Source organism: Helianthus annuus, chromosome 12 (assembly GCF_002127325.2).
Source record: "Helianthus annuus cultivar XRQ/B chromosome 12, HanXRQr2.0-SUNRISE, whole genome shotgun sequence".
Lineage (NCBI taxonomy): Eukaryota > Viridiplantae > Streptophyta > Magnoliopsida > Asterales > Asteraceae > Helianthus > Helianthus annuus.
In genome coordinates this window covers 56,200,435-56,272,523 of record NC_035444.2, presented here as the reverse complement: position 1 = coordinate 56,272,523, position 72,089 = coordinate 56,200,435, and the positions used below count along the sequence as shown (strand labels likewise).

General features: G+C 38.7%; 1 protein-coding gene and 2 long non-coding RNA genes across 6 annotated transcripts in view; all 3 read right to left on the bottom strand.

The window, feature by feature from the left end:
• The window catches only part of LOC110894961 (GDSL esterase/lipase CPRD49), a 2,853-nt gene extending 257 nt beyond the window's left edge, over positions 1-2,596 (bottom strand). The window contains exons 1-6 of the mRNA XM_022142222.2: positions 2,343-2,596; positions 1,630-1,707; positions 912-1,052; positions 543-619; positions 312-458; positions 1-205 (exon numbers count right to left, since the gene is read on the bottom strand). The exon at positions 1-205 is cut by the window's left edge and continues 257 nt beyond it. Of these exons, the coding sequence (XP_021997914.1) occupies positions 1-205; positions 312-458; positions 543-619; positions 912-1,052; positions 1,630-1,707; positions 2,343-2,453 (759 nt within the window). The 5' untranslated portion in view covers positions 2,454-2,596. The remainder of the gene's footprint in view (positions 206-311; positions 459-542; positions 620-911; positions 1,053-1,629; positions 1,708-2,342) is intronic.
• Positions 2,597-28,719: 26,123 nt separating this feature from the next.
• LOC118484710 lies at positions 28,720-30,314 on the bottom strand. Its single transcript, XR_004874122.1, has 3 exons — positions 30,187-30,314; positions 29,626-29,691; positions 28,720-28,945 (listed from the first exon to the last, which is right to left on the bottom strand). It is a non-coding gene; the product is annotated as an uncharacterized LOC118484710 (long non-coding RNA).
• Positions 30,315-39,247: 8,933 nt separating this feature from the next.
• On the bottom strand, positions 39,248-42,973 carry LOC118484709. Of its 4 annotated transcripts, none has more exons than XR_004874121.1 (6): positions 42,878-42,973; positions 42,712-42,800; positions 41,161-41,250; positions 40,693-40,986; positions 40,095-40,347; positions 39,248-39,613 (listed from the first exon to the last, which is right to left on the bottom strand). It is a non-coding gene; the product is annotated as an uncharacterized LOC118484709 (long non-coding RNA). The 4 variants fall into 4 exon arrangements; XR_004874119.1 differs by lacking the exons at positions 42,712-42,800; positions 42,878-42,973 and adding an exon at positions 41,328-41,443 and having other exon boundaries at positions 39,248-39,411; positions 39,559-39,613; XR_004874120.1 differs by lacking the exons at positions 42,712-42,800; positions 42,878-42,973 and adding an exon at positions 41,328-41,439 and having other exon boundaries at positions 40,693-40,796; positions 40,940-40,986.
• Between the last annotated feature and the right edge of the window lie 29,116 nt (positions 42,974-72,089).

Here is a 72,089-nt window from a genome sequence, read left to right as displayed (position 1 = left end):
CTGTATTTCTCTGTGGAAAGTCCAGTCAGACGGGTTTAGCGTAGTTTTGCCATCGCTATAGACTAAATCATAGGGCGAGTCTTCTGAAAACTCGGTGGGCATAGATTTCCAGTGTAGACTCGGTTTCCATTCTGCTTCTTTAAGCACCTTTAGTATCTCCTCAACAACTACCTTGCTACCCTCACCTGATAAATGCACCCCATCCCTGCAAAAACAATTGTTTCGGATCAGCCTGACTGGCCCATTATTCACCTCTACATCATAATATTTACAAAATAAAAAATAAAGTGAAAATAAGCAAGAATGCTTACGTAAAGAAAGTCAACCAATTATCTCGTTTCTGAAACGCAGTCCAAAGATCGATAACTTTTATTCCCATCTCATTGCACAGCTCTACACATGCATCTGAATAAGCCCGGCATAGCTCATTTGTTCTAACAAGTTCACTAAAGATTGAGCTGTTTTTACATGACAGGTCATTAGGTTTAGATGAATTACTAGAATATACAATTAAAGAAAAATAAAATTATTAATGAAAGTACCTGGTGTTTTCATTAAGTTTGACCTCATCCACTGGTGGGCAAGTGAGGAAAATTAAACGCGTTGTGTCTGAAAGCCCCTGTTCATATCTGTTTGTGTTAAAAGATGCGTCTTTTTGAAAGTGATTATGTGATATTGAATAATCATATCAGATAATCTGTCTAGCAAAATTAGACATTTTAGTTCTTCCTATGATTAAGTTGAATTTACGGATGGAGGACATTCTAAAACTTCAAAATCTATACGTGGTGGCCTACAGCACAAGTGAATTCACACATTTTTAATAGAAAACACATTATGAGTGCGGTGGCCTACAGCACAAGTGGATTCACACATTTTTAATAGAAAACACATTGTGAGAAGAGTGATACCTGGAGATGAGTCGCAATTTTTCTCATGTTTTCAATATATTCAGGAAGCGGGACATGGGGTCCTAGACCAGATGAGTGAGGTCCCATTGAATCGTTACCGCCAAAGTAAACGATGATCAGTGAAGGTTGACTAGCAGCATCCTACATATTAAAAAAAGACGAAACCATTATGATTAATTGATTATAATTATAATTCGTATCACAGCTTACTTGCATAAAGACACTAATGTCCCACTTCCCATTTCTCCAACAAAAATAAAATACTAATAAATGTTATCCCCCACTTGCGGTATGCACATATAATGTATATATGTGTGGGCCATCGGGGGGCAAAAGTGAGAGTGCACTAATTTTAACGTTATTTTACTAATTTCGTGAAAATAATGTTAAAAGCTGAGGACGGTTAATCATGCATCATGTGGTGGCGTTGATAGCTGAAAAACAAAAGGGTACATGCACTAATCGATCTTTGTCCCGATTGCCGAGTGTTATGTGTCTTATGTCCAAGGCTTGATGCAAAACCACTATCGAGCCGGGGGTCTCACTGGAAGCAGCCGCTCTATTCCTACGGGGTAGAGGTAAGGTTGTCTACATCTTACCCTTCTCAGACCCTACCTTTGCTTTGCTATTGGTGGGATTTACTGAGTATGATGATGATGATGACAATAAAGTTATATTCCTTTGGAAAAATCAAAGCAAGTGGCTGTCAACGATTTACCTTTGGAAATACTTGATCAAGGACCTTGACAGCACGTCGGGAATTCCATCCATAGTACCCTCGTAGCACTATATCCGCCTGCAGTAGGTAAAAAGCAGCGTTTTCAGTTATAATATGTAAAAACCGTCTACCCGATTTTCATGAATTTTGTTACAAAAATACAAACTGAAGTAATCAATCAGAAATGTCCCAAACAAAGTTAACCAAGAACCTATGAAATAGTTGTATGATGTGCCAAATATGATTCAAGTCATGACCGAGACCGACTGATCAAAGTTTGTACAGTTCTGTTAACCATAAACCATCTCTTTTTTCGTGTTTATTAAACTATAAAACAGACTGAAACCATTGCAAGGTATCAGACTTGTTCCACATCGGTCGTATAGCCATTTCATTATAATAGAAAATTCAGAAGCATATTTAACAGTTTTCAATTTTCATTCCAACATAACCAATTATAGAAACAATAATAGATCACAAAACCACTACCCTTGTAACCCAGCTTCTTGTCAATCTAGCAAAACTAAACCATAAATACCTAAACAAACACAATTAAATTCACACCTACACACACAGTCTACCAAAAACCCTAGGTGATCCTCAATCGTACCAAATGAACCCAACTATTTTCATAAATCATACCCAAATTATGATGACACAAAAGAATCAACAAAAAGCTAAGGAATTTGATGAGAGTAAGTGAAAAATAATACCTTACGAGCGTAGACGTCAGCGAGAATGGCGCCCCAACCGTCGTTGCTGAAACTGAGTTGAACAATTGATGAACCGAACAACACAATTTGTGGCCTCTGTGGTCCGATCATCGTTGATTTTTGAAGATTGCAGTGATGAATGGAGATAGATATATAGGTGAAGATTTGGTGATGGGTGCAGTCGCACAGAGGAGAAGAGGGAGGAAGGAGGGAGGTGTTTGATTTTAATGTTTTATTATCTTTTTTATTTTATTATTTTTTGGGTTGGAAGGTAGGTTGCCCTGCATTTATTAGCTTCTAACAACCTCTTTATTTCATTCAGATATTGATTTTTTAACCGACATTCTAACAACTTTTTACGGCATAACTTTACACAGGTAACAAAGAATTTTTAGTTCACACCATACCACTATCTAATTCTTACGGTTTTTTAATATTAAGAGGGTGTTTGGGTTAGTTTAATTAAGTTTTTGTGTGTTGAGAAGTTAAAAATGATAAGTTAGTATTTGTAACTTATAACTTATGATTTATCTATACTTTCTATAAAAGGGCAATTGCCGCTGACATAAGAAAAACTGACGTGACAACCATCCAGGCTAGGCAACAATACCTTTCTTATGTCATTATTGCATCATAAATCTTAATTTAAAATACATTTAAAATACATTTCATCTATACAAAATTCAAACCTCTGCCATCAAAACCCGTGTCCATATTCAAAATTCAGAATTCTGGCTCTAGATTCAAAACTCAAACCATCTACATATATAATATACATGATTCTGGCTCCACATTCAAATTTCAATTCATCTCTCTCTCTCTCTCATATCCAGAGCGAGCAATCTCTCTCTCTCTCAAATGCAGAGCTATAACAACCCTCGAAATATTTTCGACACCTCTAAAATATATTAAAATGTCCCAATATGTCTTAGAATAAAAACCGAGCCCAAAATACGTTAAAACATTGAAAATTAAATAAAAACAAAAATTTTTGGGTTGTCGCGGGGCGCGACGCCCCTGGCTACCATCGTCGCGGGCCGCGACGAACCTGGCTACCCGCCCTCCTCCGGAAGTCGCCACGTGGCAACACGTGGCGAAGCTAGACTGGTGACACATCAAAGCTACGGCCTACACCCCCTATGTCGCGGGGCGCGACGGCCCCCCTGGTCTCCGTCGCGGGGCGCGACACCTCATCTGATCAGCCCTGTATAAGAAGGCTTCGAGCCTTCAGTTCCAACTCGTCCCAAATCTTTCTTTATCGCTTAATTTTCATATTGTAGACATAATCTCGGGTATAATACCCCCCTAAATAACGAAGTTCTGCTCCGTTGTAAGTATCATAACCCCTGGATACGTATTAGATACGCTGCCCGATTGATATAGGGTTCTGTAACGGCTGTCGTGGTTCTGCCCGACGTAGTCGTTGGAATGCCGTCTCGGGGAGGGTATTACTAATGTTAAAATGGGTTATTATACTAACACGTGTGCATTTGTGTAAATTATAGATAATTCCCAGGAAATCCTTACAGAAAATCTAAAACAGCAATGTGAGTAATCTCCTTTTTGTAAACAGTTTTTACAAAACCTTAAATGTTTTACAACGAAATTTAGCAGTGATTGAGTCTTTGTAATTCTACAATTACTGCCGGTATGTTGGGGTTTTGTATACAAGATGTGGAACACGTTACCTTTGGACAAAGAGTTAGCCAATGTGTAATATGACCCACCAGTCAGGATTGATAGTACTGAATGAGTAATTGGGTAGATGTAAACATTGTAATCGCTCTCAATACTGTTTAAATTAATAAAACTTTTCTTTATTGAACTGGGATTCACTCACCAGTATTTCCCACTGACAAAATGTTTTTAAACGCGTTTCAGGTAACACAATGTGAAAGCCAATTAGAAGCGAGCTGGACAGCACTGAAGGCTTGGAAAAGTGGCTATAAAAGTTACCTAAATAAAGAAGGCGTTTTATTTCAATAAAATGGAGTTTATCCCTATAAATCTGTTTGTAATGAAAACTTGGGTTTTATCCCAATATCTTTATTTATATAAAATGTGGTGTTTTACTCTGATAAAATATTTCCTAACTACGATCCTGATGTAATTTCCGCTGCCAAATTAATAAACACCGATACCACCAACACTATTGTTCGCGGCCGCCCGTTCCCGGGACAGATAGGGGGCGGGGGTTGCGACAAGAGTTCCCATGATTTAGCCGGTTAATCTCCGATTACAGATCTTTGTTCGAACATTTACTAATTCTGTTTACACATCATCGTTCCAACGAAGCTTCCAATCACACATCAACGTTTCAACGTCGTTGTTGCAACATCATTGTTCCAACATCGTTGAACGTATGGTTTTTTTTTGTAATTTTGAACTGATCTATTCTAATTCTCGTTTTATATTTCAGGCTGTATTCTCTATTGGAACTCTGTAACCACCATCTGCGGTTGACCATGTGCTAGCTTCTTTGATGGGAGAGTTGCATGTTAGGTTTATGGCTTATTTTTTTTTAACTGTAGTTATACTTATTTAATTTTATTATGAAGAAACAAGTGTTGATAATGTTGATAATTTTTATTAACACTCAGATTTTAGAATATGTTAATATGGATATTGATAGTATTAAATTAAATACAAAGAAAGATTAAACACTGAAATATGCATAAAATATTACACGCTACAATTAACACTTGCTAGGATTTCGTAGACTATCGCCTTCTTCCATGCGATTTCATTCTTTCTTTTGTTTTGCAGATCGGCTAGCATGTCGCAAATTTCTGATCCCGTTTCAGCAGTTGTGTGATGAACTCTTCTGCATTGTTCTTGAAATCCGATGGAGGAGAGTGGAGGACTTCATCAAGCAATCCGATGCTGCTCCAGGTTTTCTTGTAATTATTGTTACTGATGATGCCAACTTTTCTGTTTAGTTCTTTATCTGCTCTCTTTTCTTCGAGCGACCATCTAGAGAATTGCGTTTTAACATCACTGGTGTCTAACCAGTGGTAGAAGCATCTGTTTGCCATCTAGAATATTGTTGGTGTTGCTGATTTTGATTTGTTTTAAAAGATAATTGTTGATGTTTTGAATCAAACTAATCATCAGTCTTTTATAGTATTTAAAATGTGTCTTTATGGTAAACTAAGAGGTTAATCGTAATTAAGATAACCTGTTTTTTTTTTTTTGAAGGTTTAAAATTTGTCCTTTGGGTTTCTTGATATTTAATTTTATAGTTTTCCCATAAAAACTTATTTTTGAAAGGTTTTACATTAAAAGGTTGCTTTTTTAAATATAAATTTATATGTTTATATTAAATGTACACGTTTTTCCCTCCTAGATTATTAAATGTATAGTGAATTTAAATCTGACCTTTGGGCTATTAGATATTTCACTATATAATATCACTAGGTTAATGCCCGCGCGATGTGCGGCTTCATCCAAAACCATATTATTTATTTTGAAATATAATATTTTGTACAAAGGCATAAAAAACTATTAAAATTAATATATAATCTTATATTGTATAACAGGTCTGTAAAATTTAGTAATATGTAGTCTTGTACTATTGCATAAAAAAATTCTGTTGATCAATATACACCGGTAGAGTAAAAAAGAAATTATCAAAATATGAACCAAATGTTAAAAAATGTGAATGTAATATATGGATGAAAAAAACAACATTAGATAAAAAAAATAATATCATCCAAACACTTGCTAGTTGCTTGAAAATCTTGACAATTTGACAATTTGAAATCATTCGGCTTCTTCTTGGTACCTAATATAACCAAAATTAACCAAACACATAATGAATATAGTGATATAAAAGAATTGAATTTATAATTGTAAAACATATATGAAATGAAAGGTAAATGAATAAAAAAATTAAATGTTGCAAAAACTTACATATCATTTTCCAGAAAATGGCAGCTGAAACCTACATTTAAATTAAGATGGCTACACAACTGATTTAGTCCTGAAAGTTAAAAGAAATAATAAAAAGAAATAATAAAACGAAAAACTTTAATATTCAAGAGCAAGTAATCAATTCAAAATAACAATAAATCAAACCTAAAAGTTGCAGCATAATATAACCAACGCGACCGAGCACAACCCAGGTGATCACTTGTACACATCAACCATCAACTTGAATGATCAAATCATATACCCGAGCCGACTCAAATGACCAGTTGTCCTCATCAACCATCAATCCGAAAGTTCCATAGTGATATATAACCAACCACACCAGGATAACCAGTTGTATCAATTAAGCATCAAACAATCAATCTTGCCCCGTTTAGTACAAACAATTCTTAACAGAATAATCCAAACATAAAAACATATAAAATAGATGACAAAAATAATATACCTTCTTTAGTCTTTTTGAAAAACTTCATAATTTAGCAAATCATGTGAATTAGTCAAGGTATAAAATAAAACATCTAATGTGATCAAAATTGAACATATCAATTTTCAAAATCAAAATAAACCTAATTGAATCTTAATGTAACAACACATACAGGGTCATTCAATACATTTCAAATGACACAGGTTCATGTAATAATCTGTTTTGTTATGAGGCAAAAATTAAAATGCAAATGGACTTGTTTTAACAATTTAATTCACTCAGAAGTATTCATATCTCCATCCAACTCTCTATTTCTTGTATATTCAATATCACAAAGATACAACTCTCTCTTTCTTCTATATTCATGGTGAAGTTGCAAAACATTTATATTGTCAGACTGTCAGGCTCAGATTATGAAAAAAGATGACAACACCATGGCTGCAAGAGAGGTTGCATGAACAACTGCCATCCTACAACCTTGCCATACCATAATGCTATCTTCATTCAATTTTACTCAGATCTACAAAATCATCATAGCCTTATGTTCAAAGTACAATGCACTTTGAATTAATTTTTATTCAACTTCACAGTCAACACTAAATGATTTGCTTAAGTATTTCAAATGATTTCAAAATGTCAAACCTCAGTTATTCAGCCAGACGTCTGCTTCATCATAGTTTTAGTCTCAGGTGAGAAGCATCTCATCAACACCATTGACTAAATATCCCTTAGGTGTCATCGATCTAATTATCATCAACCAAAGGAGTTACTATTTACAAACCAAACTTCCCTCCGCCAATGAATTTTTTTTCCATACTCTTTTAACTTGTCTCTCAGCCAAGACCACCGCATTTAATGAGATACCTTTGAAAATTCAGTATTTGGGATATGCTATTTTAACAAAATCTGATTACAATTTATCCCAAGCACTGTTTTCTGATTTGGTGGCTAATGTGAAAAATACAAAGCGCGGTATGCGAAGTTCAAAGCGCACCACATTGGGCTTATATAGCCCACGTCATGCGCGCATGTGTGTAGGTGCGATGCACTCTTTTGGGTCCCCACTAGTGTTTGCCTTCAAGGAGTGCTCCTCCTTATATACCACTTTAAGTTTTGTCATTCCACCTATGTGGGACAAGATGACAAATCTCAATCCGTTTTTCTCATCTTTGTTTTTCCAAACATACAACTTCATTCTTCAATATCTCATTCATCTCAGCTCCATTTGGACATAATTTGAACACAACTTCATTCTTCGATATCATGATTGGACATCAAATGATGATCCCTTTTGTGGGGTGTTCCTGTTCTTCCAATTAGCTCCCTAGTAACCGCACGTCCTTTGCGGTTACCTCGTTGCTTGACATTGTTGGCCACGATTGTGGGAACAACGTTGAGTACTTGCGTCATTGTTGGCCATGTTTGGTCGAACAATGTGATTCTGGATAATGGTCAAATAAACATGGTCATAGGCATGGTAATGCCCACCATTGTTTATTCTATCCATCTTACAAGTAGGGTAACAAAGTCATAAGCAGACTTGTTACCGCTTGTTCGATCGCTTGTTGTTCGACAAGGGCTCGTATGATCATTGGGGATCTCGTCCGCATCTCTTCCTTAGGCACCTTCCTTCACGCTCCAATACCGAGGAGTTTTCCTTGAAGTAGTTTCGTTCCTCGATGTGAAGTTAGTTGTGGCTCTTCCGTAGCAACCGTTTGCGGAAGCTATGGTTATGTCCGTAGTGACTTATGAGTGTTTGCGGTTTTGTCACCCCATATTCGCTTGAAACGTGTGTGTTGCTCGGATGTGGCTCTTGAAGGATCAGGAGTCAGGGTTGCTGATGTGCGTGCGCGTACATTCCCTTCCTTCTTCTTGTTAAAGTTGTTTATGCACCCTCTGTGGTTGTGAACCGGACAGGAGGGATTTGAAGCTTGAAGAGAATGAAGGCAATGCGGTTTACCTGTTTCTGAGATGCGGTTCAGTCCAAAGAACAACGCTGGTTCTGAGTATCTGACACACCTGAACGGGCTCGTGTATGTCATTTCCGCATATTCCACGTGTGCTCGTGGGTAGTGCGGATAGGTATTATACCCCCTTATAGTGTGGAGATATATATTTTTGCCTATTTTTAGGGGTATGTAAAAAAACGACATGCGGTATGGGTTATGGTGCGGTATACCAGAGAAACCGCATGCCGCTTATAATTGGATAATGTAGTCGCTTTTTGTTGCATACGTGGCTGATCTCACGTGTGAGTTGGTGGAAGTTGGTGAGATCATTCTGGCATATGCTGAAATGAAAGGACATTTGCACTGCCCGAGGTATTAAATGCACTGTAGCAAGGAGTGTAAAGGTCTCTCTTGTCAGGCGCGTGAGCGGCCACGCGCGCGTGGTAACCGTCAGCGGAAACGGCGCTCGACACGTGGTGTCGCATAATTCGCTCTTTTTGGACATGATGATTCAGTTTCTCCCTCCGTATTAATTGCGATGGGTATATAAGGGGAAACCGTTCGTGGTTTCCCCTCACTTGTTGAAAATTTCAAAAATTTCCCGGTGAGAGAAAAGAAGTTACTTTGTCTTCTCCGATCAATTGTTTGAAGTTTCCGGTGAGGTTTTTTGAGTTTGTAGTGTTCATCTTCTATATTCCTGATGGCTGAACCATCGAATCCACACAATGTGGAGGGTGAGAACCCTGAACAGTCGGTAGTGGCGGCTGATGAAGACGAAGATGATGACGTTGATGCTTCCGGTGGTGGGTTACCGGTGTTGAAGTGGTCAAAGGGTGGTTTTAAAAACCTGATGACCACCATTCATATGGCCGACGACTGGAAGGCTACTTACCCACAAGAGGGGGACACCGGTGCCGATGCTCCGGCCGGTTATATTACTATGTGGGCAGATTTTTTCACCGAAGGCAACCTTCGGTTGCCGGTGACGGTGTTCGTTGCAGAGGTGTTGGAGTACTATCATCTCCATATCTCCCAACTTAGTCCATTTGGGATGTTCCGAATCAGGAACTTTGAGTATACCTTTCGCGCCCATGGCTTGCCCATTACTGTTGAAAATTTCCAGCGATTTTACCAGTTGACGGTGAACACCAGTTTTTTCTCTTTTACTCAGCGTCATGGGAGTTTGAAGTTGATGACCCCTCCGAAGGGTGTGACCCATTGGAAGATGAAGTTCTTCTATGTTAAAGCCTGTGCGGTATATGCCAATATGACATTCCGGGATGTCAATATTGGTGTCACTGATGAGGATATTCCTGTTGCCACCGCGAAGACTGTGGACTGGTTCTCTAGGCTGCGGCCTATTGAACTCAAGAAGTTAGACAACAACCAGCTGTGAGTGTTGCAGATGATGCTTACTAGGCCGGACAGGAAGGCAAGGCCCGTTCTGTGGGAAAAGAGTGGTGGTAAGCCTGTTACTCTTTATTGTTTTCCTTGCTTCATTATCCTTGTAGTAATATGCATGCATATGTTGTATCAGTGGATGCGGTTGGCTTGTGGAGGATGTTTGAGCCCGATTTCGAGGGCCAAGTTGTGCTAATTCCAGTTGGGTTACGGGAAGGTTTTAATCTGGAAATTGTTAGTAACTTCCGCGTACCCAAATGTGATGTGCTGAAGGCACCCGTGCCAAAAGGCGAAAAAGGTATTTTCCAAGTTGTACTTGTTTTCTAAGTTTACTCTCTTAATTTGTTTGCTTGATTTCTCCCATGCAGCTATCCTTGCGGACTTGGGGAAGTTTGAAAAGCGCATCCCCAAGAAGCATGTGGAGAAGAAGCAGGTGAAGAAAACCACGCGGGATCGTGGTAAGGAGAAAGCTGAGGGCTCAGTTGCCCCTCTTCCGGTGTCTCGGGCCGCAGGTACCTATCGATCTTGTTATCCCAGATATACCGATTACGTGGTAGTATTTGATACCCTTGAGCGTTTGGGTGTTCTAGGTAGTGGTGCGGCTGCGGGTGGAACCGCTGCGGGTCCCCCCGTTGTTGGTAAGAAGAGAGAACCAGAGCAAAAGGTGGCTGGTGGTGGTGAACCGAAGCGTCGGAAGCTGCAGTCTAAAAGGGCTACTCCGGTGCAAAAGAAACCTGCGGTTGCTGCTGGTGAGTATAACTTTTTGCATTGTTTTGCATGCACATCGTGTTGGATTAATAGTTATTGCTCTTTGTATTTGCAGAACCACAAGATGCAGGTTTTTCGTTCTTCGATTTTCCTTTGTCTCCTTCGCATACCGCTGCTGTGGATGCGGGGGTGCCAAAGGAGCCTGAGTTACCAAAGGAGCCTGCGGCACCTTTTGGGGTGACCCCTGATCCCACCGTGCAGGTGGAGAAGACGGTGGAGAAGACTGTTTCCCAGATTTTTGATACTGTGGATTCCTCCAACAATCTAATCTCTCCCAATGAGGGTGATGGATTGGACTTGAGGTTTTCAGATACTGGGAAACAGAAGTCGGATGCTGAGCCGCGGCAGACTCATGCTGAGCCGCAGAAATCTTCTGTTGGTGAGAAGGTTACCGGTTCTTCTTCTGGTGGTGCGGGTTATGACGGGCCTCCTATTCAGCCTGGGGAGTCTGAATTGGAGTACTATTACTGTCACGACCCCCGACCCACCCTGGACGGAATCGGGTGCCGTGAGCAGTCCCGTGGTACCGGTGATTATTTTTGAAAAACATTGCAGCGGAATTTTCATCAGGACCGTGAGTTAGGAAAAATATCAGAGTTTAGAAAACACCGGATTTGATTTAAATAGATGGGATAAATCCCTATTTTAAAAAGATAAGTTTTATTTTATAAAACAATATTTCTTTAATAAGCCATTTCTTGATGCCTTTCAGTGCCGTATCCAGCCTTATGATAATTACCTGAAACATGTTTGAAAAAGGTTTTGTCAGCGGGAAATGCTGAGTGAGATCATTCCATTTTTATACAAATATATTGTTATACCTTACAGTATTAAGGTTTTATATTTATTTGCATTTACCTTACTCAATCAGTATTTTGTCACATAATAGCAATTCCAATATAACAGCAATAATATCACTCATTGGTTTACTTTCATCCAATAGTGAATTAATCAAATAACTATACTTTACTGTTATTCAATTTATCTATCATTAGGCAACTCCTATGACTGGGTCACATCACTGTTGATCATTCTTTCAACTAGTGACTCTGACCATATCACTTGTTCATAACACTGCTGATCATTCTTTCAACTAAGGTCTTTGGTCATATCGATGTTGATCATTCTTTCAACTAGCGATTCTATTCATGGCACTGTTGATCATTCTTTCAACTAGTGCTTCTGGTCATTATCACTGTTGGTCATTCTTTCAACTAGTGACTCTAATTATAACACTGTTGATCATTCTTTCAACTAGTGTCTTTGGACATATCACTGCTGATCATTCTTTCAGCTAGTGACTTTGGACATAATGATGTCTTATTACTTGGTCAAATATATTATTTCTAGCACCAAATCATGCAATTCAGAATAATGACATTTTATGTCAATTATTATATCTTATCAAAACATGTTAATTCACTAATTGTAATAATATGATATAATAACTTGACTACAAATAGAATACAGTATACTTGACTTTGTTATGGTATCTGCCATTTAGATTTATATATAATAATTATGGTTATGCTAACTTTCTGGGTAATAGCAATGAGAATCAAATAATGTATAATACCTCCCATACCAGTAAAATATAATAATTTAATCACTGTAAGTATAACTGGTAACTATTTAGGATTTTAGAAAGCATTTTGTAATATAATTGTTTCACAAAAAGGTGATAAAACTTTGATAAAGGAGTATGGACTCACAAACGGTGAGAAAAGAGAAATGAACTCACATTGCAGATTTCTACGGGCAAAATTTAGTCTACAGATATCCTTGGTATACTGCTGATTCAATTTGGGCAGAGTCTAGTCTACTGATTAGCCTAATTTACACAAACGGGTTTGTAACTAATACAACAATTACGACAATTCACGAGATTAAACCTTCACAACAATTAATCAGTGCAATACTCGATAATTCAATCGGATTCACAACGAATAACAGAGCATAGTCCGAATTCGAACAGCACTCTAATATTCAAGTCGAAATCACGACGAATAATCAAAGTACAAGCTCAATTGAGCAGCACCTGGACTATCGTTGGATAGTTACAATCGATCGGACGTTGAATCGTAATAGCGATCGAGTTATTACCCTGATTGCGGCAGCGTTTCGAGGTTTGTGTGTTAATTGTGGTAAACAGAGCATAACTCTATAATTCGACTTTTAACGTCGATTTTGTGCCAGAATTCAAGTCCCAACCTCTACTATTTATACCCGAAATTTGACCCTGTCGCGTAGCGCGAGGGGTACCCCCCATGGGCGTCGCGCTACGCGAGGGGTAACCTAGTTTCTATAGGTAGCCACGTCCCTAACTAGGCTTGCTGAGTTGATGAAATTGTAAAATTCAAAACGGCCAGCAAGTTATTTAGATAATCGTAACTAGGGTTTTGCCCCCCCTGAGTTTTAGGGGCCCTGATCCTGATTCTGATTGTTCTGGAAATTTTAGGGTTAGTGCAGAATTACTTGGGTTTCTCAATTAGGGTTTCCTTAATAGCTAATTACCATCCTAATTATGGTTTTTTAGTGACAGTTGTTACAATTACCGCACCTACACACAGGATCGAAGTACAGCTTATCATCGACCCCCCTGGACTGTTATGCAGGGGGATGATATTTCGAACGATCCTTCCGCGTGCAGGGAGATTCTGGGTGGTCTGGGCACCCCATTTGAAACTGAACGTGCCCGTGCCCGTGCCGCACCCCGTGAGCTGCGCATCAACCAACTTTCTACGATGCTAGTAGGAAGTTCCATTGTGGCGAATGCCATTTTGGAAGATTACAAGGTGCTAGGCCGCAGGGAAGAAGAAGCTGCTCGTTTGTGGGCCGAAGCAGAAGAGTTGGTGAAGGCTGCTCGTGCGGGTGCGGAGCAGCTTGAAAGAGATAGAGCTGCTTTTGATAAGCAGAAACAGACTGCAGCGTGGGCTGCAACTGCTGAGCTGAAACAGGTTCGTACTCTTGCCAAGTTACTTTCTGATGAACGCAAGAGTTGGAACGAAAAGTTTTCCAATGAGCGCAAGAAGTGGAATGAATCTTGGGCTAAGCAGAATGACAATTTGTTTCGTGCTCGTCAGGAGTTGACGAATGCCAAGGCAGCGAACGCTACTTTGGGCAAAGAGAAGGCTGCAGCTGAGGCGGTTGCGGTTAAAGCGCAGCAGGCGGAGGCTCGGGCTGTAAAGGTGCTTGAAGAGGCCAAGGAAGCGGGGGCTCGTGCTGCAAAGGCCCTTGAGGAGGCCAAAGAGAGTGAGAGTCGCTCTTCTAAGGCTCTTGAGGTGGCGAATGCTGAGCGCACCCGTTTGGATCAAGTTGTTGCCAGCCTTCAGGTATGACTCGTTATTTCTGTTTGTATTTTTCTTTCCGCCTTTTGAGAATGTTTACTGATTTTGAGTAAACTGTTTTTTTCTCTTTGAAAGGCTGAAGTTCAGACCCGGGAGGTCGCGGTTACAGACCTCACAGCCCGCGTGACTGTTGCGGAAGAGCGGGCTGATGCTGCTGTTGAAGCCAGAGATGCGCTGACTTCTTCGCTCCAACAACTGGAGGCTGATCGTGAGTGGATGCGGAGTCATGGCATTGGACATGTAAGTATTTTGTGACTTTTGTATCAAAGGTTGACCGTATAATGACCTTGTTATCCTTTTGTTGCAGATTGTTCAGGCCATCATGGATGCTCCTGAAACCGCAACTGGTTTGGACTTGGTCAAGGAACGTGCCCGCGATGCCGGTTTTAAAGCTGGTTACAGCCGTTGTATCGGTCATATAAACGTCATGTCTAAAGGCGGTTATACTGAAGAGCGGTCCGGGTTTCGTGATGTAGACACCGAAGCGCTCCTTAACGCGGCTGTTGCCTCCTTTTACGATACGTCCCTCTCTTGTGTGGAGAAGTTGGACGAATGTTTGGAGGCTGCATATTATGTAGACCGGTTGCGGATGCTGTATGCCGATGTAGAAGAGGATCCTGCTGGTGGCAGCCAAGATGGCGCGGGAACCAGCGGTACCAAATAGGGTTTAGGTTGGCTAGTGTGCCCCCTTTTTTGTTTTCCTCTTGTATATGTTAGAAACTTCATGTAAATCCATTAAGCATCGCGTGGGTGCTTGAATTTTTTGAATATAAAGTTTGCTGTTCAATGTGTACAAGTTTTTTAATTTCTTGCATGTTTGAACGTGTATATGCGGGACTCTACCCATTGTGAATGGGGTCAAGTATACTCCATACCTTTGTCGTATGAGTACGCGTCAATTCCGTCATTTACCCCGTTAGGGTTTCAGAACTGAGTAAGTTTTGTAAAAACTTGTATATCCGGGACTTTACCCATTTGTGAATGGGGTCAAGTATACTCCATACCTTTGTCGTATGAGTACGCGTCAATTCCATTGTTTACCTTTTTACGGTTTAGGAATTGTGTAAGATTTGTAAAAACTTGTCTATTCGGCCGGATAGATACTTAATATTCTGCCTTTTGCTGGCCTATTACAATATTTGTGTGTGGTCGGCACTTTGTGTGGGTATCGCGAATGAAGATTTTGCCAATCTGTTTTTGCGGATACCGCAAAGTGGAACACGCGTTTGTAATAGTAGTAACAAACAATATTGCATTGAATTGCTCGTTTATATAATTGCAAATGGCCTGCGGCCCGATAGGTTACATGAAAATGTAAAAACATGGCTTACATGTAACAGCGTCTAAGCTGTTGTGCATTCCATGTACGTGCGATAGGTTCGCCTTCTAACGTTTGCAATTTGTACGCGCCTTTTCCCAAGACCTCATTGATGAGGTAGGGTCCTTCCCACTTGGGGGCAAGTTTTCCTGGGCGTTCAGCATTAGATGCTTCATTGTCACGGAGGACGTAGTCTCCCGGGTTGAAAGTACAAACGCGGACACGCGAGTTGTAGTACTTTTCCAGTTTGGATTTGTACTTAGCCTCATTGATGGCAGCGTTTTCACGCCTTTCTTCCAAAAGGTCTAAGTCAATCCTGCGTTCCATACTGTTGTCTATTTTTTCAATAGCCAACATTCTGGGTGAAGGGAGGCCTACTTCCGCGGGGATCACCGCTTCTGAGCCATACACTAGGCTGAAAGGTGTCTCCCCATTACTCGTTTTTGGGCTTGTGTGGTGAGCCCATAGGATACTTGGGAGTTCATCGACCCAGCCACGCTTGGCTGTTCCCAACCTTGCTTTGATGCCTTCGACTAGACTTTTGTTGATACTCTCAACTTGGCCGTTTCCTTGCGGATGTGCCACAGATGAGAATATATGTTCAATGTGTAGCTCTTCTAGCCATTTTTGGAATTCATCAGCAGCAAAGTTGGTGCCATTATCGGTAACGATGCACATTGGTAGACCGAAACGGCAGATGATGTGTTCCCATATGAATTTTCGTGTTATCATAGCAGTGGTTGAGGCGAGAGGTTTCGCCTCTACCCATTTTGTGAAGTAATTGACCGCTACTATGATAAATTTGACTGCGCCTGGTGCGTCTGGGAAGGGTCCGACCACGTCGATTGCCCATTTCTGAAAGGGGCAGGCGGTGGTGACCGGGACCAAGTTGTTCTTGGGGCGCAATGTTTTTGGAGCGTGTCGCTGACAGTTAACACATTTGCGCAACTCTTTGACGGCGTCCAGGTGCATGCCGGGCCAGTAATACCCAGCATTCATGATTTTGGCCACTAACATGCGTGGTCCTGCGTGTATGCCGCACATACCCTCGTGTATTTCTCTGATGAGGTATGTGGCATCCTGGGGGTTGACGCATCGTAGGAGGGGCCCTAGGTATGATTTGCGGTATAAGATACCGTCTCCCATTTGATAATGGCATGCTTTGTATTGTAGCTTGCGTGCCTCTGACTTGCTTTCGGGAGTCACACCTGATTGCAAATATTCAATAATTGGTGTCATCCAAGATGTTGTGCCATATTGGATGACGTTGACCTGGCGCAGGGGTACTGAAGGATTTTGTAGAATTTCGATATGTATCTCCTTTGCCAGGTGTTGGAAGCTGGTGGATGCAAGTTTGGAGAGTGCATCTGCGGATTTGTTTTCACTTCTGTTAATATGTCAGATATTAAATGAAGTGAACTTTGATGTTAGTTGCAGGGCTTGCTCGAGGTAGAGGATCATGATATCCCCTTTTGCGGCATAGTCGGCGCGTATCTGTCCTGCAACCAACAAAGAGTCGACGTGTGGTTCCAGATGTTGCACGCCGAGTTTGACTGCTAAACGTAGTCCTGCCAGTAGGGCCTCATATTCTGCCTCGTTATTTGTGCTTTTGAAATCGAGGCGGATTGCATATGTAAGTTCTTGGCCATCAGGGCTGACGAGTCCCAGACCTGCGCCCGCACCTTTTTCGTTGGAGGCACCATCTGTAAATAGTGTCCATGTTTCTGAGGAAGATGGTGTTGGTGTAGGGTTTTGTGCTTCTTCGCATTCTAATATGCGATTCACCGGTACTTCGGCGGCGAAATCAGCTAAGATTTGGCCTTTAATCGCGGGGCGCGGTTTATAGTTCAGCGTGTGCGCGCCCAACTCTATTGCCCATTTTGATAATCTCCCAGAGATGTCAGGTTTGGATAGGATCGGGCCGATCCTGTAATTGGTTAGCACCGTGATGACAGGGTTCGTGAAGTAGCGTCGCAACCGTCTTGATGCGTGCACTAGTGCTAATACCAACTTTTCCATTATTGAGTACCTTGTTTCTGGGTCGTTGAGCATCTTGCTGATGTAATAGATGGGTGTTTGAACCCCCTCCCGCTCCACTATCAATACCGCACCTATCGCGTTGTCCGCGGCAGATAGGTATAATATGAGTGGCTCATCCTTGCGTGGTGCGGTCAGAGTTGGGAGTTATATCAAACACTCCTTCATTTCCCGGAAAGCATTTTCCGCCTCTGCGGTCCACTGGAATTGTTCTTTCTTTAAACAGTTCCACAGGGTCTTGATGAAGGGATAGGACTTAGCTGCATGGTTGGCTAAGAATCTATTTAGTGCGGCTAGCCTGCCGGCCAGCCGTTGCATGTCTTTCATCGTTGAAGGCGATGGCATGCGCTCGATCGCCTGAACTTTCTCTAGGTTTACCTTGAATCCATCTTTAGTCACGATGAACCCAAGGAATTTGCCTTCTTCCATTCCAAACGAGCATTTCCCTGGATTGAGCTTTATGTTAAAGCTTCGCAGAGTCTGGAATGTTCTTTCGATGTCTGTGAGCATGGTATCTTCCTCCATGCTCATGACGACTAGGTCGTCCATGTAGATTTCGACACTTTTGCTTATTTGCCCGCGGAAAGTGTCGTTCATCAGTTTTTGGTAGGTTGCGCCCGCGTTGCGCAACCCAAACGACATTTTTGTATAACAGTAATTCCCGGTAGGAGTGCGGAATGCCGTTTTGTCTTCATCCTCGATTGCCATTTGTACCTGGTGGTAACCTTTGTAGCAATCAAGGAAGCACTTCCATCTGAATGGTGCCAGATTATCGACTTTTTCATCGATTTCTGGGAGTGCGTAACAATCCTTGGGGCAGGCTTTGTTGAGGTCCTTGTAATCGACGCACATGCGCCAGCCCCCGGATGGTTTCTCTACCATGACTGGGTTGGATAACCAAGTCTGGTATTTAACTTCCCGCAGGATGCCTGCGGAGAGCAGTTCTTCGACCTGCTCTTGCATCGCCTGGTTTTTAGCGGATCCAAGGTGGCGTTGGCCTTGGATCACCGGCTTGATACCTGGTAAGGTATTCAAGTGATATTGCGCGATATCACGTGGGACCCCTGTCATGTCTGCGGGTGTCCATGCGAAAATGTCTTGGTTCCTGAAGAGAAGCTGCTTCAGGTGCGCTTTTGTGGTCGGGGACAAGGCGTGACCCAATGTAACCTTTTGGTCTGGGTATCTCGCGTTGAGAACCCATTTTTCTGGTTGGTTGTTGGGGGTGGGCCTTGCGACCTTGGTCGGACGTATTTCGTCCGACATCATGACGTCTCTGCGTGCGTAGATTATCGCGACCCCCGATTCGGTTGGAAAACCGACAGCAGAGTGGGGGACGGATGTAATCATATTGAAATCTCCTTGGGATTCCCTCCCAAGGAGTACGTCATATCTGGAGGTGTGAGGTAAAACCATAAAGTTTACCTCTTCTGTTCTTGTGTGCCTTCCGCTGGTAAGACGCACAGGAAAAGTAATCTGGCCCAGGGGAAAGACAGTTTCCCCTGCGAACCCGGCCAATGGGTAATCTACTGCTTGCAACCGATCTTTGTCCTCCTGGTCGAACTGGTTGAAGCATTGTTCGTAGATTATATCAGAAGTACTGCCCGGGTCGATGAATAGACGCTCGGTGCAGTAATGTGCCAGTTGGCCTGTAATTACGACGGCGCGCCTGTCGCGCGGTCCGCCTCGGACTTTTGGAAAAACGACTTGCTCGTCTTTCCAGTCATTGTCCGGCCTTCTCGACGCTTTGTGCGGCCTACCTTTACCTCCGTTGATCATGTGCGTGGAGGCCACGTACATGGTCTTCTTCCCGGAGGAGGTGCCTTCGCCATGAGGGGTGATGCGCTTGGTGGGTTTTTGTACACCCGGCAAAAGATGTTGCAGTTTCCCCTCTTTTAAGGCTCGCTCAATCTCCAGCCGGAGACTGATGCAGTTGTTTGTGGTGTGGCCCGAGTCCTTGTGGTACTCACAATAGAGTGTGAGATCCTAATTTTTCTTGGACTTCATTGGTTGGGCCGGTCGCAAGAGCTGTGCGTCCGTAAGAAGGACTTCGCTTGGTGACACAGTGATCTCGGTCCAGTTTCGGTCCCGAGAATCCTTCCTTGGTGCCCGGTTGTCCCGTTGGGGGTTGTAGTTCTTTGGGTCAAACGGGTTGGTACGCGGGAAGTATGGTTTGGAAATATCGCGATTTCCAACCTCCCGGTTGCGTTTATTGTTACGCTTGGACCCTTGGTGGGAGGTTTCGGCTTGGGGCTGTGCCTTTGCCACATGCGGTTCAAGGGACCGCTGTGTCTGGGCGTATGTCTTGACTGCGGCCATGACATCTTCCCATTTTTTAGGCAAGCCTGCCAGAGATGGTCATAACCATCTGCCTGTCCCTGACGGCCTTGATGAAATGGTTCCGTGCCATTTGGTCTTGCACGTCACCTATCTCTAGGCACTCTTTATTGTACCGGACGACGAATGCTTCTAAAGATTCGCCGTCCCTTCGCCAGATGTTCATGACGTCCAACGAGTCACGTATGTGACGTCGTTGCTGGCTGAAATGAGCGAGGAACTTTGCGTGCAAGTCCTCGAATGAGGCCAGTGATCCCACTGGCAAAGAATCGAACCATGCCCTGGCCAGGCCCGTGAGGGTCTGGGGGAAAAAGTTGCACCAGGTAGGTTCGTCCCACAGGCCGTTGCACCCCGCACCCATGAAAATGTTCATGTGGTCGTCCGGGTCGGTCGAACCACTGTATTTCCCCACATTGAATGGAAATTTCGTTGTGGTGACATGGGCTTGTGCAATTCGCGGGGCGAATTTGGAGTTTTCGGCCGCAGCCTTTGGTCTGTATGGCTGGTTCTCAGGGCGTTTTGAGGCCCTGAGGTATGTGTTGCGGGGATGAGTGGGAGGGACATAGTTGCGTCCTCCCGGTCTACTGTTTTTGATTTTTTTTAGTTAATCAAAAGCATTAAAATATCTTCAAAAGCATTAAAATGTCTCCAGAAAATCAAAAGTCCATTCTTAAAAAAAGCATTCTTAAAAATGTCTTCAGAAAATCAAAAGCATTAAAATGTCTTTAGAAAATCAAAAGTCCATTCTTAAAAAATTGCTATTTTTGATTTTTTTTTCAAAAATCCTTAAAAGTATGTTCAAAACAACTGTTTTTGAAACCTCTGCTTGGCTAAAAATTCATCCACTGCTGAAAGGTATCGTCTGTTCTCATAACTTCTGTTTATCCTAACGAATGTTGACTTACCACTGTTCCCAACCTCTGTTGGGTCTGTTGTTTCCCAACAGAGGTTTCCAAACAACTGCCATCCATTATCACAACAGAGGTTCTGACGTGGACAGATGTTAGCCATCAGATCTTTGTAACTGCTGCAACGTCAGCATTCACTTTTTCACTCTATATAAACCCTGTTTCATCCCCAAACAAAGCTTCTACCACTGCCGTCTCGAATTCAAAATTCTCAAAAGCAGTTTCCATTATCACCTTCTTCTCTGATCATGGCTCTGAACATCAAAAACCCTCACAACTACCTCCCCATCTTCGAGAAAACCATCAAAAATACCAGCTTTCATTCAATAATTGACGTTTTAACGTCATCAAAATACAAAGCAATCCTTACTGCTGATGCTCCAGTTCATACGGAAACACTCCAACAATTTTGGGCTAATGCTGAAATACAGTCTGAAAATAAATAGCCGTTTGCCATCACATCTAAAGTCGGAAAAAGTCTGGTTCGAATTTCCCCATCTACAATTTCCATTATATTTGCATTGGACGACTTGGCAGGTAAGACCAACTTTGAAAAACATGAACTTCATACAAAGTTCATTGAAAGAGGGTATGATGCACAATTAAAAGGAGTTACTATTTACAAACCAAACTTCCCTCCGCCAATGAATTTTTTTTCCATACACTTTTAACTTGTCTCTCAGCCAAGACCACCGCATTTAATGAGATACCTTTGAAAATTCAGTATTTGGGATATGCTATTTTAACAAAATCTGATTACAATTTATCCCAAGCACTGTTTTCTGATTTGGTGGCTAATGTGAAAAATACAAAGCGCGGTATGCGAAGTTCAAAGCGCACCACATTGGGCTTATATAGCCCACGTCATGCGCGCATGTGTGCAGGTGCGATGCACTCTTTTGGGTCCCCACTAGTGTTTGCCTTCAAGGAGTGCTCCTCCTTATATACCACTTTAAGTTTTGTCATTCCACCTATGTGGGACAAGATGACAAATCTCAATCCGTTTTTCTCATCTTTGTTTTTCCAAACATACAACTTCATTCTTCGATATCTCATTCATCTCAGCTCCATTTGGACATAATTTGAACACAAATTCATTCTTCGATATCATGATTGGACGCAATGGCTAGTAACTTCAAAACCCACCATTTTAAAAATCCACCATCTTCAACCTTTTCTTCACTTACTATCTCAATAATCACTACATTATAGTGCGATTTTCGTCATCAATCAATGATTCAAACACCCGATCAACGTGTTCTTCAGTTTTTTTTTGAAGAAAACCCAGTTTAATTTCATTCAAATCTTGTTTTTTCCCGTGATTTTGAAGATAATCACTCGATCTGTTCGATTCGATCGCTGATAAGTGTTTCTATCATCCAAATTTCGTCAATCGTTGAAGAAATCGGCTTTGATCCATATAAGAAATTCTTTAATTTCATTTTTACGATCTGGGTTTTTGATTTAGTCATTGCGTTTTACGATCTTGGCTGGGGTCCGGGGGCAGCGCCCCTGGTAGCAGGGTCCAAGGGGCAGAGCCCCTGGCTAGGGTCTAGCTGAAGTGTTTTCGATTAAATTGCTTTAATAAAAATGTATCAGAAAATTTAATTTTCTGTAAATTGCCTCTGGAAAACTGCATTCGTAGACAATTTTTGATATTCTACTTCCTGGTTCAGACAATTCACAGACAAAACTATTGTCCTGGTTCAATGCGTTTTAAAGAGAACACTTTCTTTGGTGTTTTCTGGCCATTGCGTTTTAAAACTAAGACATTTTTATGTGTTTTCTAGCCATTGCGTTTTAGAAAAACACATTTTTGAAGTGTTTTTAGTCATTGCGTTTTAGGTAAAACACATTTTTAGGTGTTCTCAATCCATTGCATTTTAGAGAGAACACTTTATTTTGTGTTTTTAGGCCATTGCGTTTTATAAATAAGACATTTTTATGTGTTTTTTGGCTATTGCGTTTTAGAAAAACACATTTTTGAAGTGTTTTCTGGCCATTGCGTTTTAGGTAAAACACATTTTTAGGTGTTTTCAGTCCATTGTGTTTTAGAAAAAAGACATTTTTAAGTGTTTTCTGGCCATTGCGTTTTAGAAATAAGACTTTTCTTTGTGTTTTTGATGCATTGCGTTTTAGGTAAAACACATTTTTATGTGTTTTCAGTCCATTGCGTTTTAGAAAGTACACTTTCTTTTGTGTTTTTAGGCTATTGCGTTTTAGAAATAAGACATTTCTTTGTGTTTTCTGGCCATTGCGTTTTAGAAAAATGTCATTTTTTAGGTTTTTTTTCTATTGCGTTTTACGCAACTGAGTTTTTTCCATTGCGTTTTACGCAACTGTGTTTTCAAAAAGAAAATTCAAAAATATAGCAATAGTATACTCGTTTTAAAGATAAAAAACGCTCGTTTTTTTGGTGCAATTTTTATAAAAAAATAATGTCGTATGAAAGAGTTATTAACATTTACAAAATAAGGGGGAATTGGAGGAGAGAGAACCTATTGCCTGGATTGACTAGAATGCCCCTAAGGCTAGAGAGTATGGTGATGGTCCTCCCTTGGAGGATGATCCGCCACGTAGGCGCCACATCATAGTCCTCCCAAGGATGATCCATCCCACAAAACTAGAGGGTATAGGAGGATGGTTTAGTCGAACAAGTCACAATGCACAGGGTACAACAGATTCATATTCAATTACCAGCAAATCTTAGCATTTGGAAGCCATATCTACTGATATAAGCAATAAGCATCTGGTCTTCTTCATGGCTCCATTTTCCTTTCCTTAACATGTTACTATTTGGGGTCCTCATTATTTTTAAGTGGCTTAACTAATATGGTGAAAGACTGATTGATATGATTGCCGATAATTGCTATATATACTAAGACTATACACTATGGTGAACTTTAACCTTAACCGGTTGCCATATATCAAGAAAAGACAAAACTAATTTACAATAAATAAATATAAAAGTTATTCTGGTGCTATGACCGGATCGTTCAAACAACCAAAGGTTGCAATCGGTTGAAACATATTATAATATATATTTTTTGCTTTTGCATTATTTACGTTGTTTTTTATATATAATATTATCAAATTTATATAATAAAATATTAGTTTAGGTTGGGTTGTGAATGTGGGTGAAAAATTGGATTGAGTTGGGTTGTGTAGGTGAAAGAGAGAGAAATTAATATTTTAATGAAAGATTGGGTTGGGTTGGATTGGGTTTTGATAGTGGATAGTCTAATGTTTTGTTAATAGTTACATACCTACCGAATTATCTATACCTCGATCTAACGTATATAATTTTGTTTTGCAATATGCATGTGGTCAATGGAAGCATTATTTATTTGTATATTATCTAGAAACCTATTTCTGGGAAATACTCATCCCATTTTTATACTACGATAACTTAGGGGTGTTTGGAGTCATGTGTAGGATTTGATAATATCGTGAAATAAGGATGACTATATATGGTTGATTTAAAATTGTTGCTTTGATCGATGTATTGGTAAAGAAATGCATAGATGAATTACCATAGACCTTAATTGGCCGACATGACGTGGCAAAATCACAGACGTATGCATCATCGTCTGATTGGTGAACGATGTATTACTGATAAATTAGTAATTGTTTCGTTGGTAATCACTGGCCATGTGTAGTCATAAATCCCTTTAGGGGGCGTTATTTGACAAATGGCGAAAAGTGCAAGAAAAGGGTTTTATGAGGCTTTATATCACAAGAGGGTGTAGTGGTAAGTGGGTTTATATAACCCCTTCAATTATACATACATATGTATGTAAATATATGTGTGAGAGTGGGGGAGTAAGGGGCAAGGCGTGATAATTTTCGCGAGGATTCAAAATTCAGACCTCATAGCGCCGGCCGTAATGGTGTAGCCGTGCGCTATGGGGCGCTATACACCATTACAGCGCGATATAAAGCTCCATTACGGATGGTCTTAGCGATAGGGGATAATAAATTCTAGTTAACTAGATGTAAAACCCGTGTAAAAACACGGGTAGTCTTTAGAAATTTTAGATACCAAATTTTATTAAACAACGAATTACCATGACATAATATGTAATCAAAAACCGAAACAGCTTTCCTTAAAAAAAATAAGTTATAGTTTATTCATTAACATTTTCATATTTATTGTTCGATAAAAAAAGTCATAATTTATTCATTAACATTTTCATATTTATTGTTCGAGTAAAACGGTACCAAATAAGGCATGCAACGTCATTCATGCATTTATTTGCTCAGCACACTTTTGTATTCATTCCAACACCATACTCCTACCGAGTCCCACTGTCCCACCACACCTTCATAAAGAATTTACCTACCCACTCCAAATAAACAATCTAATCGCTTTAATTTTCTTTTTATTGCAATTTATGCATATAGTATCTGAAGCACTAAATAGTTATTAAAGAAAAAAAAATGTCAACTCAGTTTTATGTAAAATATTTTTAAATTAAAGATAACTTTAAACATTAAAATTTTATATAATGTTAATATTGTAGTTTCGGTTTATAATTTTTATATATTACATGTTTAATCCAATTGTTTGTTCAAACGTAACACATGTGATTCTTGTAATGGATGTCAATTAGTTTTAGAGTTTTTTTTTTTTTTTTTTTTTTTGAAAAGGATTAATATACCACTCTATTTAGAGAAACAAAAATTAAAAGAAAGTAATCTCATAACCTTCTTGTTGTCACCACCAACACCTCACGTTAACTCTCTTACCACCAACACCTCTGGTCAACTCTCCGAAGTCCGACCAACACAAACACTTGCATGTGTATGATATATTGTTCAATTTTGGTTTTATTTTTTTGGTTGTTATCTTCAATTTTAATTTTAACTAGTTTTTTTTATATCGTGCGTTGCGGCGAAACCGAGCAAATGATAATTTAAAGTAAACGTGATTTGAAAATAAAACATGTTGTTTAGAAAGTCAAACCATTAGAACGATTTAGTTTATCATCGTACAGTTTTATGATACCAAATAAATACTTTATTTTGAGTATAACCTTGTTTTAACAAAACTTATAACGGAATGTTAGGAAAAGAAATCAAGCACAACTATGTACTTAAGTTTTAGAAAAAAGTTATAAACGTAACTTATTAAAGAAGTATTAAATTAATCGATAAATTGATATATGTTAAAAAAACAATTATTAAAAAAAGGTAAAGGAAAAAGATGTTTTAAAAAAAGAAAAATATGTTATTAAAAGTAAATATAATAATAAACTACTATAATATATTAAATAATAAAAAACTATATATTATTATAAAAATAAAGTTACTATTATTCGTTCCTCGAAATCAATATATATAATTCACGGTTCTTAATATTTGCAGCTTCTTAAATTTCGATTTTTTTTTACTTTTTAACGATAAACAAACATGTTTCCAAATAGTGATATACTTACACCTTATAGAATTTGAAGCCTCCACCTCTTAGATAGACATGAGACATTCCATACAACCGGTGGCGAAGTTTGAGATTTCCACCGGGGGGTCGAAAACGTATATACCTAAAAAATTTTATACGAAAGCTACATATATAACACTACTGAGCGAAAAGTTTGGGGGGTCGGGCGCCCCCGGCCCCTTCTAACCTGCGTCCTTGCATACAACCGCCTACTTAAGATCATCGAGCTACAAGCTCGGGCTTAAACCATCCTGTTTTGTACAACCGACGTGCCCATTGGCGTATAAATACCCCAAAATAACACTACCAAAAAACGTCCCCAAACGCAATCCTCAAAAATTTTCCCATATCCCAAAACATTTCCCAACAATGAATTAAAAGGTCCCAAAGAGTGATACTTTCGCGTACGTGCCATCCTAAACATATACCTCTAACACCCCAAAGTGCTCGTGCGAATAAAAACTAAATATGGTCATAATTTGACCATACGACTCGAGCCATCCACAATTCACGAACTCGTCTCGACGTGCCGGTCCTCAAAAAATTATTAGCGTTGGCCACTGTCGTTGCCGCTGCAACCAAAAAAACAGAACAACCTCTTTGTTCGCTCCTTTATGCGCGCCATCATTTGCGTAGCCCAAAATGGACCCAAACGAACTCTGTTTTGAACAATTAAGATATTTACGCGTTCGATTCGCCGAGCCCCACTGGCATAGTTTATCACCACCGCCAGATGCCACCGGCATCGCCGCTGAAAACGCAAAACAATCATCAGCTTCCAGTTTTGCATGCATGTCTTCGGGTGGCTTAAAACGAACTCCGTTCTGGACCCATAATATATCAACGTGACTGCGTCGCTGAGCTCTTGGTCCTTTGTATCATCGAAGCCTTCAACAACCGTTGGGGAGCCTAACAATTCGCCGAAATCCTGTGAAACTCACCAGATTCCTCGTTTTTGTTGAATTTCATCATCACCATGACCAAACCTTTCATCAATGGCTTAATCGTCAACTCGAATATGGATTGTCGAGCTCTAGTTTCATGCACCGATTCCATAAAAAAAATCTAACATATGGATTGTCGAGCTCTTGCGCTTCTTGTTGCAGGTTTAAACTTAAAGATTCTCTAATTCTAATTTATTCTCTTCCTTGTCGATTATATTTTACTGAAACGAGTTTATAATTTTTATCTATATTTTCTTTAGTTTAGCTTCCATCTCAATAAAGAGCGATACCTTTGATTTGTGTTATCAATCCTAGGGAGGTCTCGGGGACTTTCAGGTGATATCAAAGCAAAAACTCCCCGAGATCTCGCTAGGATTCATAACACATATCAAACGCATCGCTCTTGATTGAGACGGAAGCTAAAACAAACAATATGGAGAAATAGAGAAGAAGTATAAACTCGCTTCATGAATATATAATCGACATAGATTACATGCTAGAGTACACGTCCTACTTCTCCCTTTAAACGATCTGGACCCTAAGTCCTAAACACACAGTTTACACGTACACACATTATAATCTCTCTCAAGACATCAATAAAATGTTACACAAATACTCCTACTTATAGGCAACAACACTAACCACACTAATATCCATAACAACACTAAAACACTAGCGTCTTTATTGTTTGTTATCCAAACCAATATTACCACCCACAGTTATGTTAAACACGCTAACACATTAGCGTGTTTAACATCATAACCAAGCCAATTAGTTAAGTATGCTAATACATTAGCGTGCTTAACCAACTAACCACGCTAATACATGTCTTTTACATAGAACTGCATAGCGACAATTACCAAGCTTGATACTACACTTACAAACTCCCCTTTAATTGTTGCTATCAATTCTAGTCACCACTGATAATCATCAGTCACAAGTACTGCATCAACAGACTCCTATTGACTGATGATATCGGGTCTTCTTTCTTTTCTAACAAGACTTGATCTTCTGGCTCCGCACTATTGATCATCAACCATTCTAATCAAAGACTTGTTGATCAATTTTGTATGGTTGCTTTATGAAACTCGATGAATCCAATATCAAACACCGTAGTTCTCCCCCTCAACCGTAACCATCTCTGAATTAAGCTAACACAAACCAACCACTTAAGGTATTAACGCTCGATCTTCTGATCTTCAAACTTAACTGACATAAGATAGAGAAGTCGGATTTTCAATGCCCAATATCCAACAAATCGGCTTCCACAAAGACATGAAATTCAGTTCGATAAGTTAATAATAAACTGAACTAACTATACCATGCACAACTACCAAACTCGATCTTCGTCTTACATGAAATTTCTGACACCATTTTGCATGGGAAATGCATCATAAATCGGGCTTTCCGACGCATTTGTGACAAAGTATGATGTAGCAAAATGCCTCGTAGGAAACTCATTTCCAACGCAACTTCCTACACATTTCCTACAAAACTACGGCGTCGCAAACTGCTACACATCTCTTATAACATGTAACACTCATTCTTATAATATAAGTTTTCACCTATAAAATAGAACTAAGCTTTATAAACGTTAAACCAAAACATTTACAATATCGATAGCTTAGTACTTACGAGTTTAACAATCGTTTAAAAGCAACATTAGGATACATAAGTATTCCTTCATTTACATAAGTCTTACTAATAACTAATAATAACAAAAGTTGCGGGACTAGATCTTGAATGTGTTCGGTTCGGAAGCATTGACTTGATCATCATCCACGTACTTGCATTACCTATAAGCTGGAAAGTTTGACAAACATTAGCATTAGAGTTCCTTAGAAAATTAACATAATCGAAACTATGCTCAAAACGGCTTCGATTAACTAAGATAGGCAAAATTCAACAAATGTAACTGGGCACTACCGTAGCTTACGGTAGCCACCGTAAGCTACGGTAGCCACTGGGCAATACTGGTCTGCTGTAAGGCAGTAGAAAACAACCGTAACAATTTGTTCGCTACCGTAACTTACGGTAGCTACCGTAACTTACGGTAGCTTTCTTGCACCCCCGTATAATATAAAGGCCAAGCTTATGCAGCCTGCCTGAAACTCAATCTGTAGCAAATACTTTGTTGTTTTGCTGTTTTGGCCCGTTTGTCCCATTTTACTCGAAACCACACGGATGGAATATTACTTCATAATAGGAAGACCCGTTCACGGGATTCCTTATTTTCAACACTCACGCTCCCATCACCGGTTTGCGTGTTTGATAATCACTACCCATCACCCGGGTTTAAGATCTACGTATAAGGTACTCCCGTTACCCGGTTTGTACCTCCTCTTATTGACCCGTTTAGTTTGCCCTTACGAATTTCATCATTCAAGCAAACTTAACCACTAAAATCTCATATTCTAACGTACCAACTATTAACAATAGCAAAAGACTAAATGACCATATTAACGAAGCGTTTAGCCACGTACCTTAGAGCTTTCCCTTCAAACGAGTGTCCGCACCGGCTTGACTTCCCGACGCCTCAACCGTGTTGCCTAAAATGCACAAGCCAATTGTCATTAGAACCTTTCGACTCATAACTAAAGCTTGTTAATTTAGCCAAACACCACAATTAATGTCTATCAACATCTTTTAGGCGTTTTGTCAAGCACCTTATGTGCATACTTTACAATTAGCCATATCATCCTTGTTATTGAAGTTTTCTAACCACCAAAACCCCTATTTAACAAGTAGAAATGTTTATTATCTCCTTTTATTTCAAATTTCTGATTATAACTTGTTCAACATCATTATTAACCTTCAGATTTTATGAGTTTCAATCTTTTACATCAAAACCCATTTGTTTATACTTGTGTATTCAACTAAATACATAATCATGGCATTTGTTCTACTTATGTTTATCAAACTTGTTTAGAATTATGTAGATTTCACTATTCTTATCATAATTTCCGCAGAATTTTACCCTAATTGAGCATCTTAGATTTAATCAAGAACTTAATACATATGCATACATCAAATTCTCAACATACCTTGTGAAGAATGATGTTATAGACTCTAATTCAGCTTCACGCATTCAGGATTGTTTGATTTAGGGGCTGAATTTGATGGAATTAATCAAGAACTAGGGTTTGGTCCCTGTTTTCTTTTCCTCTGGTCGTACACACCCACACGTTCGCATATGTGTGTGTGTTTTTGATTTATTTTGTTTTATTAATAACAAGTTTCCCCATCTTTACAAGATCAGCCCCTCAAGTTTGTTTTGTTCAACTAATGTAAATTTTAACTAACACCTTTCATGTATATTTTAAGATACGGTGTTTTTAACTTGTTAATTTTTTTTGGGGTGTTACATAACAATTACTAATTATTATTAATCTATTATCATGATAAAATAATAATAATAATAATAATAATAATAATAATTTTTTAGGATTTTTTAGCCATACATTTTCGAAAAACAAAAAATAAAAAAAAAATTAATACAACATTATTTGTGACACATTTCCGACAAAGTTCATTATAGTGTTACAAACTTCCGACAAAAAATATAAAAATATAATAATTTTGTGACAGTTTTCTAACGTAAAAAAGTAGAAATGAAAAATCAATATTTTTTTCAACACATTTTTGACAAATAAAAAAATAAAAATGAAATTCTACTGGTTTTGTGACAGTTTTCCAATGAAATGTTTTTTTTATTTAATATTATTTGTGACACAATTCATACAAACAAACAAAAAAATAAAAATAAAAATCATATATATTTGTGACATATTGCCGACAAACGAATAAAGAAATTCATTATTATCATTGTGACACATTTCCAACAACCTAGTCTTTTAATAAATAAAATGCAAAAATGTGTATTACCAAAAACATGTTTTACAGAATTCACCAAGTTACAAAAATCATGTGTTACAATGCAAGTTACAATATGTTTAAACCATAAATTGAGCCTAAAAAGTTGTCAAGCCGAGCTTCAAGATCTATAGAGTCGTGTATTTGCATTTAATACAATTTTATACAATAACTTTTTTTGTTGGAAAGTGTTGCAAGTTGTGACACAATTCTAACAGAACGTTTAGTTTAACTAAAAAATAAATATTTTGTAAAAAATGTGTAGGAAATGTTATTATCTTTCCTTAGTTTTTTTTTAAATTAATATTTATTATTTTTTTTTCTTATTTGTCACAAATGTGTGGCAAATGATATTATTTCCGACAGATCTGTGATGCAAATGCCAATAATTAACGGTTTCTTAAATTTTATTGCTGTTGCGTCGAAAATTTGTCATAAAATCTTGAATTTTTTTTCGTTGGAAATTTGTCACAAAATGTGTTGGAATTTGTGACGAAAAAATTGTGTAGGAAATTTCCGTAAGAAATTATTCACTTTCTAGTAGTGTTAACCCGAAGTGTCTGACTTTGTGCAATCTTCATAATTCAATCATGTATCTTCATAACTCCACCAATTACACAAAGTCCTTCATATCCGATCTCACCCTTAAGGTAAACGCCTCCTGATTATTTCTAGTATCCACATATTGTTATGTATAGAATCCAACATATATTTTATATCAAATAGAGCATGTTTTTATCATTTTGTTGTATTAATATTTAAAATAAGTCGTTCATTTGTTTACTTTTGATTTTCCAAAGATAATTCACGCCGAAAACCAAGACGTCTACAAGAAAACAGAAGAGTCACACGCTCCCATGCTCCAGCCACATGTCCCCGTGCTTCATTCTCTTAGAAAAAACAATGCATGCCTTTTGACACGAATTCGTGCCTGATCAAACATGCCCCCATGTCACCACTGCAGCAAAACAAGACAAAATATGCCATCATGCATGGGTCGTGTCTACCTAGGTACGAGGCCGTGTCAAAGTCCCAACGTTGTGTCTTTCAAATTCAAAGCTTCTGATGTCCATACATAGGGTCGTGCCTACCAGGCATGAGGACGTGTCTCCTTGTCTCCTAAATTTTATCTTTTGTTTAAATCACAAATTTTCGTATTGAAAACATTTTGTATGCATTTGGGCACATTTGGGACAATGGGTATGTTTGGCATGGAACTTTTAGGAGCTTCTTGCTTTAAGCTTTTAAGAAAAACTCTTATTCAATAAAAAGGCTTGTTTGGTTGAAGGAACTTAAAGCTTTTAGGTCAGGAGCTTTAAGCTTTTGGTTGAATCCTTCTACTAGTAGCGTTTAGAAGGAGCTAAAAGCTTTTAGGGAAAAAATGACTATTTTAACCTCTAAAGATAATAAACTTTTTAATGCACCAACTTTTTAATGTCCATTTTGGTCATTTTATACATTTTATTAAAAGTTCCAGGTACTCTGCCAAATACCTAAATATATCTAAAAAGCTACAGCTACCAGCTTCTAGCCACCAGCTTCCAGCCACCAGCCACTTTTGCCAAAAATACCCAATGTGTAATTTAAGTGTCAGGTGGGATTCATTGAATCACTTGTCCGATCCAAGCCTTATACAAAATTCGCGTTGATACGCTAAACACCCCAAATTTTTCATTTTTATAATTTTCTCAGTATTGTCTTGGAAACCATGTTTTATAAATTATTTTCTCAAAATTACAATTTCACGGTTTACCCCTTCCCACATTTGTGAGATTCTGAGACTTTATTATGTGCATCACCACACATACACATATTATATAAATGTTCACCTTTTCATTTCTTGTTGTGTTAGCCAAATGGTTCCTACAACTATAGATCTTGACAAGGTAATTCTTTTCCGGTCCGAAATGAATAAACCATGTAAGTAAGTGATAGAGGCACTAGAATTTTTAAAAAACCTTGTGTATCCTTATTTTTCATTTGTTTCCCTTACCCAAAACATTTTCCCAAATTAGCTAACCTTAAGCCTATTCCCTTTCATTTCAACAACCCGCAAGAGTTTCTATAAAAACAACCCAGTAACCAAAAAAGCCTTTTACAATTTTCATCCTTATTTTCGCAAAATATGGTCTTTTGATTAAAAGAACCATATGACTTTGTTTTCATCCTTATTTTCGCAAAATATGGTCTTGTATAGAGAAAAGAATAAAAGAAGGAAAAAAAAAATGAGAAAATATAGAAAAAGCAAGAAAAATGGGAAAGGGAAGAAAAGAAAATAAAATAGAATGAATTGCCGAGTAACAAAAATCTCGTCAAGCCCGGAGTACACTTTTTATCATTTCAGTCACAAAAATAAACCTTTTCTATAAGACCAATATTTTTGCACTTTAGCCACTTTTACCCAAAAATGCCACACCCCTAGCCAAAGCCTACATAACAACCCTTTTAAAGGTCTCTTGATCTTTACATTGTTTATGTTAATAGGAGGTTCGATTTGATGTCAAGCCTAGGATATGCGTAAGCAAGAGTGATTTAATTAAACATTATCCAGCCGAGTGTTGTGTGATTATTTGCAGGGGCGGACTTATGTATGAACATTGGGTTCCCAGGAACTCATTCGGTTTTCAATTTTTAGCGTAAATGTATAAGACAAACTGAAAAGGAACCCATAAGTAAAATTTCGGAGGAACCCATAACACAAATCCTCTAGTGTTCCACTTGTTAAATGCGCGCCTCTTTTCCCTAACACCTCGGGTTCAAATCTTGCATAAGCCATTTTCTTGCGTTTTTTTTCCGATTTTTTCCTTACTAAGAGTCTTTATTACATATTTACCCAAATCTTAAAATTAATTACATATTTCCCCTCATTTCTTGTGAAATTACCCAATTACCCTTTTTGTAATATAAATATTTGATCCTTATGATACTGTGAAGTATGAAACTAATGAATCTGATGAAAGTGAACGATTGGAAAAATTAATAGAAAGTGATTACTTGTATGCATTTAAATAGAACGAATGGCTTAGAGAACTAATTTGCACTTCCAAAGAAACAGAAGAAAAGATTGACTACAAGCATGTGATCAAAATTGATTTTTTGAATTTTGAGTGATGAGATGAATGTTTACAAGGGAGTGCAAATTAGTTGCTCAGTTTAGATCAGTAGATTGGTATGCTAATCGTCTGTTAGTGTAATATTTGTGTTTAACTTCAAGGTTATTGTAGGTCGATAAAAAGATGGGAGATTGGGTGTTAAATCAAAACTTATTTTAGGTCGATAAAAGATGGGAGATTGGGTGTTAAATCAAATACTTAATCAATTAGCTATTAATAAAAATGATAAACATTAATTATGTATTAGTTATAAGTTCATTGAGGATTGGTCGATAAAAATATGTAATTGATTTTAAGGATTGGGTATATATGTAATTAATGATCTTAGGAAAGGGATATGTGTAAATCACCCTTTAAATTTAATGGAACCCATATTAGCAGAGAGTAATCAAAAGATGAAAACTCGTAGGGATCGTAGAGAGTAATGCAACATTTTCAAAAGATGAAAACTCGTAGGATCAACTTTAGGTAGTTTTTTTTATCTGTAAAGACCACCGTATTTTATATTACGTGTTTTTAAATTTCTAATGATGATGTTCTTTTTATTATTGTATCGTACTTTTATTATGTAATGAGCCTTACCCGATCTGAACTGTCGAATCGACCCGAAATTTTTTATGTTCGGTCATATGAAATTGGAGCATCTAGAAAAGTGAACCTAATGGAAAAAATTCCTGGATCCGCCACTGATTATTTGTGATGTGTGTTAATATGTAAATAGCTATATGAAATTTTAGTAGGCGTGTACACCCTGTATGTATATATATTGTCACTAGTAAATCAATTAGTCATTGCACTTCTAAGGTTATGTGTTTTGGATTGGTGAAAGGCGAAAAAAATGTTGTCACGCAGGCGTTACCTGTTAAGTATGCATGGGTGGTTTCAACTTCCATCTTTTACCTACGTATGTTACGACGAAGAGGTGATATGTGGGCTATTTTCTAGTCTTTAAACAATGAAATAAGAAAAGACAAGAGAAGAGAGTGAGATGTATAAATGTGACTAACCAATTAAATATGTAAAATGAAATTGGGGTGCCCTCATGTCCGTAGAGGGTCACCACCCCTTTTACCAAAAGGTTGTAATTGCTTGAAAGCCCACTAAGGGGTCATTTGACAACTTCTGAATGGTTAAGTGCTGAACCAGTAAGTGGTCTGAATTATTAAGTGCTAAACCAGTAAAAAGTCTAAACCATTAAGAGTCAATATAATGCTTAACCGTTCAGAGGCAAATGTCTAACAAATTCAGATTAGAGGTCTGAACCATTCAGACATTTGCTCATGAAACAAACAGTCTGAACCATTAAGTGCTGAACTAGTAAGAGGTCTGAATCATTAAGAGCCCTATTAAAAGGTAAACAAACAGCCCCTAACACATGGTCTAGGTGTTAATTACCTAACAGAGATGGTGAACGAAAACACACTAGTTACATCGATCTTTCGTGTGGTCAAAATTGACTATTGATGTTACATGAACCAAACAAAATTTAGTGTAGTTGGTTTTCTGTGAGTATCTAAGTATGTGATGTACAATTATGAGAAAATCTGGTACAATTATTTTTTTTTATTTTATTTTTTTTACAAAGCAATGGCAGGTAGTCGGGCAACAAGTTGCGCCGCCTTACTTACTGGAAGTTAGAAAGAGAGTAAAATGGTTCTCATAGTTAAACTAAATTTTTATTTATTTAATGATATATTGATATATATTACATGTGTATATAAATATATAGGAGCTTGTTCAACAAAGAAACAATTTTACATACAGTTACACATGCTTATACTGTTATCATAATTCACTAGTTAAAATTAGTTTTCAATGACACTATATACATATATATACACATTATACACATGCACATATCAATTCGATTGCCAATTACTTGTTTTTAAACGGTAAACTCACACACCGTTAAATCCATTACTAAACTACATCATTTGCTCACAATAGGACTTGAATTCTCACACGTAGGAGAGTCACCATTACCACACTATAAATAAGCAACATGTTGTTGCTTTATATGCTTGTAACTTATGCATAGGGTGTTTCTCAAAAAAAAAACTTAATTTTTCATTTTCAACCTATAAGTTTTTTATCTTTTACATTTTAAGCTTTTTTAATTTTTTTAGTACTTTTAACCTTAAAACTATCCATTTTTTACAATTTAACACAAACACTTTTTCCTGTTCAACTTTAGTCCCTCATACTTTTATCTTTCACGAGTTTTTCGTTTTATTGCGAGTCAACACGCCGCAACGTTGTTCAATGTTTTTTCGTTTATTTTTTTTTAGTTTGACAGGCCTCGTCGCAACGCGTCTATTTTTCTCCGTTTGACAAGTTTATCGCAACGCGGAGGTCCCAGATAGACTTAGTTATTCTTTTCTACGTTTTACATTACGTCTAACTTTTGCATTAACATGACGCAATGGGTGTGCGTGGTTCAACAATTTTACGTCTGTTTTTCGTTCGATGTTATTTATTCCTTTTTTATTTATTTTATTTTTACGAGCTTTTCTGATGTTAATGGTTGCTGGCAATGGTGTGGCATTAGTGCTACTTGGCATGATTTTACGAACGTATTTAACCTATTAAGCTTTCTATTAATAATTTGTTTCGAGTTTACCCCTATACCTCCTTTACTTAAAAAAAATATTTTTTACGTGCATATTTTTTATGTATGTGTTGGTATGAATTCAATTTGCTATACGTTTCGACGTAAACTTTTTCTGAAAACGAGCTAGGTCAAATATAATACGTTTTCCTATAAGAAAACCATTTTTAGGTACATATTTTTATGTGCGTTTCGGTATAAATTCAAGTTGGTGTATCCTTTGACGTAAACTATTTTGGGAAACGAGTCAGGTCAAATATAATATGTTTCCGTGCTTATTTTATGAATGTTTTGTAAAATTTGTTTCGAATCGAGTAGAGTCAGATCAGAGTTTCTTTTTTTCCGTTTTTTTTTTTCGAAATCTCTAATTAATCTCTTTCAATTATACATGTCAACTTTTCCATTACATGTGTTACGTTTTCTATGTATGAGTCGGGTCACATATAATATGTTATGATTGTACGGTATAAATTTGATTTACTTTATGTTTTGATCCAATCACAATGCTTATATAGGTTACAATGAGTTCAATCGGAAATGTCAAAACACGCGTTTTCATATGATTGACGCATCACATAACGTTTGGACTAATCCATCGATGTTTGCAACGTACCCGCGCGGCAACGCGCGCGGGTCTTATTCCTAGTTTCAATAAATTAGTACCGATGGGCTAACATTTACCTAACCGGGACAACGAGGGAACTCTAACTAGTGACATTGCTCTTTCTTGTGGTCCAAGTAGACTATTGTTGCTACATAAACCAAACAAAAATGATGTAGATGTTTAGTATCGTGACCTACAATGATATTTGCATAAAGTCTAGTGATGATCATTTTAATCTAACAAAACCGAATTTATAATATTTTCGTTTTGTATTATTTGTATCGCGACCTTGCCAATGCGGCTTGGTGGGTTGGGCCTTCTCTCGGCCCGGGATGTGGCTGCCTATGCCTTTGTGGCTTTCAGGTCTCAATCTTGGGAGTTGCAGAACCACATCTTACGTAACAATGGGGTTGCTAACACTGATCCAGATTATGCCAGCGCCTTGGAATGCTTGCATGAATCTCTACCTGACTTTGATCTCGGCGGTTTCTCTAACAAGGACACCGCCCCCAAAAAGCCACAGAAAACTTTGGCGAATGCCCTTTGTTGTCGAATCGCACAAAGTTTGGGAGAAGATTTCCATTTGTCCCCCCGCCAGAAAGCCGTCATTGAATGCCTACAGAGGCCTCACGCTCAGGATTTCTTAACTGTTATTCCTATTGAAGGTTTGGGTCAACGTATGTCAGCGGTGGAGTACCGGTCAATCCTTAAGTACCGTTTGATGATCCCCATGTTCCCGAATGATGAAACTTGCCCAGTCTGCCGTAAAGCATGCCTGGATAAATACGGGGAGCATGCGTTACACTGTAGAGAGTTACCGGGGTTTAAGTATCGTCATGACTTTGTTCGAGACACGTTAATGGATATTCTCAGACGAGCAGGGATCTCGGCAAAGAAAGAGGCACCGGTTAATTTTCTTACAGATCCGTCGGAGGGGAGATCCACCCTACGCCCGGCTGACATGCTAGTTTTTGGTTGGGAGGGCGGGAAACATGCTTTTGTCGATCTCACAGGTGTATCCCCCCCAAGCCGGGTTTCGGGAAAATGGGTTTGTGCCTGGGCAAGCATTACTGAAAGCAGAGTCAAAAAAGGTGGAAAAGCACGCGAAAGCTTGTGAGGATAATCAGCATGCCTTTGTCCCCCTGGCGTGTGACACGTTCGGCTCCTTGGCGCCGGAGGCAGTTCGGTTCTTGTCTAGAGTTCAGCGTGTGGTCCACAACAACTTTTCAACTCCTCAGGGGCGAGGCTTTGTTTTTAGTAGATTAGGGTTTTCTATTCAGAAAGGGATGGCGGCGCAGTTTGTTGCTCGTCTACCTGTTATCCTTATGTAATTTGCCCTGATGATTGGAATGAAACAAAACGAAAAAAAATCTTTATCTTTGTAACAAATAAATAAAATAGGTCTTTATTATTTGTATGTTTAGAAAAAGACTGAAATGCCTATGAAGCCAAGAAGACTGAAATGCGATAAATAGGTACTAGTGCTCTAGTGGTGGCTACGGGTATTTAAGTTCCACCTATGGTGGGTCCGGGTGAGTTTTCCCCTCCAGGTCTCAAGTTCGAGTCTGGTTGATAGGGGTTTCTCATTGAGGGGTTTAAATTGAGGATCTACAGTGCAAGGGGCTCTCTAGCGCGGAACCGGTTAAGACAACGTATGCTAGACCTCCTGACATTCGCGAATAATTCACACCTTTCGAAAAAAACATATAAAAGTAGGTTAATTTTAACAAATCAAACTAAAAGCTCCAATTTGAAAATTTTTACACCACACCATGAAATTTTGACACCAGCTGAAAAAGGTTTTGACACCCACCCAAGAAAAAATAACTTTTATGTTTCAAAATTTTACAAATACTAGATTTATCACCCGCCGCGATGCGGCGGGGTTCCATTCATATAGATCATACTTAATAAAACCCAAGTGTTTGTTACATTAACATTCCATAGTCACATCACTTAGCCTGAACTCAGACTTAGAACAAAACGCTACGGCAACTAACAAAACGCTACGGCAACTATCTATACAGTATACACCATTAGCTTGGAGTCCAAACATCCTTTCCTGACTCAACTATAAAAAAAATAATTCAATTAATTAAATTTTACAAACTAAATCTAATTAACTTAAACTAATAAATTAAATTCCTTTTGCAGCAAGCTTTTATCCAATGATTCAAAACGCAAAATCAGGTCGGTGTTGAACTTTCACATATAATACCTGAGATATTGTCTTAGTAGTATCGCATTTGTTCATATTTTCACTTTTTTTCCATCTGTAAGTTGTTATAGACAAAGAAATAAAAAGCATTAGTCAATGAGAAATAATAATTCATAATCAATAATTGAATTTCAAACATTAAGCAAATGTCATATAATTCTTTCTTGAAATTATATTCAGGGTAACATAAACTTGTGCTTCAGTTTGCAAACTAGAAATTACAAAAAAAAAGTCTCAGGATAGCTATTAGCAACACATGTATGGGGAAGATTGGGTGCATTGAGAAATAACATGTAAATGGGCGAGTTGAGGTGCACTGAGTAATGGGTCAAAGGTCAAATGGGTCAGGTTCGGCTGGGTTAGCCACAAAACTTTTTACCAAGAATTTTGAAGTTTTTGTAAATAATTTGTGTCAACATTACTATTTTATTACGCTTCTAGGTGAGTTGCGACCTATAATATATAACTTCATTTGGCCCGTTTCTTAAGTGAACGGGTCAAATTACCACTTTTGAAAAGAATACATTAGTTAATACCTGAAATCTGTTTTTGGAGTATTGCATTTCCTCATGTCACTTTTTCCATCTATAAGATTTTAAACATCTTGCAATCATCGTGTTCCAAAAAACCAGATTTCGATGAGGCATTTAAGCAAAACAGGTTCAATGCATCATTGCCAAGGTCACATTATTCATTTCCTTACTTCTTCAGTTTTTCTAATTCACTCACTTGAAGACTGGTAACATCATTCTCAGCCAACCTCTTTGTCTAACCACTAACAACTTCAACCTAAAAATTCACATAAAAAGTCACACAATTTATCATTAGATTAAAGCCCATGGGAAAGGTGCATTTTTGCAGGGATCATATCAATTATCTTTTCATGCACACTCCTGTTTTCTCAAATATAAATTGGGCAAATTATGTTCTTAGTTCGAAAATAAAAAGGACAACATAAATTAAGAAAGAAAAGCAACAATTAAGACTAAACACCACAAATAAAAGTGCAGCTAGCATGGGACATTTTCATTACCCCCTTATTTTGTCAAATTTATTTGGTGCAAGCTCCCTAATCTATGGATCGGCTGAAGGCTTTAATTAAAATTACGAGAATGAAAGTTAACTGTCTCCTACCTTCATTTTCGGTCCCGGGACTTAACTTTCCATCACATGAGTTGGGTTCAAAATTAGTGAGTGCCTTTCTTCGACTGAATTTCGAAGCATCCTTGTCATAAGCCCTAATTAACAAAAAAATATAGTTTGTACAAAAAGTGTTTGCGAACCTTGCCAAAAGCAATATTCAGGCTGGAATCATATTCAGATGATGATAAGTTAGAATAAAACCTAGTGAAGAGGTAATGGTTCCAACGTATCCTCTTACCTAGAGCCAAAGTCGCCTGATTCTTTGGAATAGATCTCGCATGCATCCTACAGAAGACGACCAACAATTTTTAAACACAAACAAAATACTCAATAGAAAGCTTGGTTGCTGAAAATCAATTAAATGGTGGACAGAAACCTAGAGAACAAAACTAGAGGAATCGGTGTGTTAAAAGTGATTGACCTGATACAAAAAATTATAGGAAAGAAGAATTATTATACCTGGTTGCGATTGCAAGTGAATGGACAAAGAAAATGATCATGACACTTGAAAGCCATATTAGAAACGAACACATCCAGAGAAGCCCTAACCTAAAATGCAAAAACCCAATAAATGTAAGCAAATCAGAACCAAGAAAAGCCTATTCAACTAACAGTGGAAATCGTACCTGAGATTGTAGTTATCTATCTTCGTCTGCGTGAAGGTATAAGAAGAGCGCAGGGCTTGATGATTGAAATGGATAATTCATCAATTTTATTGACCTTCACTTTATCTACACACATAAACTGGTGGGTGAGAGAGCCCACCAGTGGGTGAGAGAGTCCATTTGGTATATAAACCCCACATCAGTTTGCTCATACAACCGGTGTGGGACAAGTCCCATACCTTGCAATGGTATTAGTCCATAACAATCGACCCTCCTTAAGGGCCAACGTCCTCGTTGGTCACGGCCATGTTGGTCACGGCTGGCTCTTTCCAGGCCACCACTCCATGGGCCACCACTCCGAGCCTCGTTGGTCACGGCCACGTTGGTCACGGCCACGTTGGTCACGGCCACGTTGGTCACGGCTACGTTGGTCACGGCTGGCTCTCTCCAGGCCACCACTCCGTGGGCCACCACTCCGAGTTCTGGCTCTGATACCAATGTTACATACCAAACGAGAGAACTCAACCCAAAAGACTAGCCTGGTGGGTGAGAAAGCCCATTTGGTATATAAACCCCACATCAGTTTGCCCATACAACCGATGTGGGACAAGTCCCATACCTTGCAATGGTATTAGTCCATAACACATCCACATCAAAGAAGTGTTCGCACTTGCAAATCCAGTCTTCCACTTCATTTCCCTTAAACTTTGGGAATTCAATCTTTCCCAATCGATATAGCCTGTCTGTTCTAGTGATAGGCATGTTATCTGGACCATTGTCTTTTGGATTGTTCACATTTGTTTGATCCATCAAAATTTTTTCAAGCACTTGCCTCAATTCATGGAAGGATTTGTCTGTTTTTTCCATGAATGCATCGAATTTAAGCAATGAAGTGGTATGATTTTGAATGGTTCTTTCAAGTTCAGATTGACTTTTTGTATTCGTCATGGACTTGATTTAGAATAGATTGATCACGATTGATCAATCCAGGCACATAAATGAATTGAATGGAATAGATTGATCAGGATTAATCAATCCAGCATAGAAATGAAACAGAATAGGAACAGAGAAACCGGAGAAGATGACGGAATGGTGGTGGTTACCGGAGCTCCGACGAGGGTCGAACAGCTCTGATACCAATTTGATACGTGGTAATTGAGAGAATAAGAGAAGAGAGAAACAAAGAATTCAGTCAACACACAATGATACCCATTCCTTCCTTCTCAACTGTATTTAACAACCTCTAACTACCCATTCTAACTACCAACTAACTATACTATCATACTAGTCCTTACACAATCTTATTATTACAGTTACAGTCCCTTACTCACACTTATTGAATTATTTACAATATCAGTCCCTGTACTATTCAACATGTATCAAACCCTAAAGTTGAATCTATTACCCGTTTTCTCTTTATTCGACTTCTTTTGACCACCGCAAATACCGCCCATAAACCCTCAATTCAACAATTATCATCATCGTTGTCGTTAACTGTCAAATTTTGGGTTATTCTGGCTGAGATTTATCCTCAGGAATAACTGCTAAGATTGGAATTTATTAATAATTACCTTATGGCGAAATTTCCATTTAGAAGCAATTTACTCAGGATAATCATCAATTCAATAACTTGTGGTAGCTGCAACAACACCAGCTCCAAGTCAGTTATCATTTTAGATGGGTCAACATTTAAATAGGAAAAAGACCTATCGACATAAAGAACTTAAGAAAATGAAACTGTAATACAAAGCAATGGGAAAATTATAATGGACATAAGAAGTGCTACAACAGTTTATATAATATATAATGGACATAAAGAACAGTGGCGTAACCTTCTTGAGAGTAGGGATCCTACGGAAAGTGTGTTTTTCTTAGAAAGTCTAGGAAGCGATCTTGTCCATCCGATTGGTGTGTTTAAGGGTTGAGATTAAATCAATGGCAATCTTGTAATAATTAACTATATTTAATAGATTGTTTAAAATGAGTAGGGGTAATTTCGTCCTAATGTGTGTTTTAAACCAATCAAAAATAACCGTCAGAGATATCACATCTCCTTAATACACGCCAATTTCCCTCTCTCTCTCTTTCTCTCTCTAAACCCAAATTCGGAAACCCCCAAAATCATACCAAAAATACCTAAAATCATGGATGAAGATAAGAGATTTTCCTTGTTCCATATACGTAAGATCAAGCTTTCATTGTACTGCGTGTTTTACAAAGCGATTACAGGTGATTCTTGTTTGTAATCGACGGTATTTTGCTGGTTGCAGGGAAGAGATTCAAAAAGCAGGAAACTTTGGAAAGGATAGATAGCAGCGGAACAGTTACCGGATGCCGATCGAAAGCTGGGGCGAAATCTGCTGATGTAAAACACATTTGTATGAATCTGCTTGCTGTTAAAACACAGCTGTATGAATCTGAATTGTTATTAAAACACAGCTGTATGAATCTGAATAATAGAACACATTTGTATGAAGCTGCTTGCTGTTAAAACACAGTTGTATGAATCTGAATGATAAAACACATTTATATGAATCTGCTTGCTGTTAAAACACAGTTGTATGAATCTGAATGCTAAAACACAACTGTATGAATCTGCTTGCTGTTAAAACACATTTGTATGAATCTGCTTGCTGTTAAAACACACCTGTATGAATCTGAATGCTAAAACACAACTGTATGAATATGCTTGCTGTTAAAACACAACTGTATGAATCTGAATGCTAAAACACAATTGTATGCATCTGCTTGCTGTTAAAACACAACTGTTTGAATCTGAATGCTAAAACACAACTGTATGAATCTGCTTGCTGTTAAAACACAGCTGTATGAATCTGAATGCTAAAACACAACTGTATGAATCTGCTTGGTGTTAAAACACAACTGTATGAATCTGAATAATAAAACACACCTGTATGAATCTGCTTGCTGTTAAAACACATCACCAAGAACAAACTGTTAAAACACAGTACCAAGAACATGCTGATAGATTCCAGCAAGAAAACGAAGGAATGATTGATAATACGTGAGATCAGAAATCGAAAACAAAAAATTCCGAAATTTATGTATAGTTAGTTATTGAAGATAATTTCCTAAAATAAAAAAAGATTGTGAAAGTATATAAATGCCCTTTTAGATAAAATCCTTCAATGCCACATGTCGCGTTCTTACTGCTTCCTAGACTTTCTAGGAAAAACACACTTTCCACCCAACTCCTACTCCCTTCTTGATTTTGTTTTCAATTGTTTGTAACGGTAGCCTGCTGACTTGTAATTCAAACAAAACCCTAAGACCCAAAAACCCGTGCATACAATCGCTCGTAACTCTGCAATCCACGACTGCTCATACAAATACTCCATGAAATTAGTATCAACCAAACCCCATCACGATTTAGACAAGCTAAACATACTAACACAACTGTTCCCCGATGCAAAGGACCCAATTAGAAACCCTAGGGTCTCCTATAAATCCAAACTAACTTCAATTTCTCAAAATTTACAAGATCATTACAAAAGAAATTCAAATAATTAACCTGCCAACCACTGTATCCTCCTCCACCTCATTTTTTAACACCGGCGATTAAATTGTATAACCAGCAAGAAGGAAAACCCTTTTTTTTCAGAGGAAGCGGTGGTGTTGGTTGAGGAAAACCCTTTTTTTTATTTATTAAAACCATATTACATAAACATAAAAGAACATAAACTTAATTAAAAAAAAACAAAGACTTAAAAAAACATAGACTTAAATAATATTATGCTTCTTCATGATGTCGGTTTGAAGCTTTTTCAACATCGAACGTTTCGGCTCGGGATATTGATCGACATCCATCGTTATCATTTCCCATTCCTTTAGCCGAATTTTTTCATCCGAAATTCTTGTTTTCTCATTCGACAATCGGACCTTCTCGCGTAACTTTTCTTCCGCTACACGAGCTTTTTCTTCGACGGCCCGCTCCTTCGCCTTCGTCTTTTGGGCCGAGACGTCGTTGTACATTTTTAACTGTTCCATAAACTCTTCCATCTTCAGGTCCACCTTTTCCTTTTCTTTCCCCTTGGCCCGCTCCTTCTTTGATTTGTCTCGGCCCGGTGGACGCTCCGCTTCATGTACGGCGTACTCCTCTTCGTCAAAGTCGGCGTCATCATTTAAGTTTATGTGACACCTCGCGTCCGATCCACCGGCGCTAAAACTACTCGTTTCCGATGTTTTTTGGCGTTTCGCCATCGCCACCTCGTTCCAATCGGCGCCCATTTTGGTTCGTCTTTTACAATTGCCCACGCGCGAACGTGAGGAAAGTTGGTATTACCATTGTTTTGCTTATACTTGTCCAACGCTTTTTCGAACACATCGTCGTCGCTCCACCCGCTACGACGGTCACTTGTATATAATTTATTATATTCCTCACAAAACCTATTGATGGACGAGTTCATTTTCCGCCACTTTGAGGTGACCGAGTCGATATCTCGATACGGGCCTTGGTCCATAAGGACGAGGAACTTCGTCAATACCTTGGACCAAAACCCCTCACCCGATTGGTTATTACCTATAAAAAACAAACAAAATATATAAAGTGTTGACAAAATAATAAACAAAAAAATTAAACTGTTAACAAAATAATAAATAAAAAATTAAACTTTAAAACTATAATAAACCAAAAAAGCAACTGTTAAGAAAAAAAAATTTAAACTTTAAAAAAAAACAAACTGTTTAGAAAAAATAAACAAAAAAAATGTATAAACCTTAAAAAAAATACGAACCTTTTGTCGGGTGGTCAGACGTGCTGATGAAAGCCTTGGCTAAGGCTTCTTCTTCGATTGGTGTCCACTTAGTCGACTTCGGTTTGGACGGTTGATCACCCACCACTTGCTTGCCTTTGTTTCGTTTTCCTTTTCCTTTAGGCGGTTGGGTTTCGGGAACAACCTCCACACCGTCTTCGGGTTCGGATTGTTGAAATGGTTGCGTCGGGATCGGTTGAGGTTGAACGGGTGGTGTGGGGATCGGTTGAGGTTGAACGGGTGGTGTGGGGTTCGGTGGGAAATTATAAGCACCCCGCATCATCATTTGTTGAAGGGCTTGATTTTAGGAGAATTGAGCGAATTGGTTTGGCGAGTGTTGGAATGAAGCAAACGCATTTGATGAATATTGCGAGAATTGGTTCGGTTCTAGCATCGGATAATATCCCGGAACCGAGAAAACATTAGGTTGGGTCGGGTTGTTGGGATTGTTCGGGTTGTTCGGATTGTTCGGGTTGTCCGGGTTGTTGAAGGGATCCATGAAAGAGTGTAAGGTTTATAAAAGTGGAAGAAGATTTATAAAAATTATGTGAGAGAGAGATGAAATTTTGGGGTTAATTTTATGAATGAAAGTGAAAATGGAATGGAAATATATATATTTTATAAATATGACCGTTTGTTTGTTTGTAAAAAATGGAATTTACTTTTTTTTATAACGGTAACTTTCTGGATTGGGCCCCACACTTTTGGACCGTCGCAATCGGCGAGAAAGGGACGTTGAGGACGGGACGTGGGGGGGCGGCACGGTGTATACACCGGCGACGGACCACGACGGTATGGGGACGACCCCCATACCGTGTAGCCTAAGGCTTCACTATCAAGCTACATCTAATGTACACATAACATAACAACTCATACAACATACATAAGCACAAAAAACACTTTATACATAGATTACAACTATCTATTGCCCAAATATGTTGCAAATTTATAATATATAATATATAATATATAATAAATCTACTGATTAAAAAATCTAAAAATATATAAACTAAATAGTTTATCAGTTAATACTAAATAGCTTGCCTATAAAAAAACAACTGAATAGCTTGTTAGTTATTACTTAATTGGCCCATTTCTGGTTAGTATAAACCCATTAACCATTTTATAAATTAAGCCCAATAATCATTTAACCGACTAACCATTTAAACAAATGGCAAAGATCATGTACAAGTAGGTTAATTTTAATAACATGTTCGGTTATACCGGTTAATTTGACTTTTTTACTTTGACCGGTTAATGTTTTAACCGGTTAAATTTTAACCGGTTATTTTTTTAACTGGTCCGGTTAATTACTTTAACCGGTTCGGTTAATTAACTGGTTATTTTCAGTTAATAACCAGTTTTTTGCTTTTTTTTAATTTTTTCGGTTAACTGGTCTGCCATTAAAAAAACCAGTTAAAAAAAAACCCAGTTAATAACCGGTTCTTATACTGAATATCAATAACCGGTTACTAACCTACGGTTAAAAGTAACCACTAACTGGTTATTCCTCGATCGGTTATTAACCGGTTAGGATTTCGGTCAATAACTGGTTACGATTAATTAACCCATTATTTTGTGCACCTATATGTACAAGAGATACAATATGTATCGGGAAAACAAGTAAGGAAATGGCAAAATAGGAAGATCCAATATTGGTGACTCATAAACCCACTTCATAAACCCATGATTTTAAAAGGCTATAACTTTTTCATATGATAATATTTTTTTTTAAATTATGTCGTATTAATGAGCATTTCATACTCTTTAATTTGAGTAGATTATTGTTATAGTTTTCTTAATTGTTAATTTTTTTTTTACAAGCTATAACGTTACGTGATTTTTTAATGTAACGTGATTATGTTCTAGTATGTAATTACGTAGATTCATTTTATTCTTGAAAGAAGTGTAACATTACGTGATTATGTATCAGTGCGTAATTACATAACAATAGTTGAGTATGTATTATTACGTGATTACGTGATTTTGATACTCATTACGTGATTTTATTATACTATTTATGTGAAACTCCATTAAGTGATTAAGTATATACGTACTAACCATATCTGTAATAAAAAAATCAAAACATATAATACATAATATTTCAAGGAATTGCAAATATTTCAGGTCTAATCACATACGTGATTTTATTATAGTATTTGTGTGAAACCCCATTAAGGTGTTGTCTGTTTTTTAATAGGTAAAATGTCTGTAGTCTACGGAACAAATCTGCACACATCTGTAGAAGAAGAGGTGGACCAAACCTCTGCAGTCTACAGGAAAAGGCTGTTTGCTTTTTAACGTATGTAGATTTCTAAAATAAACTAGCGGTTGTGTACGGACGGTGGTGGTAGACGGTGGTGGTGGGTGGTGGATGGTGATGGTCGTGATGGACGGTGGTGGTGGTGGTGATGGACGGTGGTGGGAGGTGGACGGTGCTGGTGGTGGTGTTTAACCCTCTGCGGACCTTAGAAGATCTTAGAAGTGGTTGGGCCAAGTCAGCACCAAGAATAGCTCGCGCAGTTGTTTTTTTAATGAAACGTCTTCGGAAAAACTAACAGTCTACATATCAGAATGTCTGCGCGTAGTCTGCGCGGCGCAGATAGAAGAGCCTACGCAGAGCTATTTTAGAAAAACAAACATGTAACACCCCAGTGTTCGAAAGTCGAAGTCAAAGTCAAGACTGAAGTCAAAGGAGGAAAAGATCGCTAATGGCAATCTATCTCTCCTTGCTCAATGCATGTTTGACTTCTTTGACTGTAGTTAATCTATTTTATGTTTTTACGTTATTTGTATTATGTGGAGTAATTAATTACAATCGAAGTAATCGAAGTATATTCCTCAATACGAACCGCTTTACGACTGTGAATAATAGGAAGTAACAATGCGATAAAGTTAATCAAACACTAATCGATCTAATATAATCAACATCGCGCTCGCAACTCGAAAATACGCATTTTGGGTTACTGTTATACGTGTGTGTGTGCCTTATGTGTTACTTGTGCATGTTTATTTATGTTATATGCGGTAATCAATCGAATGGCAATCGAACTCAATCGCAATCGCAAACCGAATACGAAATAGGGATACTTGTATGTTGATATAGTAGTTGGGATTAAAAGTAATTTGAAAAGAAAGCTCTATCGTACTCGCATCGCTCGCAATCGAAATCAAAATATCAAAAATCATTGCGCCGAACACTCGAATCAGGCAGCTAATCGATCAGGTTACCAGCCGATCGAACAGCCAGCCGATCGGACTGCTGTCCGATCGGACAGGCTGACTGATCGTGCTGCCTGACCAATCGGCCAGCCATTACCTCTTTTGGCATCCTATAAATACCCCTGTCATTGTCAAACTTTCTACTTTTGGAAACCTCTGTCCGACCAGCTCGTGCTCCCCATCTTTTCTCAGATTTCTCTTGATTCCAGTAAGATCTCGACCTAAATCTTGTACTTTCTTGATCTACACGCACTCCTACACCTTTCTATCTTTTAAATCTTAACTTTTAACCGTGAAATCATCAAGGTTCAAGTGTTCTAGGGTGATGTCATCATGGTGTTCTTGAAGAACTTCATGTTTTGGTCTCAATCCACCAAGAATAGCTTGGATCTAACCGATTTCCACATAAACAAACAAAGATCCTTCACGGATCTAAACATAATCACGGTAAAAGGGATTGAAAGACGGTTTTCCAACTTTCTTTCAACTCTTCTACACTCAATACCTCCAAAACCGATAGAAACGGAGCTTGTGCCGACTTACTAACCATTTCGGTGGTTGCGTGACTCAAGATCCGGGATCTATCCACGAGGTTCACCGCTTTCGGGTTAAACGTTAAACACCGTCTCGAACCGTTCACCAACCGGATTTGGGTGATTCCTGTCCGAACAGGAGAACCATGTAAAGACGAGGTTTCTGTTGTTTGACTCGTTGTCAAACTACCTCGATAAAACGACAAACAATCAGAACAACCAAGTGTTAGACGAACATGCCGACCAGGTCAGGGTGCTGACCGATCGGACTGCTGTCCGAACGGACAACCAGCCGATCGGACAGTCAGCCGATCGACTGGCCAGCCGATCGGCTAACACATGGTCCCACACTTAATCAACTTGCTTGAAGTTGGGTATTGAACGAACGGCTAACCGATCGGACTACCGTCCGATTGGATTACTCTTCGGATTATGAGATACTTGACTTCAACACTTAATCGATTTTTCAACATGTTCGACGCACTAGGAGTGCCACCCGATCGAACAGCCGTCCGACCAGGTGACACCCTGCTGAGAACTTGTTTTGCTGAAGTACCTAGCCGATCGGGTTGCCGACCGATCGAACGATCGTCTGATCGACCGACCTGAAAGGCAAAGATACTTCAAGGTTTTCAAATGCTACAACGAAAACTTCAAAAGTCAACCATCATACACAAACACATCCTACTCAAAGGAAGAAACAACCCACTCGAACAGCCATCCGATCGGACTCCTGTCCGACCGGACAACTGTCCGAACAGACTGTCAACCGAACGGTCAGCCGTCCGATTGGACTATCGTCCGATCGACCAGCTGCCCGATCCATCGACACTTGTTGCTTATCGTTATACTATCGAACTGTTCAGGCTAACCTTACTCTCAAGCGCTCCCTTCAATCCATCAACCGCTGTGAGTATACTCGATCCCTTTTTGTTTTATGCACTTTTGGGTGTTACATACGTTACATATACGAAATCACATCGAACACACTACGCAATACTTTTAAATGCTAACCGTTACCGCATGTTATACGTGACTTAATGAATGCTTGTTTGTTATGTTTACACATGGAATGCTGTCTACCTGCCTTAACGACGATAGTACTATAGTTTGGACTCAGCACCCGCTCATGCGGGGGTTGTTAAGGACAATTATTTGCATGGATTACAGTGGTGATCATGTATTACGAACTGCCTCGGGCAGTCAACTCGCAGTCATTGGTATCGATAGATCCGTGTCGATAATTAACATGCTTCGTTTTCCGTTGTGTACATGCTGGTTATGCGTAAACTATTTCAAACTCTATATGCTATTTACCAAACCTGTATACTCGCCTTTACACTATGTGTATTGACTTTTATTTTAACGTATGTGACAAGTAATTAGGATGCTTATCTGCTAGGAAAGCGAGGCTAGAATAAAGCTCTAGAGCCCAACAAATAGTTGTCTGTAGTGGTCGAATCAAGGGTCTCTAGAAGCAGATAAACAATTGCTATATTTAAATCTGAGTTGTCGGAACAGAATTATTTGCCTAGATTTTGTCTGTAATAATTTGTTTACTGTTTTAGACATGGTATGGGACATGTTACTTTAAATTGAATAGTAATGATAATTGTTATGGAAACTTCTGGACAATCTGTTTCGGTTAGTGCCGCGCCCCGATGATTCCGCCATCGGTTGGGGTGTGACAGATTGGTATCAGAGCCATAACTATAGGGAATTAGGCAGACTCGACCTAGTCCGGGTCGATGTCTTAGAGACCTAGACTATAGTTAGGACCCAATAGACCAACTCGTGCATGTCCATTAGGGACTATGTATGAGCGTATTACTATCTTTCGCTATTCTCGCCTACGCTACACTATCACCGCACTCGAATTTTCAATAACGAGGAAGCGAATTAGTCAAGATTAGGTGTGAAAGCCGCAAACTCTTGACTAAATTGCTGATCAACCCGTATTTTCACTATTCACCTTGCGCACATCAATGCTCTTTTTATCACCTTATCAATGATCTCTTCATTATTTTTGACACACCAACTCTCTCCATTTCAAGTTTGAGGTGGAAAAATCTTTCAATCATTTTTGGAATAGTTTCACATTTCATACAAGCAAGCAAGTCAAATTCTTTTTCAATAACGAACGCTTGTTTAACGGGGAGAATTATACCAAACCAGGAGTGAAATCCATATTTTGATGAATAATCTCTTCTATTTTTCTAAAATCAAGGGGAAGTTGTCAAGCCAGGGGTTAAACCCTAACCTTGACGGCTTGTCCATGGTTTACCAAAAATCTCACCAAAGTCTCGACGGACTCCAACGACTTGAACTCACAGTAGGACAAGAGTGATGTGCGCCGGATGCCCAAGAATCGAGGCAGAGGCCCTATCCTGGAAGTCAGAATGTGTACGACAGGCCCTTGAGAATAGTCGAATCACTTTGGGTAGTCAATGTCTAAATAGTCGCAGACAATCTAATTCTCGATTTTATGAGTTTCGATTCTGAGCCCGCAACTGCTGACTTTGATGACTCGTTGATTTTATGTGATTATATGTGTTTAACTGTTTATGTGTTTAAAATTTTGAGATTTATTCGATTTTTGCTCACACTTCGATCGACACGCACAACCAGCATTGCTCTTCTATCTCAAAATGCTGACAAGTCGATAAAATTATGGACAACCTTATGCTATGCTATACTACTCGATGTGTTAAGCAATGATCGCTTATACTCTACTATACGTTGTGATACCCTCAACAAAAGTCCGCGAGTGTAGACTTTGAATGATAGGTTTCTGTATTCTGACTGCCTCTGTGATTGAATGTGTATGTGCTTCTGTGTTTCTGTACTTCTGTGCCCTACGTGTTTATGTACTTATGTGTTCCTCTGTGAATCTGTGGTTTCGTGCCTACGTGTTTGTGCAATTATGCGACTGTATTCCTAAGCTTTAGTAAGTATTAGACGTGTGAGGTGAGATTCGATTATGATGTGTCTGAGACCTACGACGATGTCTATTGCAGACAATGTCGTCATCAGGACACCGTCACCCACTTACTCGCCAAGAAAATAGAGACAAACGTCTTGCTGCTATTATTGCCAAGCAAGTAGCAAAAGCTGTCAGTGATGTCTATGAGAATGTCAGCAACTCATCTGAGGAGTCGAGAACCGAAGCTCCTAAAGCTGCTCCCAAAGCCGCCTTCAGTTTCAAGCAGTTCAAAGCTTATGGGCCAAAAGAATTCACTGGCGAGGGAGGCCCTACAGCGTTGTTCCAATGGTTTGATTCCATTGAGGTTACTCTACGACAGAGCGGTTGCCCCGACGATCTTCGCACTCTTAACGCTACTGGCGTCTTCCAGTCCCGCGCACTAGACTGGTGGACGGCCGAGAGAAACAAGAGAGGAAACGATGCAGCTTACGGTCTATCGTGGGACGAACTCAAGGAGGTCATGCTGGAAGAATTCTGTCCTCCTCATGAACGCCAGAAGTTGGAAGATGAATTCTGGCACATAAAGCAGAAGGATGGTGAAAACGCTGCTCTAACTGCTCGATTCAAGCAGCTCAGTATCATCTGCCCTGATCAGGTGAAGACTTCTGGCATGGCAATCAAGAAGTATATCCGAGCCCTGCCTGACTGTGTTGCCGATTTGGTGCAAGCGGCTAAGACTAAGACGATCGAGGAGACTTACTTACTGGCGGCTGAAATCAACGCAAACGGGTTAAGGCCGGTGTCTGGGATAAAACCTCGAAGCACCTGTATCAAGCTACCGCACCAACCGCTGACTCCACCGCATCTCAGTCATCAAAGTCCTCACGCCGAAAGAAGAAGAACAACAACAGCAGCTCCAGCAACAAGAACTGCGCAGTCACTACCACTGCTGCTCCTCTCCATGCCGTACCGGCCCAGTAGCAGCCCCATCACCGTCCAGCTCCAACTACTTATGCACCTCCGGCAAAGCGTGCGTACACAGGCCCCCACCCGGTTTGCTCAACATGCTCTTATCATCATCCGGTGGGTCTTGCCTGTCGTTTCTGCGCTCACTGCAACATGTACGACCATTTCACTGCTAATTGCCGTACTAGTCCTCGCAACACCCCAGCTCAAACCACTGCTCATCAAGCTCTGCTTCCGGCTCCGCAAGGCCATCAGGCAACTCAGGCACCCGCGGTCAACGCCCGAGTTTGCTTCGCATGTGGTGACCCCAACCACTTTGCAAACATGTGCCCAAACAGGGTCGTAAAGCAAGAGCCCCAGCAACATCAGCAGCAGCCTCAGCAGCAGCAACAAGCCGCACGCGCCAGAACTTTCAACATCAATGCGCGCCAAGCCCAGACCGACAACAACGTGGTCAATGGTACGTTCCTTGTGAATGGTATTTATGCATCATGTTTGTTTGATACTGGAGCCGATAATTGTTTTGTGTCGTTCGAATTTGAAAAGCTCCTTAGTCGTAAGCGCTCCTAACTGTCCTCGTCATTCGATGTTGAAGTCGCTACCGGAAGAACTGTCACCGTTAACTCTGTTCTTCGTGATTGTACTCTTGAACTCAACAATCACATATTCCCAATCGACCTTATTCCGATGCAACTCGGAAGTTTTGACGTCATAGTAGGCATGGACTTTCTTCGTGAAAACCATGCTGAAGTTGTATGCTTCGACAAGATGATTTGATTCTCGCTCGCGAATGGTGATATATTATGTGTCTATGGCGAAACTGCTTCAAAAGGTATCAAACTCATGTCGTGTGTTCAAGCTAGCAAGTATCTCCGCAAGGAATACAGAGCTTTCTTCGCCAACACTGTAGTAGCAGAGAAGGAAAAGAAAAGGAAGACAGAAGTCAAAGACGTTCCTGTGGTCCGTGAATTTCCTCAGGTGTTCCCAGATGATCTTCCTGGACTACCGCCAAGTCGTTATATCGACTTCCGTATCGACCTCGTTCCTGGAGCCAACCTTGTTGCCAAAGCTCCTTACCGACTCGCGCCGTCCGAAATGCGTGAACTCTCGAACCAACTCCAGGAATTACTTGAGAAAGGCTTTATTCGCCCAAGCACCTCTCCTTGGGGTGCGCCAGTCCTCTTCGTTAAAAAGAAGGATGGGTCGTTTAGGATGTGCATCGACTACCGGGAATTGAATAAGCTAACCATCAAGAACCGCTATCCCCTACCTCGCATCGACGATTTGTTTGACCAGCTGCAAGGTGCTACGTGTTTCTCGAAGATCGATCTCCGTTCAGGCTATCACCAGCTACGTATTCAAGAGGAGGATATACCCAAAACCGCTTTTCGCACTCGCTACGGCCACTATGAGTTCGTTATTATGCCTTTTGGTCTAACCAACGCACCCGCGGTCTTCATGGATCTGATGAATCGCGTGTGTAAACCATACCTGACCGTTTCGTCATCGTATTCATCGACGATGTCTTGATCTATTCCAAATCGAAAGCCAAACACGCACAACATCTACGTTTGGTACTCGAACTACTCCAGGGGAATCAACTCTGTGCCAAGTTCTCAAAGTGTGAATTCTGGTTAGAGAAGGTTCAGTTTCTGGGTCACATAGTTAATAGTCAGGGTATCCATGTCGATCCTGCGAAGATTGAAGCAGTTAAGAGTTGGATTATGCCAAAGAACCCGTCTGAAGTCCGTTCTTTTCTCGGACTAGCGGGCTATTATCGATGATTTATCGAAGGATTCTCAAAGATCGATGTGCCGCTTACCGCTCTTATGCATAGAGACAAGCCTTTTGTTTGGGGAACCGAACAAGAGTCTGCTTTCCAAACCCTCAAGCATATGCTTTGCAATGCTCCTGTTCTCACATTGCCCGATGGAAACGACGGCTTCATTGTCTATTGTGATGCTTCCAACCTCGGTCTTGGTTGTGTTCTCATGCAACGAGACAAGGTTATAGCCTACGCTTCTCGACAGCTCAAAATCCACGAGAAGAACTATAAAACCCATGATCTCGAGCTAGGCGTAGTAGTTTTTGCAATAAAGATTTGGCGACACTACCTGTATGGTACCAAGTGTACGATCTTCACCGAGCATAGGAGCCTGCAACATATCTTTGATCAGAAAGAACTTAATATGCGTCAACGCCGATGGGTAGAACTTCTCAACGATGACGACTGTGAGATTCATTACCACCCAGGCAAAGCAAATGTCGTTGCCGACGCGCTCAGCAGACGGAGTTATTTGCTCAGCATTCGTAATACCCAAGCCCAATACGATCTCGAAACTCTCATCCGCGAAGCCCAACACGCCTGTTTTAATGAACGCACCTTGAAGAGGGAAAGAAACTATCACGATGGAGCTCAGCTTGTAAGCAAATCGAATGGGATCTTCTATTTTCTGGACCGAATTTGGATCCCTAAGCGGACAGAATTGCGGAGGATTCTAATGGACGACGCCCACAAATCCCGATATTCTATTCATCCCGGTGCCGATAAAATGTACCAGGACCTTCGTTACAAGTACTGGTGGCCAGGAATGAAAAAGGGATATCGCTCTCTACGTTGGGAAGTGCCTGACTTGTGCAAGGGTCAAGGCTGAACATCAAAGGCCCTCTGGCTTACTCGAGCAACCGCCAATCCCTATATGGAGGTGGGAGAGTATAGCTATGTTCTTCATAACAAAGCTTCCGCACACATCATCAGGTCACGACAGCATTTGGGTTGTTGTTGATCGCTTAACCAAATAAGCCCACTTTCTGCCAATATGAGAAGACTACAAGGTGGAACGATTAGCCCGAATCTACACCGACGAGATCATTTGTAATCATGGTACGCCTCGCGACATCATCTCTGACCGTGATGCTCGGTTTACCTCGCGATTGTGGGAAACGTTTCAAGCTGCTCTTGGCACTACGCTTAACCTGAGTACCGCATTCCATCCTCAGACCGACGGCCAGACTGAGAGAATGATTCGTACTCTTGAAGATATGCTCCATTCGCGTGTCATAGACTTCGGTGGTAATTGGGATAAATACCTGCCGTTAGTCGAATTCTCGTACAACAACAGTTATCATACCAGCATCCAAATGGCACCATTCGAGGCTTTGTATGGAAGAAGATGTCGATCGCTTATTGTGTGGCACGAGATCGGTCACTCGCAATTAACCGGTCCTGAGCAATTGCAAGAAACGACTGACAAAGTCCTTCAAATTCGAGACAACTTGTTGAAAGCTCGGAGTAGACAGAAAAGTTATGCCGATAGACGACGCAAGCCCCTTGAATTTGACGTTGGCGACTACGTACTCCTAAAGGTATCACCTTGGAAGGGTGTGGTCAGATTCGGCAAGAAAAGGAAACTAGCGCCTCGATATGTTGGACCTTTTAAGATTCTGGAAAGGATCGGAAAAGTCGCCTACAGACTCGAACTACCGGAGGAACTTAGCAACGTCCACCCGACTTTCCATGTGTCAAACCTCTGAAAGTGCCTGGCTGACCATGATTTAATTGTACCGCTCGACGACCTTCAAATAAACGAAACGCTACACTTCATGGAGAAGCCTGTCGAAATCATGGACCGCCAAACCAAGCAACTCAGGCGCTCGCGCATTCCTATTGTGAAAGTCCGATGGGAAGGCAAACGAGGCGCGGAGTTCACTTGGGAACTCGAAAGCGACATGAAGACGAAGTACCCACAGTTGTTTGATACGGCTTCGACCTAATTTCGGGACGAAATTCCCTAAACAAGGGGAGGCTGTAACACCCCAGTGTTCGAAATTCGAAGTCAAAGTCAAGATTGAAGTCAAAGGAGGAAATGATCGCTAATAGCAATCTGTCTCTCCTTGCTCAATCCCTGTTTGACTTCTTTGACTGTAGTTAATCTATTATATGTTTTTACGTTAGTTGTATTATGTGGAGTAATTTATTACAATCGAAGTAATCGAAGTATATTCCTCAATAGAACCGCTTTACGACTGTAAATAATAGGAAGTAACAATGCGATGAAGTTAATCAAACGCTAATCGATCTAATCTAATCAACATCGCGCTCGCAACTCGAAAATACGCATTTTGGGTTACTGTTATACGTGTGTGTGCCTTATGTGTTACTTGTGCGTGTTTATTTATGTTATATGTGGTAATCAATCGAATCGCAATCGAACTCAATCGCAATCGAATCGCAATCGCAAACCGAATACGAAATAGGGATACTTGTATGTTGATATAGTAGTTAGGATTAAAAGTAATTTGAAAAGAAAGCTCTATCGCACTTGCATCGCTCGCAATCGAAATATCAAAAATCATCGCGCCGAACACTCGAATCAGGCAACTGATCGATCAGGTTACCAGCCAATCGGACTGCTGTCCGATCGGACAGGCTGACCGATCGTGCTGCCTGACCGATCGGCCAGCCTTTACCTCTTTTGGCATCCTATAAATACCCCTGTCATTGTCAAACTTTCTACTTTTGAAAACCTCTGTCCGACCAGCTCGTGATCCCCATCTTTTTTCATATTTCTCTTGATTCTGGTAAGATCTCGACCTAAATCTTGTACTTTCTTGATCTACACGCACTCCTACACCTTTCTATCTTTTAAATATTAACTTTTATCCGTGAAATCATCAAGATTCAAGTGTTCTAGGGTGATGTCATCATGGTGTTCTTGAAGAACTTCATGTTTTGGCCTCAATCCACCAAGAATAGCTTGGATCTAACCGATTTCCATATAAACAAACAAAGATCCTTCACGGATCTAAACATAATCACGGTAAAAGGGATTGAAAGATGGTTTTCCAACTTTCTTTCAACTCTTTTACACTCAATACCTCCAAAACCGATAGAAACGGAGCTTGTGCCGACTTACTAACCATTTCGGTGGTTGCGTGACTCAAGATCCGGGATCTATCCACGAGGTTCACCGCTTTCGGGTTAAACGTTAAACACCATCTCGAACCGTTCACCAACCGGATTTGGGTGATTCCTGTCCGAACAGGAGAACCAAGTAAAGACGAGGTTTCTGTTGTTTGACTCGTTGTCAAAATACCTCGATAAAACAACAAACAATCAGAACAACCAAGTGTTAAACGAACAGGCCGACCACGTCAGAATGCTGACCGATCGGACTGCTGTCCGAACGGACAGCCAGCCGATCGGACAGTCAGCCGATCGACTTACTAGCCTATCGGCTAACACATGGTCCCACACTTAATCAACTTGCTTGAAGTTGGGTATTGAATGAATGGCTAACCGATCGGACTACCGTCCGATTGGATTACTCTTTGGATCATGAGATACTAGACTTCAACACTTAATCGATTTTTCAACATGTTCGACACACTAGGAGTGCCACCCGATCGAACAGCCGTCCGACCAGGTGACACCCTGCCGAGAACTTGTTTTGCTGAAGTACCTAGCCGATCGGGTTGCCGACCGATTGAACGATCGTTCGATCGACCGACCTGAAAGGCAAAGATACTTCAAGGTTTTCAAATGCTACAACGAAAACTTCAAAAGTCAACCATCATACACAAACACATCCTTCTCAAAGGAAGAAACAACCCACTCAAACAGCCATCCGATCGGACTCCCGTCCGACCGGACAGCTGTCCGAACGGACTGTCAACCGAACGGTCAGCCGTCCGATCGACCAGTTGTCCGATCCATCGACACTTGTTGCTTATCGTTATACTATCGAACTGTTCAGGCTAACCTTACTCTCAAGCGCTCCCTTCAATCCATCAACCGCTGTGAGTATACTCGATCCCTTTTTGCTTTATGCACTTTTGGGTGTTACATACGTTACATATACGAAATCACATCGAACACACTACGCAATAATTTTAAACGCTAACCGTTACCGCATGTTATACGTGACTTAATGAATGCTTGTTTGTTATGTTTATACATGGAATGCTGTCTACCTGCCTTAACGACGATAATACTATAGTTTGGACTCAGCACCCGCTCATGCGGGGGTTGTTAAGGACAATTATTTGCATGGATTACAGTGGTGTTCATGTACTACGAACTGCCTCGGGCAGTCAACTCGCAGTCATTGGTATCGATAGATCCGTGTCGATAATTAACATGCTTCGTTTTCCGTTGTGTACGTGCTGGTTATGAGTAAACTATTTCGAACTCTATATGCTATTTACCAAACTTGTATACTCGCCTTTACACTATGTGTATTGACTTTTATTTTAACGTATGTGACAGGTAATTAGGATGCTTATCTGCTAGGAAAGCGAGGCTAGAATAAAGCTCTAGAGCCCAACAAATAGTTGTCTGTCGTGGTCGAATCAAGGGTCTCTAGAAGCAGATAAACAATTGCTATATTTAAATCTGAGTTGTCCGAACAGAATTATTTGCCGAGATTTTTTCTGTAATAATTTGTTTACTGTTTGAGACATGGTATGGGACATGTTACTTTAAATTGAATAGTAAAGATAATTGTTATGGAAATTTCTGGACATTCTGTTTCGCTCAGTGCCGCGCCCCGATGATTCCGCCATCGGTTGGGGTGTGACAAAACACCACCTAAGTGATTACGTAATTACGTATTAACCATATATGTAATAAAAAATATATGATACATAATATTTCAAGGTATGTCAAATATTTCAAGTCTAATCACGTATTAAGTATAATGTAATACAAAACATTAATTAATCAACTTATAATAACCATATAATGTCGTATATTACAAAATTAATCACGTAATAAAGCATAAACAATTAAGTTATCATTATTGAATGTATAATTACGTAAGAAGCATAACTTTACTGACATCAATTATAACAAATCATATTCAATGTGAAATTACGTAATGATTTATATTGAATGTGTAGTCACGTAATCACGATTCCTGTAAAAAAAATTAAAATTAAGAAAACTATAGCAATAAGCTACTCAAATTAAAGATAATGAAATGTTTGTTAATACGGTGTAAATTTAAGAAAAAAAAAAGAATATTATCGTATGAAAAAGTTATAGCTATTTGAAAATCATGGGTGAAGTGAGTTTATGAGTCAATAATATTGAATATTCCTAAAATACCTTTGTTTTTTAATGTTTCCTAAACTTCGTACGAATTGGCTTTCTTGTACTTGTACAATAACTGATGCGTGTGTAGTGCTATATATATTAGGTGTATATTTTAAGCCCTTTTACACTTTTTAGCCAAGTTTTAAATTTATAAAACACGATATTTACTAACACTAAACACACATATGGGCAAGTGCACCCATCGTGGACGTAGTATAGTGTTGGTAAGATACCGAGGTTGTCCAAGGACACAAGAGCTTTTAATACCGGTTTATCCTCAACGTCTAATCAAATCAAAAAGTTAGAAAAAGGTTTTAAACTAGAAAAATAAAACTAACTAAAATGCTGAAAAGTAAAATAAAAGTAAAAACAGATAGACAAGATGAATCACTTGGATCCGACTCGTGTGTAGTGTAACCTTTGATTATTTCCGCACTTTTGCACTTGTTTAAGAATCTTAGTTATTGTAGTAGGCCCCTCTACTGAAGGTGACGTTACCCTCAACCCAGTAGTTTGAGTCAGCAAGGATACAATCCTAAAGGGTTGGATTATTGAAAGATAATTAATTAAGTTATTAATGTATAATGTGGTAGGCCCCTCTTTTGAAGGTGACGTTCCCCTCGGCTAAGTAGTCTGAGTCAGCAGGGATACAGTCCTAAGTAGCCGGGTTAAAGTTTTAATAGTAGTTTAACTTATGAGGAGGTCAAAGAGTTTGGACCCCCGCTGACGAGGTATGGTACTGGACCCGACCCGAGTGGTCGGACTTTTCTGCTATTTATCACTTTTATATTAATTATATATTATTATTATTATTGTGTACTAACACGCGAAGCCCAGCGCATTGTAGTTTATACTACACTAGGTTGTGGGCTCATAGAGACAACCCCTAACTGGCCCTGGCCCCTTGAGGTTAGGGTTTTCCCATATCTCCTATATAAGGAGGTTTCCACCTCATTAGGGCATGAGATATAGGGCAACACTTTTGTAGCTGGAAATAGGGGATTTCTTCCTCTATCGGCCGTCTCTACATTGCCCACGTTTTTCTCTCCTTGTTTGTAGGTCTAGGGTGAGATGGAGAAGATGAGGTGTGGTCATATCCGTGTTCATCACCGTAGAAGTACCGACCCGCTCGGGGACATGCTTCTTCATTGGCGCCATCCGTGGGACCCGAACCCACGACCACGTGGCTAATGAAGAAGCATGTCCCCGAGCAGGTCGGTACTTCTACGGTGATGAATACAGATATGACCACACCTCATCTTCTCCATCTCACCCTAGACCTGCAAACAAGGAGAGAAAAACGTGGGCAATGTAGAGACGGCCGGTAGAGGAAGAAATCCCCTATTTCCAGCTACAAAAGTGTTGCCCTATATCTCATGCCCTAATGAGGAGGTGGAAACCTCCTTATATAGGAGATATGGGAAAACCCTAACCTCAATGGGCCAGGCCCAGTTAGGGGTTGTCTCTACGAGCCCACAACCTAGTGCAGTATAAACTACAATGCGCTGGGCTTCGCGGGTTAGTACACAATAATAATAATAATATATAATTAATATAAAATTGATAAATAGCAGAAAAGTCCGACCACTCGGGTCGGGTCCAGTACCATACCTCGTCACCCGCCATCCAATACCGGTGGGTATTGAAGGAGGTCCTACTAAATTTGACCCAGGTCCTTTGCAGGATCTATACACTGAACAATGGCAAGACTCTTACCAAACCGTTCCCTTAACCCCCGACCAGGTAGCCAACATACCTCCATATAGACCGTGGAGATATGAATGGTGAAAATCTTTTATTTTATATAGACAGTAAAATAATGCCAAGACACCACGGACAAACGATAAGGAAGAATCACCTTCAACATAAGAAACTAGTTATTAAAGTCATTAGTACATAACCAATTAAAAAGTGCGAAAATATTAAAAATAAAAAGTATTACACTAAACACTTTTCTTCACCAAGTGATGTAAGAGACTTAGGCAAACATGGCCTTTGATTGTCAAGAACTCTTACGATCAATCTTGGATCCCGAGACGACTCACACACTCTATGATGGACAATGGATGATGGTGGTGGATGATGGTGTTGTGATGGTGGTAGGTGGTGGGTGAAGTGTGAGAGAGGTGGTGTGCCAAGGGATGAGTTGCAAGTGAACCAAGCACTCTTATTTATAGGCTGAACAGAAGCTCGGGCACGGCCCCATGTCCGTTGGGCACAACCCCATGTCCATCCTCCTCTCTTTCTTCATTAATTGCAGTTTGTCTGCATTAGTTGACCACGCCCCCGTGTCCGCTGAGCACGACCCCGTGTGCAGAAGCATATCTGTATTATCAAGATTTGCCTGGATTCCGCGAATCTTATAGTTGACCACGGCCCCGTGCCCGCTGAGCACGACCCCGTGGTGGGCGATGGAAGCTTCTACAACTTTGTCTTTTCTGCTGACACTTGGGCACGCCCCCGTGCTCACTGAGCACGGGGCGTGTTCAGCCTTCTGTTCTCTTTCTTTTGCTTGGGCAGATACTGTCGGGAGGCCGGGCATGCCACGTTTGTTCCTTTTCTTGTATTTATGTTAGATTTAGCTGCCTTTTTGCTTCTTTTGTTTATTTGAGCTCATTTAATCCTGAAAATACAAAAGGAAGACAAAAGCACACTTTTTTCAACATTAGTACTAAAAAGGGTTAGTTTTATGCCACAATTGATGTAATTTATATGTTGCGTTTTGTGCACATCAAATACCCCCACACTTGAATCTTTGCTTGTCCTCAAGCAAAACTCCTTATAATGTGGCTTTTTCACTCCCAAATGGAATGGGTAGAAGAGAAGGTTTTTGGACTTGTCATAGAGTGTCGGGATTTCCAAGATTCTTTATTAAGTTTTATTTTTATTTATTTACAATCCTATTCGTCATGATTTATTAAAAACATTACATAAGATAAATTACTTATTAGGGCATAATATTCCTTTTTAAAAATCTATTATATATAATAAATGTGTTAATTTTTGTTGATGTGTCAAGCTAGGAGGCCTCTAAATTGTGCATTTTGGCGGGAAAGTTCGGGTCAAAACTTTTTTTTATACGGGTCAACGCGGGATCCGTATCACTGGACTAATTTTTTACGCATCTGCATTTCTTTTGTAAAAAACCCTAGATCTGAACCTCTCTTCTCTTCATCAAACCCCAGCCATTCCCCTCTCTTCATCAAATCCTCTCTTCATCAAACCCATCACAATCAAGCATTCTGCTTTTGAATCGATTTTATATTCTCTTCTGGTAATTTTTTCTAACCCATATTTGTTTTCAATAACATGTCCAACTTTCAAACCCTAAGAAAATCACGCCGCACATCGTCTCTTTCATAGGCTCAGGCTATCCATCTTAGTTGAATCCTTAGGGTTTACAGTTCCTCCTCTACAAGGTGAGTTCTAATCCATCTTCATCGCTATCACGTCATCCAAAATCAAAGATTAGTAAGTTTATGTTTCCATCACCGATTCAAGTTTCTAGGTCTCTGACTCACCAATTGGTTTGGGGATTTGTTTTGTAGATAAAACCTAATACAAATGAGGAATTGGGGATTTTAGATATTTGCGAATATGAAACTTCAAACTCTAATTCGAAGAAGGTAACTAATCGATTTTCCTACTTTTGATTAGATTTGGTGTATTATATACTTTTCTTTTGTTTATTTTTGTTTTTTGATTGCTATGTTTTAGATCATGGATAAACCCAACCATTTGATCAATGAGTAAGTGAGAAATTAAATTTCTTTCAGTAATCTCTCTTTGGTAAAAAAAAAAGTCCACACAATGTTGCACAAGCGTGGTAACAAAAGTAAAGAGACGTATGTACAAGAGGATGCATCTTTATCCACCATAGATGCACTTGGTGGAAGTAAGACAAACCACATACTGCCAAAATTTGAGTCTTTTAACTTTAAAACAAGTGATGTGATGGAAGAAGATCTTATGGGTATGGAGCCTGGTCTTGTGTTTTTTGAGGTAATGTTAGTTGTAATTCTATGAACTGTTTTGCAAAGTAAGACAAACCACATACTGCTCAATCTGACCTACGCACACAGACTGTGAGTTGGTGCTGTTTTTTTGTGATTAGGGTTAATTTAGGGATTAATATATCTAATTCTGTTAATATCATATTATTTTAAAGCAAAGATGGAAGGAAGTCTGTAAATTTTGATGGTGGTCAAGGAATTTTTAGATGTGTCAGGGTATGATTGGTTTACACCGTTTTTGGGACCGGTCCGATTGAGCCCATTTGAACCGACTCTATTTGAACTGGTCGGTTATCGGTCGGACTGGTTGAACGGTATAAGACTGGGTGGGGATACTAGATTTCAAAATTTTTATTTTTTTTCTTTCCAAAATCTTATTTACGGATTCAATTACTACTTTGGAGTTCGGTCTACGTATTTCATTTATTCCAACAAAGCCAATCTACACAAAAAAAAGACATTTAGTTCCATATCTTGTCTTGAATTGATTATGTATGTATATTTTAACTTCTAAATTATTTATGACATTATCCGGTTTTGAAACCGGTTTGACCAGTGGATGTGTAAGGTGGCCGATTCGATGACTGGTTCGATTATGAAAACGTTCCTGGTTTCAAGTAATGTTGTTTAGAGTTGCATTCATGGGACTCTCCATATATCTTCTTACAGTTAAAGTGCTTAATGTGATAAGTGATAACCTAATGCTTTCGGCCCAGAACTTAAAATGGAGACAGTTTTTTTCGTTGCGTAGTGCTGCTAATGTAGATGATCAGATCATATATTCGTTTTTACCCTTTAGATTACAGTATTCTGGTCACTCAGACGTTTATGATTATATAGCGCTCGCTATCATCGCTATTAACAACTATGGTTTGAAGTGTGAATCTTTTAACTGCATCTATATAAAAAATAAATCATTATGGTTATTAAAATATCCGACTTCACTTACGTAGCTATAAAAAAAACCGTCTTCCCTGAGAAAGAGTTAACCTGACCCCAATATTAACGGCCCTACCATTACCAAGCCCTCTTCTCATTCAATTGATCGCATCATCTATCGCTACAGGTACGCTTTTCATTATTCAAATCAACGTTTTATTTCGTTTATGATTTCATCTACAAATGTTCATTTTAATTTAGAGATATTTACCTAATCTCAGATTTTCAAATCGTAAGATTCAGATTTGGTATCGATTGAATCGATAATTATAAAACTATGGATGTTTGTTTTTAACAATTTACAGAATTAATTACAGTGTGCAGCAGATATGGAAGATTACAGAAGACAAGGTGGAATTCATCAATTGCTAGCTACTGAACAAGAAGTTAGACAAATCGTCAATGCTGCAAGAACTGGTATAGATATCATATTTCCGCAAAAACTTATAATCTCATATAAATAATGATTTTTTTTGTTTCCTATCGTTAGCAAAATCGAACAGGCTTAAACAAGCCAAGGATGAAGCTGAAGATGAAGTAGGCAAATATCGAACCCATATGGAGAAAGAATACCAGAAAACAGTCTCGGAGGTACACGAAAAACACACTTACATTGTTCTGATCTATCCATGATGTTGAGATGTTAAATATTTTTGTATTGTTCAGTGATTAATAAACAGTCAACTGGTTTTTTCTGGAGTGAATGTAAAGCGACTCGATGAAGAAACGGTTAAAAAGATCGATCACTTGAAGAAACAAGCTGCAAAGGTTTCGTCAGAGGTCGTCAAGTTGCTTATGACCCAGGTCACTAATGTCTAGATCTAATTTATTTACTACAGGAGTCTCATGTGATGATACTGGAAAATCTGTCATGTCGCCCAAGATGATGGCCCGGGTCAAGCTTCAAGGTACACACAAAGAAACGAGGGAGTTATTGAGTTTCATGAATAAATTGCAATGTAGGAACTTATAATGTTTCACCAATGCTTTCATTAATACTGATCTTGTGTATCTGTTGTGTATCTGTTTGTGTGTGATGTTATTGAGTTTTGTTAAAGGTGACTGATTTTATGTAATTTTTTTAGGGGTGTTCAACAATGGGATGACAAAAATGTCAAATCAAATTATTGATGATGAAGAACCAATTTGATTTGAAGAACTTGGACTTGGACAAATCTTAAAGAGCTGTTCAAAAGGATATGGTAAAATAAGAGTCTTTTAAGTTTTTCAATCTGATTCTCTTTGTTTAACATATTTAGCCAGATTCTGTTATCAATGCTCTTAGGTGAGGTCATGAAGACCGAAGGCTGAACTAGACTTTTCAAAGGGTAATTTGGTCAAAGTCATAGGCGTTGCACCTAGCAAAGCAATCGAGGTATTCAAAAATATTTTTTTGTTGATAAGTAGTAGACATTTATGAAAACTGAATGTAATTACGTTTTTAAGGAGAGGTGATGTTGTTATGGCTGCCCTTCAGACTAAATACGTTATCAAGACGATGCAATGATCACAAGATCAAGAGTTAAAATATAGTTCAAGATTTGGGGCTCATTCACGGTATGCTTATGCTTCATTCCCCTGTGTATTAAGCACTATGATTTTTTATATTAATTGAGTGGGAGTATATTGCGTCTTATGTGATTCTATTTTTCAGATTAGAGATTAATCGAGTAAAAGACAAGCAACATATAAATATTGGCTAGGATGATTCGTGGCGCTACACAGGCAAATTTGGTGGAGTCAGGTATGTGACTATTTTTTTGAACTATATAAACATTATAAGGGATTCATGTTTATGCTTTTACAAGGCAATCATGTATGGGAAAATATATTAACACCTGTTTGTTTTTTTTTTTTTTTTTTGCTCTCACAAAACCTCCTCATATTAAGCGTTGGCAATCATGCTAAAAAATCTTTGTCCAAAACAAATGTGTTTTAGTCTATTTTTTAATTCCAAATAACCCGATACCTGGTATGAAGATCATATGAAGAGCGCCAAAGAAACCAAATTTAGCAGGTAAAGGGAATGGGTCAAACCGATAAAATTCTATCTTTAATGGGTACAACCTCCTAAATTATTTTATTCATAGATTTAGATTATCGTTATGATGATATTGTTTATGTAATCATAATTAAAGCATAAACATGTCATTGTGGCGACTTTAGTTTACAGTTTTTACAGGTGCGAGATGCAAGAAATTTGTTTGACTAGGGCAATGTTCACTCTTCTAGGGGTGGATATTGATGAATACCAGGTTAGAAAATTTATGGCTAGAGAGCATATAAAATTTGAATGTATTTTAATAATGTGTTTTGATGGATTGAAGATCAATATACATCAAGTATGTATGATTCTCATTAATCTGTTCACACTTGGTATTTTTATTAGGTTATATTGTTGAGGGTTTCACTCGAATTTAGTCAGGTTATTGCAAGTTTTGATAATCTGATAAGTTAAGCTTGAGTTATAAATTTTGGTTAAATATGTTTTTGATTTCAAGTGGTTTTATCAATTTTGTATATATTTGTTAAATTTATGTTTAATTTCAAGTTTGCTTTTCCAACTTTACTTCGAATCTCTGGAAAGTTGTAAATGTAGCACATCCTTTATATGTTTGTATACAATTCGGCCACCACCTGTAGTTGGATCCATTGGTCCTCAAAGGTTTGGAACAAACTATTCAATGTAGGTATGTTTCTTCTTTCTTGGTTTGGTGATTGTTATTTATATATATATTTTATAAGTACAACTGGATAGTTATTTTTCTTATATGTTGTTGCAGTTTTGGGCTTCAGTTACACGACAAGATGAACAACCATTCAAGCAACCGGCTTCAAGCAATCGACAATATCGTCTGGTGGGTCTTGCTTCGTTGCCACAATTATGTATCAAAAGATCCACAATTTCGGTATTTAACCATTATGTAACCAATAAATTTTTTATTTATTCTCAAACTTTCCTTATGATTGCGATAACACTTTCACTGTTGTTGGTGGATTTTCATGTTACAATCACGACCTTCCTGATTCGTACTCCAATTCGCATTCAGCAACTCATGGCTTCCTGCCGTTCTACTCAGGTGCGTTCAGCCTCTCTAGCCGTAGATAAGTTAGGATGAAGCTTCCTCTGGTGGTGTCGGTTATGGTGTACAAGCGATGGTAGTGGGATGTTGTGTTGAAATCAGTTCAAAACAAAATGAAACGCGACAAGGGTTCCGATCAGAAATTTGGTGACCCCTACGAGTTGTGTTTTCATTTCAAAGTTAACTGGTGAAAGAAAGGTACATGTCTATGTGTTAACTTGAGTATATGTACATTTTATCTTATATAATATTCAGTTTCATGATTTTCTTATTCGGTTTATTTGAATATTTTAGTGTTATTAGTATATATGCTATATATGAATTTGTAAATTAAGATGAAAGGGATTTATGTTAAATTATTATACACTTATAATTAATGTAATTTAAATTTTCTAACCCAGGTTTCTACCCATTGTTGTTGGTTAAAAGTTGAAAAGAAGAAATATGCAAGATATAGAAGTTTAAAAAGTTGGAATTACAATATATATAGGCTATGGGCACTAGCAGCTCATTGAGCCCGTTTTAAAACCAATTTTTGATACAATTGGATAAATGATTTAAAAGTTTCTAATTCATATATATGTATTAATCCATAACATATATGAGGAATAGTGTCTTTTTTGTCTTTTATGGGTTTGTTATTTTATTTTATTTTTGTGAATTTTAATGTTTTTCATTATAAAACTTTAGATTTTTATAACTTTCCACAAAAGTTAAAATGAGTTAAGTTTTTTTATTAGTTTTTCTTTAGCTTTTTCTCGGATATGATTGTCGTTTGGTGGCTACTTAGTATGGTGTTTAGTGGTCACATTTGATCCGTCAGGTTTTTTTACCCTCATGATTTTCTAATATTTGTCGTATAAATTCTACTTCGTCCATGTGTCATGTTACGTGAGTCACTTAGTGTTAGAATTCTTATTTTTATCTTATGTTGATCATCGTTCAATTGCTACTTACAATTGTTTTACACCGTCTTTCTGCAATGATTTTACACCACATCCCGCAACGCGGGGGGCTATTGACTAGTTATGAACTAATATATACTCTATAGCTACTGTTAATATGCTGACCCAACATCAATCTTTCTTTCTACTTGTGGTATTATACGGGATGAACCGGTGGTGTTCGAGAAAGATATGGTAATTTGAATATTGTTTTTTCATGAGCACAACGCATATTATATTGTTCATTACATTGACGTCTCATACTATATTGAGTAAGTGAATTTAACTGATAATTTTTAAGTTCAGATTGAATAAATGAAATTTGAACTTCTTAATGACTGGGTTTTTTACTTTCTTTTTATTATACTTACAAATCTTATGGTATGGAATTTAATAATGTATTCGAATATATACATATTATACTAAGTTAGAACCCCGTGTATTACACGGGTTGAATAAATGTAATTTTATATATTAAATAATAAAAAAAGTTATATCTTTGAGAACCCCGTGTATTGTACAGGTTGAGTAAATTTAATTTTATATATTAAATAATGAAAAAAGTTACATTTTAAAAACCTCATGTGTTATACGGGTTGACCACATGTAATCTTATACACCAAACAATAAAAAGTTATATCTTTATAAACCCTATGTATTGTATGGATTGAATAAATCTAATTTATATACTACATCATAAAAAAAATTATATTTTTTAAAAACCCCGTGTATTAAACGAGTTGCATAAATGTAATTTTGTGTAGTAATATATTTAAAAAATTTTTACGGATATACTCAATATACGATTGATGAGGTGATTGCGATGATGGTTCTTATAAATGTTACGTAAACATAGTGATTACCGTATTTGAGTTGAGAATTGAACACGGAAATAAAAGTATAGAACCAATAAACATTGACTAATATTTTTGTTTACCCCTTATAAACATTTTTGAAATAGGTTCTATCCTTAACTACTTTAGTTTAATAAAATAAATAAATCATTTAAATTATATTAATTTATATCGAAAGGATTAGTCCAAGCGTTATGTGATGTGTTAACCATATGAAAACGCACGTTTTGACGTATTCGATTGAACTCAATATATCCTATAGTTGCATTGCGATTGGATCAAAACGTAACATAAATCGAATTTATATCGTATAATCATAATGTATTATACGCGGACCGACTAACTCGAATTTATATCGTCAAGGCAAAAACTCTTGAGGGGGTCAAAGTGGCATTTACGAAGTTTATAAAAAGTTAAGTGGTTAAAAATTGCATTTCCTGAACTTAAGGGCTAAGAAAGGGTAAAGATAAAATTTGATAAAGTTTAGTGGTAAGAAGGAAACTATAACAAAGGGCTGAGAACATCATTTGTTTATATTTGGTTGGTTTTGCATCAATTGGTGCTCCTCTGCCTCTTGTAGGTAAAATTTTACTCAAAATGGGTCGATTCGTATAATGTGTTATCTAGAAAGTGTGTAGTAAAACATAAAGTAGGTAATTGAATGGGTATTGTTGGTTGCGTAATGGATTAAATGGGTAACTTTTAGTACGGATACAAATGGGTCGAGTTGGGTGACCTGTCGAGAATATGTGTTAGTTTTTATTGTTTTATAACTAAATGATGAATAGATAAGATGGTAAAAGTATATTGATTGCTAAAATTTTTATTTGCTAGCTCTTAGTGTTCCACATATCACATTACATGGGTAAGATATTCTTTTGGTACTTTCATATTTCATTCTTATTCATAATGTATTGTTGTATTTTATTCTTATTCATTAACTTAGCGAAAACAGAGTTTTAAGTTGCCTCACTTTGATCTACTATGTAATCATGGGCGGACCTACCCTTTGGCCAGGGTGGGCAGCCGCACCTCTTGGAAAAAAAATTTAGTGTATATTTTAGGCAAAAAACCCAACCGCACCCTTTGAAAATATCGTTGAACACCTCATCCGCACCCCCGCAAATAATTTCTGGGTCCGCCACTGTATGTAATTTGAATCATTATAGTTTGGTTTTCAGAATCTCAACTTACGTATTTAAAATATTAAAATCAGGTTTATAAATTCTAGAAGTCTTATTTACATGAGATTCTATTATGTATAGGACGAGGATTTTCAAGGCTATAAGGTACTAAAGAATTAATTGTTGATTAATTTGTACAATATGTTTTAACTTCGGAAGTTTGAATGTCATTCTAAAAACTAAAATTTTAATTCAACTTATTTTTTTAAGTTTGCAAATTTGAAGGTTGTTTCTATAACTTTTAAAAGATTCAA